We start from the raw sequence: 69083 nt of genomic DNA on the forward strand, positions 1-69083 counted from the left end.
CAAATTAGGGAGGAGGGAGAATGGTACTGGAAGGTAACTTTTCTGCTGAGCTCCGTTGTTTATACACATTCAAGTCATAGACAAAATGTGCAAGTGCAATAAAGGCGTCTAACTTCTACAGACCGTCACACCCACCCAGACTAGCTGGAAAATAGACGAGAACTAGAATCAGAGAGTTGCTCTTCAAATAATGCGCTTGGGTTTCTTGAAAAGCTACAGCGTAGACTCTAACCCTGGTCCCAACTGCTTTTTAAAGTCCTCCCCAGAAATGCTCTCCCTGCAGCCGCGGCGCCTTCCCGGCCATACCCCGCGCAGGGCTGCCCAGCCTCCGCCCTGGACGTCTGCCTCTGCACCCCGAGGCCAGTTCCGAGTGGGGAGGCAGAGCGGAGGGAGAGAGGAGGGCGAGCGAGCGAAACGGTCAAGTCCTCCTTAACTCGGGGCCCCCTCGCGGGCCTCACCCCTCCTCCCGGGGGCTGAGATTGGAGAGGAAGTGGGAAGGCTCCAATCTGTTCCTCACATCAGCGCCCTCATGCCCCCACCCTTCTCCTCCGCTCGGGGCTTCAGCACGCCTCATCCCCGCCCCTCGCCCCGGGAGAGGAGCGGCCGGCGCGGCAGGGCTCGCGGAGGAAGGCCGGGGGCGCCCGACGGCCTCCGCGCGGCCGCCGGGGCCCACAGCCGCCCGCCCGCGGGCGAGCCAGGCCCGAGGGCAGCCCCGGAGTCCGCGGCGGCCGGATGCGCGGGCGCGTCACTTCCGGGCGGTGCAGCGGCGGCCGCTTGGAAGATGGCTGCGCCCTGTGGCTCGGAGCTGCCCGCCAACTCGCCGCTAAAAATCCCGAAGATGGAGGTGCTCTCCCCGGCTTCTCCTGGTGGCCTCAGCGACGGAAATCCATCGCTGTCCGACCCTTCCACGCCTCGGGATGCCTCCCCGCTCGGGCCGGGCAGTGCGACGGGCTCGGGGGCAGCGGCGTCCGGGGGTCTCGGGCTGGGGCTGGGGGGCCGCAGCGCCGCCTCGTCCTCGGTCTCCTTCTCCCCTGGTGGCGGCGGTGGCGGGGCTGCGGCAGCCGCCGCCGCCGCCTGCCGGGGCATGTCGTGGACGCCGGCCGAGACGAACGCGCTCATCGCAGTGTGGGGCAACGAGCGGCTGGTGGAGGCGCGGTACCAGCAGCTGGAGGGAGCCGGCACGGTGTTCGGCAGCAAGGCCCCCGGGCCAGCCATGTACGAGCGCGTGTCCCGGGCCCTGGCCGAGCTGGGCTACGAGCGGACCCCGTCCCAGTGCCGGGAGCGCATCAAGGTAACCGGCCGCCCGGCCTGGGGCAGCGAACCAGAGGCAGAGAGAAGGCGGGGAAGCGGGCCTCGGGGGCGGGGGCCGGTCTGAGCGCAGGGCTCCCCTCCGGGGCCCGGTGGGCGACTCGCATCTCCTCCGCCTTTTTCTTCTCTCCCTGGGAAGGGGGCTTTTTTCCAGATGGCCGCCAGCCCGTAGGTTTCCTGAGTTTGAAGTTGGGCGTGCCTGCCGCCGCCCCTCTTTCTTGCCAATTGAGGATGTTCCTGCGCTCTGAAGTTGGTAGTTTCTCATTGTGCGCCGGGCGGCAGTCCCCGTGTCGCCAGCGCCTCTCGCCCCCACCGCCGGGGCCCCTCGCTTTGTTCCAGGCCAGGGGCTTCCAGGCAGAGGCTTACCGGCCGGGGCGGGGTGGAGCGAGGGGAGAATGGGGGAGCTGCTGAGCCCCCAGTTTAGGAATTTTCAAGTGAGTGGCAGTGGCAGAGCCATACAGAAAGCGCCTTCGGATGACTGGCCTTTGTGTCAGTCGTCTTGCTTCCGACTTGAGCTTGCTTCCAACTTGAAGGACGAGTAAGTCTTCAGATGCTTTGGAGAATTGGAAAGGCTTGATTGTAGCTGGATGGTGTGTTGCTTTCGTGGAGTTAGCGGCACAATTAAAGTTAGCCTGCCTGATAGTTGGTCTGGAATTTGGAGTGTCGATGCCTCGAGAGTTAGGGTGGCTTGAAGCCCTGCTGCATTTAAGACCAAGCTTCTTCAGGAAAGCCAGTTTTCCCCTTCTTTAGTTATTGTGCCGCATGTGGTGACAAGTAAAGCTCTCACTGTGCATCTGGCCTAAATTGTATATCTGAATGTCTAAATACAGAGGCTTAATTTGGGCTAGAAATTGTACCACCATGCTCTTCATACTGACTCTTGATCTAGGAGTTCAGATTTGTATTGTTGGAAGATACGGAGTTGTTTTTTTAGGTAAGCTGGTTCCCTCTTAAGTGTCTGCTAAAGAATTCTGGTAGGGTTCTTTCTCCCTGTTTTCACGGAACTACTTGTTCAGAGTTACAGTATCTATACTTCCTTTCTGACAGGGCTGACATTTTGGGGGGAACTCTTTGGTGGGTGAAAACCCAGTAAGAACTATCATAATCACACTAGAGAAAGAGATTGCTCCAAAATTTGGGAGATCTTGCCTCAAGTAGCGTTCATCTGAGGACATCGTTGCTTAGAAAATTTGGTCCAGAAACTAAGGGATTTCAAACCTATTAACTGTTGCTGAGGGAATCTGGCACCCGTTTCTCAATTACAAAATTGAATTGGTTTACTTGATAACATGTGCCTTTGGGTCTTCCCCCACCCCCCATCCTTAAATAACAAGGATGTTATTTAAATAGTGGTTCATAGGATTAAAGTAGTAACTAATAGTAGCTACTGTTCTCTGAATCTCATTCGTTGTTGTAGTCAAGGTTGTTAAGGTTAATTTTGGGGGAGAGTTTTGTATTGCCCTGTTTAGCATCTATCCATGAACTTTTCTTGTGTTTAGAAGTGCACTTTAGACATTTGTCACAGTTTTAGCTTGACTGATTTTTGTTCACAGAAATTTCCCAAACGAAAGGAAAAAGTGTTACCAAAACCTCACTGATTATAAAATTGTTTTCTCAAATAACCAGGAAATCTCTAGTTGAGTTGCATCTTTGTCCAGTTACGAGAAGCATAACCTAGAGCAAGGAAAGGAGATTGAGCTTCTCTGAAGAATTTTAAAAAGAGGGTCATTTTACCTATCTCCAAACAGATAAGACCAAACTGACCTCAAGCTCTTAGAATATTCTGAGAATATGCAGATGATGGTGATGGGCTCTCTGATCCACAGAAGCAGTTGACAAGGAGGGCAGAGGACTTGTTGTGGTTGCTGTTTTTTTGAAGTACTCCTTAAGTGAGTTCAACTAAGGAACCAGACTTCTTTATTAACAATGTTGGTCTTTCCTGCCAGAATTATAAGCTTCATAAGGACAAGCTGGTCTGGTCTCTCTTACTAACAACCGTACCTCCGGTGCCTAGCACATAGTAGGCAGTGGGTACCTTTTTATTAATTCACCAAATAAAATCTAGGAGGAGAATTTTGGAAAGTATAAAAATCTAGAGCAGTGTTACTCAAACTTTAACCCAAAGGCATAGACTTTGAAATCCAGTTTGAAAAAACTGCATTAAAAACTAAGTTTTGTCCCTCTAGGAGACAGTAAGAATGTAATCTTAAGCTTAGAAAACATATGTGGTCACTGATATCATAGCCTTACCCAGTTATAAAGTTGATGTCCAAACTATGTTTATGAAAATAAAAGCACCACCTTAGAAAATTCTCAGAGAATCCCAAACCCTTGAGAACAAATCAATCTTTAGATTTCAGTTTCAGAAAGGCAATTTAGAACAAGTAATTCAGGCATTTCTTTCACTTTATTGTGTTAATGAGAACTGCCAAAAGAAAATCAGCAATCCTTTTCGCTTTGGAATTTGTAGAGTAGAAACAAAGTAGTACAGTGAGCTATATGGATCTGGAGGAACCTCTTGTACAGACTGATTTCAGCTTAGTTAAGTGTGATCGCATGTCAGAGGCTCAGGGGAGGAGCGCTGTGTGGGTCAGTTACATTTCTGGTCTGATGTATTTGAAATAGCTATCAAAATTCAATTATGAAGAATCAGCAAATAATTTCTGCGAAGTTTGAAAGGAAGGAAGATATATGGTAACTTCAGTTTTTCCCTGAAACTTCCGCTTAGTCATAGTTTCAACATATTGATAGAGCCGCTTCACTTCATCAGATAAGGGCAACAGAAAGCTGAGTCCTGTCCCAGCTCTTCCTGACCACCCTCCTGAGTAACCCTAAAGCACGGCACTTCCCCTCTCTGGATTGTGCCTCAGTCCTCTTACCTATACAATGAAAGTATTAAAATTGGAAGCATTGAAATTGAATTAATAACTCTTGGATTTTGCTACCAAGGCACTATTTTTCAGTACCATCCAAGTGAATGCGTATATTTCTAGCACACAGGATTTTAACTAAAAGTCAGATATAAACTTTTTTTTTTTGCTACAAAGTTTCATTTTGAAGTCTGACATGTCCTGTTGTTGGTATTTGTTTCATCATTTGGATAAGATGGATGTGTTTGAGACTGCCTAGCTACGTACATTATTGTTTGGTTGTGAAGTTTTATTACTTTTTGTTTGTTTGCCAGAAGAAAATTAGTCTGGTATCGATTCCATCCCAATTTGGGAGTTGATAAACCAGTAGATAGTTTTCTGTCCAGTCGCTGCATGATTTTTCTCCTTTCCTGTAGGCCTTGTCTTCATGTCTCCATTCGCCAAATACTTGAGTGTTTACTGTCTGCCTGGTGTTAGGATGAATAAAAGAACTGTAATACACAGACTGAGAGCTTACAGTGCAGGTGAAGTCTGTGTACACACATCCAGGAGTTAAAAAGCTGTACAAGACAACACGGGGGTGGTATGTGGTGTGGTACGTGAGTAAGTGTCAGATGTCAGAAGCAGACAGTAAGTGTGGTGACTTCAAAGGGGGGAGCGATCTCATCACAGTCAATACTGCAGTAGCTGAAAGGTCGATCTAGACTTGGAATTCATGAAAGCATTCACTTCTAAGCCAGATGCTGTATTCACACTTCACTCAGTTAATCTGATGCGCTGCAAAACTCATTCTCAAGTCCCGTATTTTTGGGTGTTCTCCAAAAATTTGCCTCTTGAGAGTTGGCTTTATGTCTTTGAAACAGATGTGTGCGTACTTCTAGCTCTGTCTCAAGATGAAATGCAGGGTGACAGCGGTATGACCTGAAAATCTTGTCTTTGCTGGATCTGCGCTGGTTGCTCATCAGATAAATTTAAAGTTGTAGGGAGTCTCTGCCAACAAACAAGATGATTGATTTTTTTAGGGACATTGCTTAGATCCACTCATCAACATTCACCATAATCTTTGGAACAAATATCATATGTTAGCAGACAAATCACAGTATAGTATATTTGGTCTTTCATTTTCGCTATCAAGACTTGTCATTGTTTGTCTGTGAGAACCAATAGGGCAAAGATTACTTGGAGTCAGAAGATACCTTTGTTCCTGTATGAGCATTGTAAGAATCTACCTATCTCTGAGGACTTTGGTGTTAGTAGACAAGACTTTCTGCATTATCATTGAAAGATTTTCAAGAAATACAGTATGCTACTCAGAGTTCATAAGAAAGATTTAGTCATATTTGTTTCCTTCCATTTTTTTGCATATTCAGTTTCTGTTGTTCCCAAGCCATTGCCACCCAAAAGCTTGTGTGTTTCAGTTTGTTTGTCTTGTGACTGACAGAGGCTTGATGTGTATCCTAAATGAATAGAGCATCCTGGACGACCAGCTGTACATGTTTATTTAGGCTTTCAGTTTTGGAGGGATCTAATAAGCACGTGTTAATACTGTGCATGAATAGGCTTCTGAGTGTATTTCCTGGCATTTTGGGAAAGCTACTGAAGAGTGGGGTGGAATGATTCTGGATCCTTCATTAAGAGGATATGTAAAAGGAAAAAAAAAATAGAAAACCCATAGTACAAAACAGTGCTGTTCAATAAGACTTTCAGGGATGATGGAAATGTTCTGTGTCTACTGCAGTTCAGTGTGGTGGCTGCCAGCCACATGAGGCTGTTGAGCCCTGAGAATGTGGCTAGTGTACTTGAAGAGCTATGTTTTTAATTATATTTCATTCTAATTAATTAAATTTTAAATTATAAATAGCTACATGTTGTTAGTGGCTACCATATTGAACAATGTTGGTAAAAAGTTGTTGCTCAGAAAATAAAAGTCTGTTTCATGAAAGGAGTCTCTTGGCTGCACACTTAAACCTCCAAGGGGAGCTCAAAGGTCCTTCTTGCCCTCCCTGTCACTTTACCCCCAAGCAGGAGGAACCTTAACAGAAATCAAGACATATTGTCCATCATTCTAGGAGGAGGCACTTTTTGTGTAAGGAATAAACTGTTATAACCTCAGTTGGCTGGGGCAAGCCATGTCATATTCTTGGTTCTCTAGGACAGTGCTTTCCGGTAGAACTTTCTGTGGTGATACAAGTGTTCTGTATCCACATGGTGCAGCAGCCACTGGCCACAGGTGGCAATTGAACACTTGATAATGTGGCTAGTGTGACTGTGAAACTGAATTTTTAACCTTACTTAATTTTAATTAATTTAAATTTGAATAACCGTATGTTGCTAGGCAGTGGCTATTGGCCAGAACAGCTTTGGAATAATTGTGTTCAAACTTTTTTGCTTAGGTACTCCCAAAAGAGTTTTGAAATCCATGCACTCTCTTGAACATTTTTAAGCTGACATTAAAATTTTTTCATCATATGATTGAAAGTGTACAGGAAGTTATTAGGATATAGGACATATTAAATCTAAGATGAATTAACATGAGGATTGGCTATAAAATTTATTGAATAATGGACTCTGAATCTGAAAAATTCACCCCAAATTTTTATCTATAGGCTTTATCAAATGTACCTTAAAAATGTTGATGATCAGATAATATTCTGCACAGGTGGTGGGGGTGGGGTAAGTCTCAGTGGTAGACTGGTCCTGGGTTCAATCCCCAGTACCTCCATTAAAATAAACAAACAAACAAACCTAATTACCTCCCCCTGCACCCCCAAAAAGCAGACAATATTCTGCCTACATTTAAAAGAAACAGTATCACTAACCTATATTGCTTTGGCTATTCTAAATTCAGCAGCCAAGCTCCATGCCTAAAAATACATATAAGACTGGGAGTAACAGGAATCCCTCAGATTTTAAGGTGTCTGGATCAATCATTAAAGACGGTATAATGGCAATACAATTAAAGACCACTGCTTTAGTAGTCTAAATTTTAAGCATCTTTTCATTATCTATCTTGGCTGATGCAGTGGGACTGGGCCCTTGAATTCCACAGCTAGGAGGAAACAGGAAGGAGGTATGGAGCTTAACTCTTGCCTAAAGCCCAAGCATCTGGGGGAGGATTTGGAACCTGGCCCATTCCCTTCATCAGACTCATCTGACAGTTCATCCTAGGTTTCTTTAAATACTAAGGTCTGAAATAAGGACTTAATTTTTTTTATTATTCATCAACAAATGTTTGAGTGCCTCCTGTGGTGGCCCTAGAAATACAGTGGGTGCCGTTTACCTCAAGGTGTCTGCCTTCCAGTGAAGGCGTCAGGCTGCGAAAGCAGCAGTTGCAGTCTGTGCGCGAGGCTGTGCTTCGTGTGGACGGTAGGCTCACGGTGCTGCAGGCGCACTCAGGGAGGGCGCGCCAGCTTAGGCTTTCAGGGGGTGGATCCTGAAAGGGAGGTGGGACTGAGCTGGGGGGAAGGGAGTAAGTAGAGAGAGATGAGCAGTGAGGGCGAAAGCCCAGAGGCAGCATAACCTAGAGTGGTGCAAACTTCAAGTGCAGTAAAATATATTCCATCCAAGAATCCAAAGCTGGAAGCGTCCAAATAGTGTAGTTGTTCCAAAAAACTTAAGTGATCATCTGTTTAAAAAGTCATGCCTTTCGGTTGAAGAACATTTGCCATAGTGCATGAAGGTGTGCCTTAGACACCGTGGATGACTGGCTGGTGGTGTCGACAAGGACTGTGTGAAAGGGTGGAGCAGACGGTTCTGGGATAACAGTGTGGCGGACATGCCAATTCCAGATCACGTACATTTTTCGATAAATAACTTTCTTATAGTTTGAATTGCAGTTATGCAAACATCCATTATATATCTCGTTCCTTAATGTGCATACTGGGAAGAAAAACCAGAGCAATGCATCTCTGTGAACATTCAGCAAGGAGAAATATATTTTACCCTGTGGCCTAGTACTCACATAACATGCATACATACATATGTAGACACACACGCATGCATATATATATGTATGTTTATGACTGAAACAAATTTCACAAAATAATGATACTTATGTGGCATTTACTGTGTGTCTAAGTGCTTTACTGTTCTAAGTGCTTTACAAATATTAACTTATTTAATGCACGTAATGACACCATACTTAACTACGTGCAGTACACTCTGTGCAGTACACTCTGGTGTATTCTATTCTATCTGAACGCAGGTCTTCTGGCCCCCGAGCCTCTGGAGTAAGTACCGTCAGTGCACAGCTCGGGAAAGCACCCACTACAGCGCCTGCACCTGCCAGGCCCTCTTTCTCCAGCCCCCTCCCCACATCCTCCTCCTCCACCCAGTGCTCTTCAGCCTTGCCTCCCCCTGCACCCTAGCCCCTCTGGTACCTCGTTTCCCCCACCCCAGCCACACTCTCAGTTGTCTCCAGAAGTCCCCTCACCTAAAGCTGGCGCAAAGAAAACCTGGGAGGATGGGGGCGACCGCACCCACTGGTATTGGGCAGCAGGCTTGCTCCTTGGGGACTGGCAGCCCAGGGTCACGTTGGTCCCCACGCGGGGCACGCCCCGGAGGTGGCAGGATGGAGGAGCTGGAGGAACTGGCAGAGGGGAGACAGGTTAAAAACTCACAGCCAGGGCACCAACAGCTCCCCTCCCCCACTCCCACACACTGACCCTTCTGTCACTCCCTCTGCCCCTCCCCCGACCTTGACACTCAGTCCTTTGGGAGAGGGACCTCCCTGGCCTCCCCGGGGTGCTCCCCACTTACCCAGCACATTGAGTTCTAACGTTCTGCTGCTGTGAACTCTGCTCTCTTTGCCTTGACTGGCTTGCACATTCACAGAACAGAGGTAGGGCCCAGAGTCTTTCTCCTGCAGGCCCTGGAGCCGCAGGGACACGTTCCGGGAGGGCATGGAGTAGACCAGGGAGGCTCCAGTTTTGCTAGAGGTGACCCCACTGATGTGCGACAACACCTGCTATGGGGCATGACACCTCCCCGTTATTACATGCATATTCTGTGTCCGTGGGCAGCTCCTTCCCTGCCCTCCCCCAAACTGGGGGTCTTCAAATGCCCCTCACCTGCACCCCGCCCAGCTCTCCATTCACTCCCTGTCCCCCTAGCCACTCTCTCATTGCCCAGGTCCTCTTCACCAGAGCAGTTCCTGTGTACGCTGTGTCTTCATTTCCTACTTGAGGTGTTTAGAAAGGTGATCACAACCCATTAAAATTGATTATCCAGCATACTAATGGGCTATAACCTGCAGTTAGATAAAAGAGGAATGGAAGATAATGAGGTGAGATCAGGTTTATTTCAGTCATTGTGCTACTTTAGACTTAAGGTATCAAAACTCAAGAAATGTCATTAATTTGGAACAGGCTGTGTCCCAGATAATTCCGGTGGGGTGTTTTTTACGTACTTCTAGATAGCTGGAGCCTAGAGTTTGAGGGGAGAGGGTGAAAGGAGGTAGGAAGTGGTAAGAAATGAGACTGAAGACATAAACAAGAGGTCTGACGGTGTGCTAAGGAGTTTGGACTTCATCCTAAATTATCAAAGAATTTTCAGCTGGGGAGTGACATGGTTAGTCTGAGGTTCTGGAACTGACTGTAAGATGGAAAATGAATTGGAAAGGGTGAGACTGGAAACACAAAGATCTTTCAGAGGCTCCTTGCGGTGAGCTAGACAAGAGGTGAAATAAAACAGTGCCAGGGAAAATGAAGAGGCGGGGAACAGACTTCAGATATATCAAAATTAGTCAGGCTGTTACAGAGAATCTGAAAATTCTAATTTATAAGATTTATTAGGTCTTGGCACACAGCTCACTATGTACTTCTCTACCAACTTACACAGAGGATTCTTAGTTGTCCTTAGAGATCATTATGGTACTTACAGCTTAAGTGTTTATAGAGTTGGTTCTAGACACCACTGAGGTCCAACTGAAACACCATTTTAGGACAGTCCCATCTGTGTTACATTCAGGGTGTACTCTGTACAGACTCTCTTGGATTCTGATCTGCTCCCCAGGTTTCAGAAGTGATCCTGCCTTCTTTTTCTCTGACATTACTGGTGGGCAGGAACTAAAATTCAGATCTAAAATTTTGAATGTTAATTGTCGTGCCTGCGCTGTAAAGCAGGCTCACGTCACTAGGATGAGGCAGAATAGCTGTGTCCCCCCACCCTCCCCACTTTGGAAGGTTGTAACTGTGTAATGTTTTAAAAATGTTAAAAAAAAAAAAAAAGAAAAAGAAAAAGGGAGAAAAAACTTCTTAAGTTTCAAAAGCAAAGACCAGTACCATAAAGAACTTTAGATTTTAAACTACTGATTGCTAGGATTGCCCACTGATTATTAGATACTCTTTAATTTTGTTCCTTTTGTGGGGTTTGTGCAGTGTGTTCTTCTGCCTGCTGTTTACCATTGCAGAAACTTCATCCAGTGTTCAGAAGGGGTGCTCGGTGAGTCTGGGCCTCTTGTGCTGCATATGTTACAAATTATGTGGAGTTTGTAATCTATGCGAAGTCTTCCCCCTTATTGTTTTGAATAATTGAATAATGTCTGCATATTGGAATAAGACATGTATTTAAATCTGTATAATTCTTACCTATTTGTAGTTGAGTCCTTGAGAGCCGGTGGGAATACTTTTTTTCTTGGCACTAATCAAGTGAGCGTTATCTTGTCACTTAGTGGGTGGGATGTGGTATTATTCCTTAGTAAGAATAAAAACTGATTTATTCTCAGGCATTTTAGGAATAACAGCCATCATTTTATTTTTATATATATGTTCTTGGCTGTATTCATAAATTACATTTTTTAAGCTACCAAATAATACTTCATTCAATATAAAGTGATACAGTAGAATGGAAGTTATTCACCTAGATCTGTTTTATAGTTGCATTTTCTCAGCCTGTGTAAGATGACTCTGTTGTAATAGCTTGAATTTTTGAAACTCACAATGTTGTTTCTCTACTACCTTCAGATTATTTCATTTATCTGAATAAGTCAATTATGTTTGTACTTGATATTAATAAAACCAGAATAAAGTTCATACCTACCAAAACCTGCTTTTATCATTATTGATTAAAATTTACAGATACTTTTCTCTAAATGGATAGAGCTGGTTTATGATTTAGAAAGAAGAGTATGATAAGTCAGAAAGTACCTTGACCTTGTATTTGATCTCTCAGATGCTATTTACAATCGTGAGGGACTTTCTTTCATTCATTGATTCATTGATTCATTCATTCATTTAGCAAAAATCTATTGAGCTGCTTCTGCATGCCAGACATTGATTTAGGCGCTGGGAATACATCAGTGAATAAAACTGAAAAAAAAAAAAACAAAAAAAACCCCCAAAAAACAAAACCCTGCCTTCAAAGAGCTTATATTCTGGTAGAAAACAATATGATATTTAAAACGTGTTCATTCAAAACAATTAACACGATTAGAAAAAAAACTCTCAAATGTGATGTTCCTGGATATCAGCCTTCTTGATCTCAGAAGGTTTGAGCTCGCTGCCTTTCATGATACATAAGAAATAGAAATTCATTTGGCTTTGTTAAGAATGACTTACATGATTTTATATTAGGCCTCTTTGTTGCGGTATTTCCAGTTGTCACTAAGGTTTAGCCCTGGAAGCAGCAGAGTGCCACACTGTTGGAATTCACGCAGTCATTAGATAATGAGCATCCCTGTGCTGGGCCCCAGAGGTGCCGTCTTCAGCAGATTGAGCAGATTCTTCTCTCTTGTGCAAATTAGGAAACATGGTTAATAGTTGGACTTGAGAGATCAGAGTTGTGCCAATTTTAGAACAGTATAAAGTATTTTTTCTTTATATAAATTATATAAACTGCATTACAAAATAAAGAAGAAAAATCAATGGAAAAATTTTAACTTCACTATAGCATAACTATGTATCCTATGTTAATTTTCAAGAAGTGATGGTGAATCTTACATTAATTCCAATAAATTTTCATGCACCAAATAAATGTGAGGTCCTCATGCTTTTTGTTTTATCAAATTCCAAGAACATATATAGGTCATTCATATATCTTATTACTTGATTCATGCCTGCCTCCTGCTTCTTGCAAATAGGTTGCCCAGTGAGTGAGGCCAAATCCTCACTCAGGATAGGTAGGTAGGATTCCCTTTCTCTCCCTTGGCTTGTATGTCAGAGTGTTAGTCATCGTATTCTTGCCAAGACTATAGACCTTTGAAAATGGTTACATGATTGGCCTTTATTTATAAAAGAATAAATCTGAGTGAAAAGTTGAAGAAGCTATGAAGATATAGCCAGGTGTTTCTGAAACTTGAATAATGTATGGGCAAAAATGTTTCATATAACAATGTTACTTAATATGTAACAAACCTGAATCTAGATACAAATTTATTTTTCTTAAGAGTTTTAACATGTTATCAAACAAAAACAGCTTTAGAAAACACTAAAAGTACTAATAAAACTAAAAATAAAGAAAAATCAAGTGAGCATTCCTTTAATATTGGATGATACAGTTTAGCTGAAACTTAACTTGCTTTTCCAAACAAGATTCTGATACTAACTGCTACAGTGAGGTTCTTTTGAGTTTGTTATTCCTACCATGTGCTTAGTGATGCAACTTTGCTGTTGTTTTTTCTCTGTTTGAATGAACCTTTACTGACAAGGCCCCTTGGTCTTAAATGGTATGACTATCATTTTTGTAATAATAACAAATAGCTAACATTTACTTAACATAAGCTATTGAGCAGACACTGTTTTAAATGCTCTACTTGTATTTTTTCATTTAACACAACAAATCTAAAATGGAGATATATTATTAGCCTCACCTTACAGATGGAGAAACTGAGGCACAGAGAGATTAATTTGTCTAAGGTCCCAAAGCTGGACTAAGCAGTCTGACTCCATGCTCTTAACCAGTTGGTTATAGTACCCCCTTATAAATTATCAGCCCACTTTTTATTAAATTTTGACAGTTGAAATATTTTGGCAACAATGGGATCATAAAACAGTCATAAATACAAAACCAAAATCACGCAGCAACACCCAGATGAACCTCATTATGCTCATACATGTTTCTTGTCATACAAATGAAAACACAAATTTAAAGAATTCTTAAAATTCATAGTGTCCTAAGATTATAAACACAATGAGAGACATTGATTTGGAAGTCCCAAGGAAAAATTTAAAACAGGTGTTGAACCATAAATAGGACTCTTTCACAGAAGACTCATTCAGTCATTCAGACCTTTATATAAGTGATGGTATGTATTGGACTGCCAGCTCCTCTTAAAGGAAGTAAGTTTGACATTATAGAAGGAGAAACATTTACAAAGTAGAATGACTTTTTAAGAATAAAAGCAGGAAGGGTGTGGCTTACTGAAGGGAGCCATGTACTGTCCATTGCTTTATGCCTGCCATTATTCACCTCATGTGTAAATGACTTGGGTACTCTTCTCCTTAGAGATGGTGAGGATGAAATGGACTGTTTTGTAATATATAAGATAAATATATAAAAAGGAGATATGCATATGAAGAAAGCTAAACATAGAATCAGAAAATGAGAAATGAGAGAGTGCAGGGTGTATAGCAGTAACCCAGGTAAATATGGTTACTTCAGCTAAATACTGAAATGACCTATGAGCCTCCTGGCGACCATGGCAAAAAGGTAAATACAGTGACTTTCTGTAGTTTTCAATATCTGCAGAAGAGAAGCATACCAGGTCCTAGTTTTGAAACCTAAGATGACATTAAGGACAGTCTGACAGTGACCTTGGATAAGCTCTTGGGTTTCTCGAAGTTCTCGTCTATGTTAAATAGGGGTGCCTCACCTATCTTCCAGAGAGATGTAATACGTGGCCCAGACCCCTCCTGCAGGAGGGAGGCACTAGTCCGCCCCACCAGCTACCTTGCAGCACTGACTGATGATGACTTCTGGTTGGATTCCTCCCAGGAATTTCCTGTTGCCCAAGGTCAGGCTCTCTCTCCAGTGGCCGCCTGAACCCAGTGTTTGGTCAGTGCTGAAATACAGAGGTACAGCCTCCTTGCCTCAATTCAGGGCGACTCTGAAGGGTCATCCAGGTTTTCTGCTTCACGTGAGGGTTAGCCAAGGCCTCTGCTGCAGCTGGGAATCACTTCCACTTCTTTCTCTGCCCAGTCCTGCACCTCATTCTCTCGCAAGTGCTGTTCTAAAGCACCCTCTCCTGTAAACCTCCTGCACACAGCCTCCCCAGGGTTTATTTCCTGGGACCCTCTCTTTTAGCATTATTGTAAAAATTAGGAATAATAAATGTGAACTGCTTACCCCAAATCTCAGCACTGAGATTTGGTAGGCACTGAGAAAACGAGAGTTACGGTTTACTTCCATTACATGAGACATTGAGCCACATATGAAAGCTGTTTGATTTTTGTAGAAGATAATTGACATTTTTTCATATGGTGATTGCTTTTAGCAATCCTCGCAAAAATATAAAAATGCTACCAAATGAGCTATTAAAAGTGTTAATGATTACCTGAGTTTCTAACAACTTCCTCAGTAAGTTCAGGTTGCCCAAGAACAGGTACATAAACTTAAAACATGCTTATTTTCAAGTTTTTCATAGGTTATGTGTCAGGATATGAAGATGTATCCTTTTCATGCGTATATGACCTGTAGTTTGTACTAGGCAAATGCAAGAAAAAAAAAAACCCAATCTTGTGAGGTAATTTAATATTTACCTGGTTTTAACAATTGACTGAAACTTCACTTAATGCTTGTACCCCAATATCTTAATGGAGGATTTCTAATAAGCTTATTTTTTAGATGACTTTATCTAGATGTCCGAATTCTTTCACAACCACATAAGTAAAATTTACTAATGGAAAAAAAAATCTGTATTGTAGGTTATCTTTGCATCATAGATGGTAGTTTTTAGTAGGAAAATGACTGCAAAACTGAGAATCAGTGGTCACTATATGAGAGGGATCAATCAAGTGGCCTATTTCAGAGGGAAGTCTGCTCTGCATAAACATTGGTCGCAAGAGTGGAAGAAAGTGTCTTTGTGTTTGGGAAGCAGTCTCATGTAACAAAGCCATGTGAGGATTTTGGGGGTGTGGGTGCACATGTTCATGTGTCATGCTTAATTTTTAAACACTGTTAATTATGAAATTGCATAATGCAGTGTGTCTGCACAGGAGGCTTTTAAAGATGAATGATCCTGCTATCCTAGGTATAGTACAGATATTTCTCTTGAATGTCTTTTTTCAATTTCATCACATGCTAATAAAATTTAAGCTCTTTAATAGCATCCAAATACTTCTTTTTGTTGGTGCCCTAGGGTGTGAAGTACTGAGAAAAAGATTCAACAGAGATGCTAATGTAGCAGCATCAGAGGTGTTGTAGGAGGTCAGAGGAAAATAACCTCTAATCCGACTCAGTACTTCACCAAACTGATTTTTTTTTTCTCTTTTAGGTGGGGAGAAGGTTCTAGAAAGATAGTGTTATGTCTGATGCTTATGTCTGAATAGTTAAGTAGTTCAGTATAATCTAATTTTTTGAACTGTCTTGTTTTATTAGAGAAGCACTTGAGGATTCCATGTTTAGAAGGATTCTTGTATCCCAAAGAAGCCATTAAACATGACCATGCATGCTAAGTGTGGCTTATCTAGTATTGCTGCCCATGGGGGATTTTGTATGAGTGTCTGTATGATTTACGTTCAGTATAGAGTTAAAAGCTTTATGGTCATGGGCATGGTTCCTTGAGCAATGAAGGCTGTTTGGTTTTGACAGTTAGGATTGTCTTCCCTGAGGGCTTCTTTTTCTTCATAATCTGCCTGGGTAAGACCCTCACCTGCTAGCATGGAGGAAGCCAGAAAATCAGGGGTTGATATTCACTGAGTAAGAATTTCCTGAATAATTTGTTCTATGCAAGAATTTCTCCCTCGTGAAGACATACTGACCAGTTATAGACACAAAAGTGAATCGTTGATAGCCAGATTCGGGATGGTGCAGCCGGGTAGAGTTCAGTCCTGGACAGTTCCCCACAAAGACTGCAGAGAGGTAAGAGCTCTTGGTTTCTGGTAGTCATTCTTCTTTTTGGCCCTGTTAAAATCCGGGAAACAACTGAGTCTTTTTTCCTTTTCTATCTCTGACAGAGCTACTTTATATTCTTGAATATTTTACTTATTTAACGGGTAAGGCATAAGAAATAATAAAATGTGGACAGGGTTACAGAGCTCCTTTTGGCAGGTGATCCCTCTCCCCAACCCTGCCCCCCAAAGGAGAGTGTAACAAGAGTGGTAGATATTTAAAAATAGCCTTGCCCTCCGCTGTTAGTCCTCCTTTGCTACGAAGAAATTACTTTGCTTTTTTAATTATAACTGTGTCTATGTTTTATACCCTTTGCTGCTCCTGCTTTTTTCAGGTTTTAGGAGCCTTAGGTTTATTGATTTTTGTAAATATAACCCACCATTGTGGTTAAACAGTGAGTTTCCTGATTTTCTTTCCTAAGAAAATTTTGATCTTCTTGCTAGTGATTTACTACAAAATTACCTCAATTCATTTACTTAATAAATATATACTGAACAATCCTTATGTGATAGGCACTATTCTGGACTCCAAGAAACAGCAAACAAGGCAGACATACTCCCGACCTCATGGAGTTTGTAATCTAGTGGAATAGCTCTCAGGATACGTTAGCGTTTTGTGAGTGGCATTTGCTAATTCTATATGCCAAGTCCCTTTTGGAGGAAAACTTATATTTGACTTGGAGCCTTGGCTCCTCATTTTGTTAAATGAGGAAGTTGGGCTAGATGATCTCTGAAGTTTTTTTTTTTTTCCAGTTTAAACTTCCATAGTGTTTTGGAAGTTGGAAACTGGTATGTCATCAGAGCCTTGGACAGCTCCACCCACCCTCTGGCAATCAGTATATCACAGAAAGTTTTACAAAGGAGGTGTTTGGCAAGGATAGTGATGCGGATAGGTAATGACCAGCATCCAGGGCTGCAGGAAGGTCCGATGAGTTAAGGAGAGAGTTTGAGGACCATGTTCTTAGTAATTAAGGCATTGCTGACCATTATACGAACAGTTTCAGTGAAATAATAGACCAGACTTTGATCCCATTGGGTTAAGGACTGAGTTAGTGTAGACATTGCCTATTGCTTTGAGTCCCTTTAGTCTTCAGGCAGTGTTAAAATGGGGAGATGTTAAAACTTAGCCATTGTCTACCAAGGAAGGTAGTCAAGACTGACTTCACTATACTTGTTTCTAGGTGTGTGAATTTCCCTGTTCTAAGTTGTTACCCTAGGTAATTTATCTAGCATCTATATTAATAAGTTAATCAGATAGTGAATGACCAAGTACTATGTGATGCAATTGGAACAGATCATCAGCGTAAGTCATGAATCATTTGTTGCTGCTTAATTGCTACTTCAGGAAAAGATTTCTTCCCCTCCAGGTAGAAAAAAAGTGCTATATTTTTGTGAAGAGTAAATTGATATCCTTGTAAGCTTTTACTGATAGGAATTGCTGCTTTCAAGAAGCAGGGGAATTTCACTAATTTACCTCTTAAAGGAAATATTAATGCTGCTTTATCTAAATGAGCAGCATATTGAAGAAACTGGGGAAATTGTACTTGAACTGGTCCCAGTCTTCAGACTCTCTTGTAAAACCTAAGACACAGGCTAAGTCTACCTTATTTTAGGGTTTCTTACTAATACTTAACTATATTCTTTAGTAGAAGAAACAACCCCATGGCAGAGAGCAGAGTTTCTTAACCCGAGGTTCTTGTATGAGCTCTTCAGATAGTCCATGTTCCCTCAACACTGTACAGAACAGTTTTGTATGTGTGTGCTTCCGGGGAGGGGATCCAGGACCCCGAAAAGTTAAGAACCTCTGCTCTGGAGAGGGAGAGGAAAAGGAAAAGGGACTCGTAAGAATAAAAAGATTTCTCATTTGCCAAAACCTCTGTAGCACTAAGAACCGGGGAGTGTGAGAGCAGTGCTGTGCTTTTACTTTTGGTTTTGTTTTGTTGGGGTTTTTGGTTGGTGGTTTTGAAGGATTAGGTGATTGGCAAGTCACTTCGCCAGATTTTGATGTACAGAAAACCTAAGAAAGCAGATAGTAAAGTTCTACTGGAGGTTTGCTCCCAGTGTAATTTCCACTGCCTCTTGTGGAATATAACATGATTTTTTAAAGCCTTTGTTTGCAAATAAGTGTACTCTTTATTTAATCTTTTGGGTTAAATAATCTTAAATTGATCACATTTAGTTAGCAGTGGGTTAAGATAAACTATGTAATCCATTTTGAGTGTGGCCAGTTTAGCAGCTATATTTGAAAATCTGTTTCACTGCTTGTTTTTTCTTATAACATTGTTTCCTGCTATTATAACTAAGCTGTCCCCCCTGCAGTTTGACTGTTTTTCATCTGACATCTTACACTGATCAGGCCAGTGTTTTCTAAACATTTATATGGCGGTTACGCCTTATTTCTATTCCTCCTTGTTATATATCCTGTTCCACGCATGGTCAGTTCTGTTAGAACAGTGGTTTGTCATGGCGATGATTTTATGATTGTATGAAACGGGGCAAATTTTGAGAAAATAATTGAGCCAGTAGCCGAATTGGGTGTCGTATGCCCATAAGATTTATTTAGCTTGCTTCCTACTTGGCCATACCAGGGAAGAATTCTGTTCTTCCCACCTCCTGAAAGTCAAAGGAGGGATTGGAGGACACGGAAACAAAAGAAACCTTATTTTTACCCCCAGAGTAGCTGATATGATGTCAGGAAGGGCTTTGATGAAACCACTGGCCCTACTTATAGATCTTATTTTCCAAGCCTTTCATTATTTTATTTGCCCTTTTCTGAACTCTACAATTTCCCTCTCTTGTAGCTGGTTCGATGCCCAGAACTGAATGCTGTGCTCCAGCTGTGGCCTCACCGGTGCTGAATAGAGAGGAAGAGCCACCTTCATAGCTTACATGTGATTCCTCTGCTTATACAACCCAATACTGGATTTACTTACTTTGGCAAGATAGCTGCATTGTGCACTGTATTTAATGTTACGTGTCCTGTAACCCTGGGTCTCTCTCTGCATTGCTGCCGTTAAACCCCCAATCCTGCCAATCTAAAACTCCTTCCTTTGTTTACCTGCCCCCCCCACCCCCAGACTCCCCTTACATCCATCCACAATGAATGTCATCTTTATTCTCTCATTTCCTTTCACTGTAATCTTAAACTTTGGCAGAACTCTCCCTCTGTCTATAAATTGTCAGTTGTCAGCCATCTTATTTTTCTCCCTGCTTTGGTGATGGGACATCTTCCACGTCTTTTCCTTTTGTAGCCATTTAATGCCTGGCACAGTGGGTTTACCAGAAGTTCACTTGGCATTTCTTCCAAATCAAATACCTTTGACCTCCTCTGATTTGACCACCTCATCAGGTTGTTTCCTGTGCTTTAGTTCTTTCTTGACTCCCCCTGGCCTCTGTGGCTGTGGCTTCACTCAGGAGGTCGTGTTATCTCACAGCTCTCGCCCCAGGGCGGAGACAGGGATCCCGATTTACCGCGGACATTTCCAACAGCAAGGGAAGCGTTACTCTTCTTAATTGTCAATAGTGTAGTCTCATAATCTTTAGCAGATTCTTTCCCCACTGAGATCTTAATTTTTAAAAAACTGCTAGAGCTAAGTGACTGTACATTTCTAAAATGAGTGAGGTGAATGAAGGAGGAAAGAAATCAAAGTTTTTGTGTTGAACAGGAGACGGTTCTCCAAGTAAGCTGCACTGAGGTTCTTGTTGGGTTTGGTATAGCGTCTAATATGGGAGGCGAGACTCCATTTTTCCTAGATTCCAGATCATTATGTGAATCTCAGATTTACAGTAGGTATGTAGTCGGCTTATTTAGGACTGTTCACGTAGATACAACAATCACATAACGGTATGCTTTGGTTAATCATTTAGTGTGTGGGAAGTGTAACCTCTTCTGCTTTATTACAGATAATAAGAATTGAAAAGTCTCCATATGTCCAAGTCCCTCTAGTTTAACTAAATCCTAGTCTTTCTTACAGTAGCAGTCAAGCTGGTGTGTAAGTTCTTACTCTTTTTTCTATCTTAGTTGACTTGTGCTATTTAAACAGCCTCTCCTTGGATCTGTGTGGTCTTCACTGAACCCAGAAAGTACCTCTTATATATTTATGCCTTGAGAGAGTTAAAATCAATTTGGAAATCTTTTTAAACATTATTTTAATACTTCAGATTCCTATCACATGGATTTAGGAGTTACCAGAACATTTCTCATTCAGACCCCCTAATAGATATTTTACATATCAGCCTATTACACTATTAACGTGTAGATCAAAAGTACACTAAAATAAGAGGTGGCAAGGTCTGTTAGGCTTTTTTGATGAAATATAAAATATCTCATCCCACTGTTCTTCCATTTCTGAAACCCTTAGATATTGGTAGTTTCCTTAGTCATAATTACATCCGCTAAGTGACATTTTAAGCTCAATTTGGTAGTTTCAAAGAAAGTAAATCTTTTCTGTGGTTTTCCACCACGTACATGGTCAAAGGTTGGTGGCTTTGCTTATGCCCATGTCACAATCCTGATAATTCCTTCAAAGGAATGCTAGTTTTATTCCTTGACTTCTGAAATAACCCTCAGTGACAGCTCCAGTTGGGCTCTTTTGTGTCTTGAATGCCTTTCTCTAGGCAGTAAGTAGTGAGCGGCGGCATGGTTTCCATCTCCATTTATGGCCTTGGAAGGGTGAAAGGCACATGGCTGGGACTCTCCATTTACGGTCCTTGGAGGAGTTGAAAAGAGTGGTTGGGGTGTTCTTGGAGGCAGAAACTAGACATTGTGAGATAAAAATAAATTGGCAGGAGATGTTTGCAATTCAAATTCCAATCCCTGCAAGGAGGGCAGAGGGCATCAGGAAAGGGGAGTGTGTAGAAAGTCCAATTAGTTCTGCTGCAGGCATTTGTCTCCTTCCATTGAAAGAGTTGTTCAGGACACGTTTCCCAAGTTCATTTCTGATTTGTTCTAGAAAGTTGTGTGTTACATACTTGTGACTATCCTTTACCAAGAGAAAGAAGGAACTCTTAAAGAGTATATTATCAGAAACCTCAACTTTTTTTAAGGCATCATTTGAGGCACCAGAAGAGGTCTCCAGAAAGGGAGAATGAGGCAGGTGCTTATGCAGGGCACAGGCTGGCTGGTTTTAGGATGGAGTGGCTCTAAGCGCTGCTCTGCTTGTGTCCGAGGAAGATCGTCGTATGTGTCATGCTTTTATTATTCCTTTTGCCCGTCGGGATTTCTGGCCTCAAGGGACAGATCTGCAAAGTATTTGACGGCGTGTCTTCCAGTAGCTTGCAGCTGTGATACTGAGCTTTTGCAGAGGCTCTGGAAAGATTATTCAGAGGTGTGTTCGTTTGGTGAGACTAGATGATATATTGGCTTATGGAAAGTAATCTCAATTTCAGGAGAAATTTATAGTCTGGCTAATGTGTATAAATGAAGTCTGAGGTGAAGTGCTTTGGCACAGCTGGGTTAGAAAGTATTTGGGAGCCACCAGAGAAAAAGGGTCTTGTCTGTCATGAAAATTCTCAGAGTCAAACCCACTAAAGTAGAAAGGAGATTCGAAGGAACAGAAGGAGGCAGAGGTGGGTTAGAGACTGAATGTAACTAAGCTAAATTTGGAACTAAGGTGCAAGGACTGGGACCAAGTCCTTGATTTATCTCTTGAACAATCATGTCAGATAGCATGAGATGTACCATTAAACTAAGGAAACTGGACTAATAATCGGAAATGTGCATTAATTAGAACACCATGAAGCAAATTGAAGGCTTGTGCAAGATAATAACATTATCCAGGTTTTATCTGTGGACGTGCATAATAATATTTATTTGCTGTGTGCCATATGGCAGAAAAAGAAGTGAAATAACACCCTTCCACCTCACTTCCCCCCGCCCCAAAAAGAAATCATTGGCTTCTTGATTTGTTTGGCTGGCAGTCTGAGTTGGTAGAACAGACTAGTATTATTACTGGTTAATTTCTAGGCATAGGTGCTGTTTCTGGATAATTGATGTTGGAGACTGGGAATCTGTGGCATGATTGATATGAAATCTCTTTTAAATTTTAGCAACTTCCCCAAAGATAAAGTGGGTTAGTAAGGAATACGGACTATGTTAATAATACGTTTTACTAGCTCATTCATTTAGGCAATTGTTTTCACCCTGTATTCTTTCTTAATCAAGAGTAAGGAAGGTTATTCTTTGCTTTGGGAAATTCTTCTTTCTGTCCTCCCTCCCCTCACTTTTTCCAAATTCTGGGCACAATAGCAGCTCTTTCTTTTCTGTGGCAGGTGTGCATCCTATTGGCTGGCTGGTATTTCTTGTTTTTTTTTTTTTTCTTTTTCTTTTAAAATGGGGGTGGGGGTATAAAAATATGTGTATGGGATACATGCAATAATGTTGTAATGTTTCTTGTTTAATGGATAATTAATTGCAAAATAATTGTTTGAATTATAACATGTTTGATTAAATGCTAAATTAGTATTTTTTTCTAATATAATAATGAATTTGAAATCTAGCATTCCTGTAACAATGTGTCTGTGTTTGTCTGTCTGTGTCTGTCTAATAGTAATTAATATCTGTGGTCCGTACCTGGAAGAGGAAGTACAGCTTTAAAGGAATAACAAAAGACTTTGTGTCTTAGACCCTTCGCAGGTGTTACAGTCGGGTGAAAGAACATGGTGTTGGGAAAAGAAAGAGCAGTTACACATTTGAACAGTTGGAACAGGTGTTTGGTCAGGGAGGATGGGATGCTCAGCCCTGCCAGCCTGTACTTATTAACAGTAGTGGCTTGTACCAGGAGCTGGAGTCAGATGGCAGCACTATGGAGGAGTATTCACAGGAGGACTGGGGAAACCACAGTCAGGATCTCCATGGCTATCCAACAGATCAGGAATTGGGTAAGAAAGCCAGCATCAATGATGTGTGTGTGTGTGTGTGTGTGTACATATCTTTATATGGTTCTTAATGTCTGTAATACCTTGTTGTACAATTCCCACTGACAGCACAACGCATAAAGCCAGTTTATTTGGGGCAATTTGGGCATCCTTGGTTTAATCTTAAAGTGCCAGCTAGTGCTTGGTAATTTGGGCCCCACAAAGTTCCTAAAGACAAATTCCCAAATTCTTAATTCTGAGCTACACAGCGAAGCTCAGTGACAGATAGAATCCTATGCAATTTAAAATATCCTGCACCTCCTAGTTCTAAAACGACTGCCGAGAATATTGGCTCTTGGCTCAACCGCGATGGATATAACTGTCTTCCCTTTCCTTTATCCCCAGTTTTTTTTTTTTTTTTCTGTTTGTGATCTGGAAAAGGTCCCTTCCCAGGCGCCAGTCTGAGGAGTAAATGGAGGGAAGCCTGGGTTTGAAAGGAGCTGATATTTGAACTTTACCAGGGATCCTACTCCTTCAAACTTCATAAATTAGGATCCCATCCCAACAGTAGCTGGAATGATTTATTCACAGTCTTCACATTAAAAATGGAAAATAACACTCCTGGCCATCAAGTCTAAACTTATGTGGCCTAATTAAGAAGGTATATGTAGTTGTTTTTTGTTTCTTCTTGCAGTAAATGCTCCAATTTTCGTTTTCATAGTTTGAAAGTACTAAGCAGGATTTTGCTGCGGCCACTGTGCATTAGCAGCAAGTGGTGCAGTGAGGGCTCACGAGCAAACGTCCTTCCTCCACAGCGAGGTGCTCAGGCAGCCCCTGAGGAAACAGAACTGGGATCGGCACTGTAAATGTGCCTCCCTAGCTGAAGGTAGAAGTCTATAGGCACTGTTTTACAGACGTCCTGATGACAGAGAAATGCTAATTCAAAAGAAAAAGGGTTGAATGCTAATATTTCTTATGAATGCTATTTCTAAATAAAAAAAATCTCAAATATTGGAAGAGAGGGAACAAAGAAAGAAGCTATAGAACTGTAACACTAACACAATGTAAGAAAGAGACTTAGTGATTGGAAGAATAAAAAGAGCAGATGCTAAGTGATCACTCCCTCTTAATTTCAATGTGGAATGAGGTCTAAATTACTGTGGCAACCTATAACTCCGATTTTACTGGAGAGAGTTAAGTCACCCAAACCTTTGGAAAAAAATAACATACAGAGTATATTGATCCTGATACTGGGGGAATAACTGCTCTGCAAAACCTACCTAGAAAATCTAAGTAGAACAGAGTTATTTTCATTCTCGTTCCTTAAAAAATCATGTTTGCAGTGAAATTAAGCTTTAAGCTCCTAGCTGGAAATCCACTGGTGACCTTGAAGATTTTTATACTTGTAGAACTGGTTTCTGATCTTGCATATAAATGTACGCATCTCATTAAATAAGAGTTATACTTATAAATCTTGCATTGGATAGTGTTTGACACTCGAATTAAGTTCTCACATTGGAAAGTATGGAACAAAAAGTAAGCATATCTACCTAATACATCTTATCTACATAAATATATGCCACCACTGAGGAAAATATAATGTGTTCCCAAAACTCTGTTTTTCAGATGAAATACCTGTCACAAAGAGAACGTTAAAAATAAAACAGGAGTCTTCTGAAGAAGCGCAGTAAGTAGATGTTCCATCTTCTACAGAGTGCACTTCCCTGAGTCTAATGGGGAGACCCAGAGAGTGACTGCTGCTGTTAGACATGCCGCGAAAGTCACGGCCGCCACTGAGGAGGCAGGGCTAGTTGATCTTTCTCACCTTCTTAGCCTGAGTGTTCCAGTGGTTAACCTAAAGCGCTGAGGATTTTGTATACAACAAGAAGTAAATGCATTACATGAAAATAAGCTTGTTTATGGTATTTGCCTGTGTGTGGGTGTGGATGTTTGGATGTGTAAGTACAATACAAAGATGACTCGCAAGGCCCTGAGTTTGTCTGGGGTTAGGTGAAATGATAGGAGGGGCGGAGGGACACTTAAATCCCTTAGAGTATTCCATTTTGGGAATCAAAAAGCAAGCTCTTAGGAACTACAGGGGAGGCTCAGCTGATGTAACTGGGGGTGAACTCAGACCTCACAGAACTGGCGTCCCCAGTTTCAGACCCCCTGAACGTTCCCCATGGTTGGAACTTCAGAAATCAGGAACTGCAACAGGAACTGTTTGAATAACAGGGCCGGTTCTCACTGTGCTCCAGAGCTTCAAGAAGCCAGTCCGAGACTTGAGCCCACAGAGTGTCAGGCTGAGATCAGATCAGTGGGGCAGAAAGCTGACAGGCTCTGCAGAAATGTCTAGCCTGGCTGCCTCTGCTCCAGGTTTCAGCTCACAGGGTGAGAGGTTCCTAACAGGTGATTTATTTTCCAGTGCAACAGATTCCTCATACCTGCTCCTTACGGATGATTTAGGGCAATGACAATGCTGAATAAACACTTCATGTGGGCATTGGATTTTTTTTACTCTAGGTGTAGGTGGGATTAGCCTGAACTAGCTGATATGTCCTGTCCTTCACCAGTGAAGAAGGGTCACCACTGATTTATCAAGTATCTGCTGTATGTCAGGCATTGGGATACAGCAGTTAGCAAAGCAGATACAGACCTCTGCCCTCCATCCCAACTCCTTAGCTTAGTCCTCCTTGAGATCAGTAAAATATTTTAAAAGAGGACAAGGAAGGATGGTGGCTGTGAAACATAATTTTTGTTTAAAGCATTGACTGGTGCAGAAACACAGTCCTATGTCTTAGCCTCATAAGCACCACAATCTCAATATTAGAGAGGTGATCGAGTGCCTTTGTGTACTCTGAGAAGAGAAACAGTTCGCCAGAAATGCAATGATTTCATCTAGATGGCCACTCAGATCCTTGAGTAGCTTTCAAGGCAAACTAAAGTGTGGAGGATAAGTCCAGGGCAGTCTTTGGCTCAAGAAGCAGCTGATAACAAAAGAGTAGCTCTTTGTCGTCTCAAAGAGTAAGTCAAGGAGAGTAAGAGGACAGACGGAGAATGACTGTTTCCCCAGTTTGAATGAAAGATTCCCCAGTTTGTTCCGAAAGCTCTCCTAGAAGGTATGAGAATTTAACGGGAAAGCTTCAAGGATCTGACTCCTTCCAAGAAGCTGTTAGCAAACAACCATTACATCCTCTTTTCTTGCCTGTGTTTGATCGTATATGTGGTAGTTTTTTTGTAGCATAAACCGTGATTGATGTAGAGTGTAATTGTTACTAAGTTAATATTTAACAAACTCCAATCTTCCAATACCAAAATTTTGCCCTACCTGAGAAACAAAATTGTCAAAACTGAAATTATTTCTATATTTTTGCTTCCCTTTATAAAATAGTTTTTAGAACAATCTCAATTCATTATTTGGAATTTTTCTCTCTTAAAACCAAAGGTCAATATGGACTTTCCAGCTGAAGTCTCAGATCTTAATTCTGTGCTAAACTGACAGTTTTTTGTGGGGAGGGGGAGTAGTACTGTATTTCAGACAAATAGAAGAAAATGTCATTTTTTTCATAATTTTGTATCAGCTCATGAGTCTTAACTGGTTGTATATTTCCCTATGGCAAGCACATATAGGCCAAAATTACTGAACTTTCAGAATTTCCAGATTAGAAATTAATCTGTTCATTTTTTTAACTGATACTGGTTACCTTTCTGAATACGGCGTCCTTCACCTGCTTTTGGTACTTAGATCTGAAGGCCATCATATGCATTATAATAGCCACTTAAAAAAATTCATGACCCTTGTGTTTCTGAAATCTTAGGATCTTATATGTCAATAGTTACTAAGTGTAATACGGCCAGACTATAGAAATAATAGAAAGCAATTTATCATTAGTTCCTAGAAGCTTCCTGGGGTGAGCATTTCTCAGATTTTGATACTATGATTATCTAGACTTGCACTGTCTGATATGGTAGCCACTAGTCACCTGCGGCTATTTAAATGTAATTTTAAATAAATTGAAATTTTAATACCTCACTCACACTAGCCACATTTTAAGTGCCAATGGCTAACGTATTGGACAGCACAGATAAAGAACATTTCCACCACTGCAGAATGTTCTGTTGGACAGTGCTCATCTAGACACCTGAGGTATCTTTTATTTCTCTTTCTAGGAAAAGAGACATCATGCAGAATATTGTACAGATTTTGGAATCAGTACAGTTGAAATGGGAACTCTTTCAGAGCTGGACAGACTTTTCAAGACTTCATCTTTCTAATAAACTGGCCATTTTCGGAATTGGTTATAACACCCGTTGGAAAGAGGATATCCGTTACCATTATGCTGAGATCAGCTCCCAGGTGCCCCTTGGCAAGCGCCTCCGGGAGTACTTCAATTCTGAGAAGCCCGAGGGACGGATCATCATGACCCGAGTGCAGAAAATGAACTGGAAAAATGTTTACTACAAATTTTTAGAGATCACTATTAGTGAAGCAAGGTGCCTGGAGCTGCACATGGAAATTGACTGGATACCCATTGCCCACTCCAAACCAACTGGTGGGAACGTTGTTCAGTATTTATTGCCAGGAGGCATTCCCAAAAGCCCAGGCCTCTATGCCATTGGCTACGAAGAGTGTATTGAGAGGCCCTCCTCACCCCACATGGAGCGACGTCCCCTGGACCCAGGAAAGGAGGGCCGGGTTGACTTGGAAACCCTTTCAGCACAAGCCTCACTACAGGTGGAAATAGAGCCCACCCGAATTATCTATTGCTACCTCGGGATTGCTGAGGTCAGGACTCTGCAGCAATGCTTATTTTTACATTTCCAAGCAAATACCAAAACCTTCAGCAAAGATTGGGTTGGTATTAATGGGTTTTTGTCTCAGAACTGTATTGTGGATCCTGGAGTTTCCCCCAAATCCATCTATATCAAATTTGTAGAAGTAGAGAGGGATTTTCTTTCTGCTGGCTCTTTGGTTGAGTGCCTGGAAAAAGCCATTGGATACCCCTTAAAATTTAACAACTGAATGTCGTCCTTCATAAGGATTTGGGCTCTTACCTCTCTTCTCACTTCCCATTATCCAGACTGTCCCTCATCCAGATGCTGCCATCAGACTCTTCATGGAAACTCTTTCCACGATCGGGCCAGTACAACTAAGGAATCATAGCAGACTTTGGGCAGAAGAAACAGACCTCACCTGAAAATGCTCATTTTGAGCAAGCAAGCTACACAGCGGACTTGCATGGTGGGCAGTTGTTTCTTTTTTAAAAAACAAACAAACAAAGCAATTTTTAAATGGATTTTAGAGCCCTAATGTAAACAAATGTTAGGTACATTCCATATTGGACAAAACTTATACTTTGAGTTTCATATGAAATTGAAAAATTGTATTTTTTTCACGATGTTTCATTTTTACACATCTCTATGTCTCTATATAAGTATTATTTACAACCTTGAATAAATAAGCAATAGATAATGGCAAGTTAAATCCCGAGTCACAGTAAATAGACTGTTTTTCAATATTACCCTTAGCTACTATTGTATATAATTTAGAGTTTCATTTTTTTCACCAGCCAAGTGTTTTACTATTCCCAATCAGTGTTGCCTGCAAAGACCTTTGTTTCTGTGATGTACCAACTTTATGATTGTGTTGCCATTTAAACTTTTTTAAGGAAAAAAATATTAAAGTAATTCCTGGCCTCGTGGCGTACTAGTTGGGCTTTCTGTAGCAGCGTGGGCGCACTGGCTGTGCTCCGACTTCCCTGCTAGGAATGAACAGAACAAACAGAGCATGACAGCTCCACTTCCTCTCACCCTCTACACAGTCCCCGCTGACCAGTGTCATTATTTCTTGCCAGAGTGCCAAGGGCCATTGGACATTTCGTTTGGCATTACTTTTTCAAAAGCTACAAAATGATATTCCTTTGGGCTCTAAGTACATACATTTGTGAGAGACTTTCATCCCTCATCTTGACACTCAGTAATCAGGGGCAGCTCTCCCAGGGGTACAAGGGGGGAATTGATGCCACCATACTGCCTACAAAAAAGGAGAGGAGATCTAATAGAAACATCCAAACAGAATTTGTCAGTGATCCAGAGGACAGGGAATTTTAAGGTATCAGTCCATTGGGAAGGTAACTATCACGTTTAGATCGTTCCGAGATTTCTGTGGGTCAACAAGCACTACTCCACTGAGAGGTTAGTACTCTTGGCTAAGAACTAGCTTACTAGTAAGGTAGTCAAGGGTCACTTTGGTCTCATGGCAGGGACTTGTTAGACTGGTTATTTATTTATCTTTAATGATTCCCCCAACATCTCTCAGGTGCGCTACTTTAAATGGACTGCAAATCCAGCTAAGAGCTATAATTCTCCCTATTTTTCTATACTGTGGAAAGTAAAACTGCATATTGATTCAAACAATGTTATTTTTCTTTCCCACTACCCAAATGGTCTTAAATCAATGATTTTTTTTCTCATTCTGATACTCCTTGGTTGTTCGATGCTTATTTATTTTTCTAATGGCTAGAGAGCTTATAGTCAATGGAATGACTTTTAATAATGTCGTCTGAGCCTGGGTTTATGGAGTTGTCTGTTTCCTGATGTGAGCTACTAGGAGAGTATAAATATTCTGGAATGTGTGAGGGTAGCACCTCCTCTCCCTGGGCACAGTAAGTATGGGCCTTAGGAGATTCTTGTGTTTGCTCTTCTTTGGAACTTGGAATTGAAGTCCTAAAAGCTGAGGCCCCATTGACCATTTTGTGGCAATAACCTCACAGTATTAGTGCTAAGTGCTGCAGGAAAAAAGCATTATCACCAGCAGTAGTACATGGCATCCCCCAAACTTTGCCTCTGACCAGCCCTAAAACTCACATTGTGCTTCATTCACTTTTCCCTCTGTCCCACTTCTCACTGCTGTGAGTTACTTAGCAGGGGCAGCACATTTTGGGAGTGTTCAGTGAGCATGTGTGAGAGCTACCTAACATTACCGAGGATGGGCATCGTTAGACCACTCTGAGCAGGCAGCATGGGGAATATGGCAAAGACTGACCAGTGTGTGTTTTCGCCACGTGGCTTGGGATGGTGAGGGTAGGGGCAAGAGGACAAAGCTGAGCACTGGGAAATGGAGACTTGGAAAGAAAGTACCTTGCGGGTGCAGAATATTCACTCTCTTTGGCCAGAACAATCTAGAAAAGAGGACAGCAGGGTGTCCAGTAATGATAGGAGCATTCCTAAAAACAAAAAGTGGACTATTTAGACCTTAATGAAGCCTTATAACTGATTCAAGGGGGATGGAGACACTATATTCAAATTAGAAATTAGAAAATACTGTACAGTATGATTGGGAGAAACGCTCGTAACCTGCAAGTCTCTCTTAATATATGAAACTATGAACTTGGCTTTTGCACGCAGCATGTTTGTGAAAGCCATTCCCAGGTCACTCACAGATTATCTGTGCTAACATTCCCACTTCACACAAGGGCAGAGAGCAATGTTCACCCTAAAATGCATCTCGGCAAAAACTTTCAGAAAGTAATGGAGCTGCTCTGCTAACTCCTACCACTTGACCGCCTCAGGGTAAGCAGAAAAAAAGTGGCTGGAATAGGTGATAGTGTAGAAAGTTCTCTGACTGGGTAAGAGCAGTGAAAGTGTCCTGACCCAAGGGATTGCTCTTGTGTCACATGGAGAGAGTCACTGCTTACAAGTCTTTGGTTGTAGCTTTACTTCTGATGTTGTAGGTTACTTGGGAGGCAAATTCTGAAAAGTTAGCTCCTGAGAGTGAATGTTGAGGCTCTGCCGTGTGTAGCACTTGACAGGGATGAGCACAGCCTCTGTAATCGGATGCTTTGGTGTTACTGGGATGCAACCAAGAGCTTTGCATTGCCTTTCTTGGAAGGAGTTATATTGATACGAGATTATCTAGCCCTGATCTGGAAACAAAGGAGGGATATTTAAAGAGGTGGTTTGCAATAAAAACTAAAGCATAGTTTTTAAAAAGTTGACTGATGGAATAGAAAAACCAAATCAACAGCACCTTCTCCCCATACACACACAATTTACTCGACAATTCCAAGTTTATAGGTCCCTCTATAAGGGTATGAGACTGGCAGTTACCTAAAACTGTTGCCTTTGCTGTCACTGAGCTGCCAAGTGTTAGATTCCAGGGGTTGCATGAGCAGTCTAGTGTTTGCATAAGCATTTCTCAAAGCCACGGCATGGCAAGTATTTAAAGAGTAGCCAGGGAGGCCACACTAGGAAGAAGCAGCTGAGAGGGTCTGTGGGGCGCTGCGTAGAAACGGATCTTGGGCAGCCCGGGCTCAAGGATCACACACAGTGTTAGAGCAGAACCTTGTAAAGTAAATGGAATCCAGGAAGCCTGGCTGCTTTTCTTCCCAGACAACTGCCACTCAGAGAAGGCAGCGCCAGGGATTCATTGTTAGTTTTCTGTCCTCGGTGACCTTTGCCCGGTTGTTGAGCTGTGCCCGGACGTTTGAAGCATCTTTATTTTGGCTGCCGGACAGAGAAGCCAGAACAGGTGCGTGCCCTTCTGTAAGGGAGTTGCAGCCGCCAGAGGGCGCAGAGGCGCCTTGGACCGACTGGCGGGGGATTCGAGGGGGTGGAGGGGGAAGGGACGGTTAAATTAAATTTCACAGCGAACAAGATGTAGTCCCGGGAATTAAAGGATCAGAGCCGGCCTGAGGAGGGATGGGAGGCAGCAAAGACATGGGGATAAATAAGTGGAGGGACTTCGTTCTGTCTACCTTCCTGCAGCTGCCGTCTCCTCCTCCTCGGTCGGCAAAAGGCTTTTCCGAGTTGAGCGGGAAACCAGGCTCTTGCTTACTCAGTTTCCTGCTCAGCTCCTGGGGTTTTCTTGCGCCAATCATTTCCCTGCCCCTGGCTTGCTGCACAAGCCCCGGCTGACCCTTAGGCCTGGGTTTAGGGAGTCTCCGAGAACCTAATGAGAGACCCCCCTCTTCTCCTCCCACAGGCGAACACAGTCCCCGCGTCCACCGCCGGCGCGGCCCCGGGCATCGTCTACCGCCGCCTCGGGCTCACGCGGCACGTGCGGGACTGGGCGCAGGCGGGCGTGGCCGCCTCCCTAACCGGGCCGCTCCCCGGGCCGGCTCCCGCGGCCCAGACCGCCCCCGGCGCTGGGAAATCGGTAGTTTCGGCCCGCAGAACCGGGTCCGCGCGGCCGGCGCTCTGGCCCCTTCCTAATGCTTCGATTCCCACGCCGCGGAGCCCCAGTGGCCCCTGGAAAAATGCGGCTCCCCTCCTCTTCCTTTAGGCTGAGGATGCGGCACCCCTAAGCTCGGAGCCGGTTAGTCGCTCTGCAGTCTGGGCTGTTGAGGGTGAGGGGGCGTGTGGCCCCTGGACGTCGGATAATCCCCAAACCTCCGGCCCTTCCTGGCCCTCCTGCCTACCCCACGCCGGCGAAGGAGGAAGAGTATGGCGCAGTGTGATAGTTCAGGACCCTTCTCTTCTGCCCTTGCCCCCCGCGGGCTGTGAGGATGCCACAGCTCACCCGACCCCACCCTGCGCCCTGAGCCGGCGGAGGCCTGGCATCCGGCCGTCGGAGCGCTAGGAGCGCCCCCTCCCCCCGCGGCGGGTCACCCGCGCGCCCCGCCCGGGAGGACCGCGACCTCTCCGCCCCCTCGAACGCCCCGCCCCCCAGTCCCTGTCGGTCCCCACCCCACCACCGGCACACGAACGCACAGACTCTGGCCGGAGCGCCCTTGGTGTCAGTAGCCCGGCTCCCGCGTCCACTCCGGCTGTCGCGCAGCCTCAGCACCTGTTGGTCGGTGTGTCCCGGAGCCGGTGCCCCTGACTCCGTCAGGGCCAGGGAAGGCCATGGTTTCCCTGCCCGGGTCCCCGGCGACCAGCTTGCTTCGGTTTTTGTTCCTGGGGCTGACTACCCTCGGTGAGTGAAACCCTGGACCTGGAGGAGACATGAGACGGGAGAATGGGTGACCCTGGCCCGGAGGAAGGCGGTTTGGGCACTGATGAGGAACTGGGAGGGGCGGGACTCCCGCCTCTGACTCTCTCCCTTCCCCTGCTTCTACTTTCCCTCATGCAGGGTATCACTGTCTGGTGCTGACTTCTGTCCCCCTGTGCCAGGGAACAGTTACCACTTTGGGCGCCGTGTTTGTGTGTGCGATAGGGGAGAGGGATAGGGCATCGCTTGGGGTGAGTGACTGGAACCATTCCTCACCCCCACTCCCCACCTCCACCCAGCAGAGCCGGATGAGCTGAGCTGCTCGATAAGACGCTGGCTAAAGAGCTTAAGGACTTAACTGCAGCCCCCCTCCCGCCCCCTACCCACACCCCAACCCCACACACAAGCTGATGTACAAGAGCCCCTGGGGAATTCCCTGGTCCCTAGGCTTGACACACGCACTTCACGCTCCTCACATCAATTCCCCAGCCCAGAACCTCCCTCTTGCCCCCTCCTGCTTCCTGCCCTGGGAATCCAGGGAGGTGCCCCAAAAGCACGACCGTGAGGTCATTTGGGACACAGGAAATGGAGGAGGGGTTCGAATGCCGAACTGAGCAGAATTATGAACCCCCCCCCAGAGGTCCACCACCCCCATTGGTTCCCAGAGCCAAAAGGACAAAGGAAATAGAGAGGAGGGCTTCAAAGAGCCAGAGAATTAGGGCACCTCCATACAGCAAGTGCTTGAGGTGTGTTGGAGGCTTCCAGGAGCTGGGGGTGGCCCAGGGCAACATCTGGGGGAAAAAGGACCCTCAGGAACTCATTATAAGCTGTTTTACTTATAAGGAAACAGGCTTTCCTGCCATCCTTCTTCAAGGATCCCGAATAGGGGTGAAGGGTAGGTTTGTCGGGATCAGTTTAACTCATTTCTCTCAGGTTGGAGGTCACCAGGGAAAGTGAGGCTTGGAAAGATGTAGAGAGAAACTGAACCACAGTGATGGGGACTGAGATGGGAACCACCTAAATTTCACCCTTTAGCCCAGTCTGTGCTGCAAGGGTGTTGGGGCATGAAGTATTAGGGTCCCCAGACAAAGCAGGACTCAACACCAGACTGCCAGCCACAACAAAGCCTGGACAGCTTCCTCCCCCTCTAGGCTTGGTGGGCCTGCTCCAGGGTCCCTTAATGTCTCAGCACCACCTCCCAACTTCAGCCTCAACACCTCTTTCCTTTTTTGCATTTTCCCCCAACTTCCCCAGCTCCCTTCCTGCTGAGGATCTCAGAAGTAAGGGAGAAAAATTCAAGTTTGTGGCCAGGGCGTCATCTGCAGCTCTCCTGCACCCTATTCTCTTTCCATCCTAATTCTGAGCCTCAGTTTTCATACTCAGGGCTTCAACCTCAATATCGCTTCGGGGCTGCCCTGGGGACTGCCTTGCTCCGGCCGCCCACTTGAGGGTTAAATGGTCCACAGGATGGCGGTGCTTTGGGGTGGGCAGGGAGGCATTAGCTCTAACCTATGGGGCTCCGGCGAGGCCCTTCTGCTCCAAGCAGGGCTCCTCCTTGGTGGCTCAGTGCTGCTGCCCCTGGGGCGTGAGAAGCCCGCGGGGGGAGTTTCTCAGAGAAAGAGGGAGACTAAAAATAGTAGCCCTGGGGAGCGGGCCCATTTTCGTCCTCCTTCGCTCTGGCCTGCTCCTTCACTCTGGTCTGAAGTGGGTCTCTCTCCTGGGCTCCTCTGTCTCCTTCACTCAGACCCCGCCCCTCCTTTTCCTCTCCCTGTGGTACCTGGAAGTGAAAGGGGACAAGGGTTGAGGGGCTTCTGCTCCAGCGGACACCCAGGACCCAGGGCAGGAAGCCGGGCCCTCTCCAGCTCCCAGTCTCTGGCTGGCGGCGCAGCACGGAGCCTTTGCCCAGAGTGCGCTGTGGACCGTACTAGTGATTTTTATCCCCCCTCTACCTTTTGCAAAGTGAAATTATAAATGCAGGACCTGGGGGAGGTTGCTGGGGGTCCCAGGACGGAGGCAGCTGGCCCCTCTCGGGGGACCCAGGCAGGTTTCTGGGTGGGAACCGTGTCTGTCCGCTCTGAGTGAGCTGCAGAAGGGCTGGGCCAGAGGGGCACCACCCGCAGACCTCGCAGGGTCCCCGCTGGTGAACAGGTCCTGAGGGGCCATCCGGCTCCTTGAGGCGAGGCTGTTTTCGCCTACAGAGCCTCCGGTCCGGCTGCGGCCTCCTCATTGTCTTCAGGCTTATCAACAGGCACAAGTTTCCTGCTCAGCCTGCAGGGACCTGCCAGGAAATGGAAAAGGGGCTGCTAAGAAGGCCAAGGAATAAGGGTAGGGGTTCTGTAAAGAGGACCAGCCAGGAAGCGGTGGGGGTGACACACATCCTGGCCGGATCCGCTTTGGGGCCCTTAGAAGCCTTCAGCCCCTCTCTAGGAGGGTGGAACGCCCAGCCTGTGTGCGGCCTCTGTCCCTGACCACCACGCAGAGGTGGCACTGGTGACACTAGTGCGGAGTGTTGAGGCCGAGAAAGAGCAGGGCCAAGGACTAGGGCCGCCAGCATCCCCAGGCCTGGCAAGGTACAAGCCCAAGGTTATTCCCCCAAAGGGCTTTTGTCTCGGCTGCTCCATTGTCTCTCCGAAGGGTAGTGAATGTTCCTGGATGCCATGATTCGACAGTCACCTCCTTGAAACCAACCCTTGGCCACCTTCCGAAGGCCATATGCAGGCAGACACAGCTGCGAACTTGGTTGTTTTGTACTTGATTGCCGGGAGACCTTCGTTCTCCCAGCTCGGCCCTGATTCCCTGTGACCTCAGAGGTCCCGGCCCAGATCCCCTGGACCCCAAAAGGGCCCTTAGAAGCTTCCCTGGGGAAATGCATGTGTGGAGACTGAGCGGGAGGGTGGGGAGCACCCAGTCGCTGGGCCGGGCTGGGCGCTGGGCCGCTCCAGTCTCCCTGGTTCAGAGTAGTTCAGGAGCCGCAGGGCTGACCGGTAACTGATTAACCATCCCAACCCCCTATGCCCATCTGGCTGAGATCTCGGGAGATGGGAACGCTGTTGATCCTGGCCTGGGTCTCTCCCTGTTGGCTTTTGCCCCCGAGAAATTGCAGGAGCAAGTAGCCTATGTGTAGCATGGATCAAAACTTTTAATCTGCCCCTTCCTCTTTGTTGTCGTCCCCTTCTCGCTGAAAATCTTCCCCCTCCCCTTGGGGCTCGGAAATCTCCACTTCTGGATACAAAGAAATGCAGAGACACGTGTTCCCATCCCTGCTACAAGGCTGAGGTTGGGGAGGATAAGCCCTGGTGAAACTGACAGTGGGGTCCCAGGTCAGCCATCCTTGGGCTGTCCCGGAGACCTGCAGTGCCGGGACCCCGCGAGGCTCGTCCTCCCCTCCAGCCGCACGGTGGACAGAGTCTGCACTCACCTTCCTCACTCTCGTCCCCAGCACCCCCGTCGCGGGCCCAGCTGGAGCTGCATGTGCCCCCTGGACTGACCAAGCTGCAGGCGGTAGAGGGAGCGGAAGTGGTGCTCCCCGTGTGGTACACACTGCAAGGGGAGGTGTCTTCGACCAAGCCCAAGCCTTGGGAGGTGCTCACCCTGATGTGGTTCTTAGAGAAAGAGAAGGGTCTGATGGAGGTGAGGAAATCTTCTCGGCAGAGGCTAGCTACATCCATTGGGAGCCATAGAGGGGAGCTGGCAACCGTGGGAGGGGTGGCCAGGGAATGGAAGTTGCAAAGGAATTTCAGGGAAAAGCAAGGTCCTCCTCACCAGTTCAATTTTTGTTTTGATCTTGGAGTCTTCCCCAAAGAATTCTCTTTCCCCCAGGTTCCCCTGGAAGTCCAGTGCACACTGACAAGTGGACAGGCGCTTTACTTTGCTAGGTGAGGGGGAACATGAGGATTGAGGGTATAGGAAAGTTAGGGCAAGTATCACACAACTTTTAAAAGGTGAGCATCTTCTCATTTTCACATTATCTGTACTTGGGACATTGTCACAGGCCATTTCTCTTCCCAAATGATTATCTGTCCTGCTGCCCCTTTATAACCCCCTGGAGAGGCAAGGAGCAGTCTCCTCCTACAATCTCCCATTATCCTCCTTCCTGACATCAGACTCAGAGGCAAGTTTATCCAGAAACCTACAAAACCATCATTTTCAGCCCCTTACTTGCATGGGCTCCTTGCAGGGCCCTAGAAAGCATGTTTGGAAAGTCATTTGATAAGTAGTGGGTAAGTATGAAAGAAACTCAGACTACAGGGGTGGATCCAGGTTCCATAGGGCCTTAAACATTGGGGGAATCTTCAAAAAAAATTTAAAAATATATTTTTTCTCTTGGAGCTACCCGGCAGTCTAAGTTTCTTTCATACATTCCCCTGTTTGCACCATCTCTTGTCCATCATACCACTTTCTAAACTCCCAAGTGGGAGGTGAAGACACACCTCCCACTGCTCTGGTGAAGAGGACCTGGGCAATGAGAGAGTGGCTAGGGGGACAGGGAGTGAATGGAGAGCTGGGCGGGGTGCAGGTGAGGGGCATTTGAAGACCCCCAGTTTGGGGGAGGGCAGGGAAGGAGCTGCCCACGGACACAGAACATGCATGTAATAACGGGGAGGTGTCATGCCCCATAGCAGGTGTTGTCGCACATCAGTGGGGTCACCTCTAGCAAAACTGGAGCCTCCCTGGTCTACTCCATGCCCTCCCGGAACGTGTCCCTGCGGCTCCAGGGCCTGCAGGAGAAAGACTCTGGGCCCTACCTCTGTTCTGTGAATGTGCAAGCCAGTCAAGGCAAAGAGAGCAGAGTTCACAGCAGCAGAACGTTAGAACTCAATGTGCTGGGTAAGTGGGGAGCACCCCGGGGAGGCCAGGGAGGTCCCTCTCCCAAAGGACTGAGTGTCAAGGTCGGGGGAGGGGCAGAGGGAGTGACAGAAGGGTCAGTGTGTGGGAGTGGGGGAGGGGAGCTGTTGGTGCCCTGGCTGTGAGTTTTTAACCTGTCTCCCCTCTGCCAGTTCCTCCAGCTCCTCCATCCTGCCACCTCCGGGGCGTGCCCCGCGTGGGGACCAACGTGACCCTGGGCTGCCAGTCCCCAAGGAGCAAGCCTGCTGCCCAATACCAGTGGGTGCGGTCGCCCCCATCCTCCCAGGTTTTCTTTGCGCCAGCTTTAGGTGAGGGGACTTCTGGAGACAACTGAGAGTGTGGCTGGGGTGGGGGAAACGAGGTACCAGAGGGGCTAGGGTGCAGGGGGAGGCAAGGCTGAAGAGCACTGGGTGGAGGAGGAGGATGGGGGGAGGGGGCTGGAGAAAGAGGGCCTGGCAGGTGCAGGCGCTATACTGGGGCTTTCCTGCGCTGTGCACTGATGGTACTTACTCCAGAGGCTGGGGGACCAGAACACCTGCGTGCAGATTCCAGCTCAGCCACTCACTAGGTGTGTGATTTTGTGCCTCTATTTCTTCATCTGTAGAATGGGATTATCAATAGCCCTGAGTTGAACATACCAGCTGTAAAAGACATTTGGGGGCAATTGGAACTTTTTTTTTTTCAATTTTACTGAGATATAATTGATGAAACCTTTTTAATATGGAGTATTTGATGCTTTCACAGAGTTATTATTAATTCATCAGGTGTGGTAATGGTTTGTGGTTATGTGGGACAATATCCTTACTTTTTGTTTCATGCTGAAATGTTTATTATAATATGTCTCAGAAAAAAAGAGAAAGAAATAAGTAAAGCAAAATGTTAATAATTATTGAATTTAAGTTGGTGGGTATATGGATTTTCATTTTGTCCCTCTTTCTACTTTTCATTTGACCATTTTTATAATAAAAGTTTTTAACTTTTTTACCTAGTGCTTAAAGGAAAGATTTGTTGTGAAACTTTTGTAATTTAGCACACATAAAGAGCTCACTCAGTCTTTGGTGTGGTGAGCAGCCAGTACACTTTAACTGTTAAAATCATTAGATCATTTCATATAATCCTTTCAACACTGTCAGGTAGGTCATATTACCCCACTTTACAGATGAAGAAATTGGGACCCAGGGATAGCAAGTAATTTCCTTAAAGTCACATGCCTAAAACCCAGGTTTTCTAATTCCTCTCCCAATCTTCTTTCTCTCTCACTGCTCTGCCATTCAGAAATAAAAGTAAAAATTGTGTTTGGGTTTTTCTGGGCATCATTTCCTCTTTAGCCTCCTCTCAGATATCACTTGGAGACACTGAGTGGTGGAAATGGGGACAGGTACTGAGCTGGAAGTTCGGCAGCCAGGAGCAGAACCAGCATTCCAGCTGTCACGGCTGTCCCTCCATCAGGGAACGGACAGCGAGTCTCCCAGCCCGTCAAAGAGGACCTTCCAGAGGAGGGGCGGGATTTTTTTTATGGGAAAGAGGATCCCTGGACTGATGGCTAAATTGTGTTCACAGATGCCATCCATGGGTCTTTAAGCCTCAAAAACCTTTCCATTTCCATGTCCGGAGTGTATATTTGCAAGGCCCACAATGAGGTGGGCAGTGCCCAGTGCAATGTGACCCTGGAAGTGAGCACAGGTCAGTGAGGGGTAAGTGTGGTTAAGGAGACGATTGGTCAGTGGTAGGGGTGGGTGTGCAAGAGAAGAGTGTCTGCTGAGGCCTCTCATTATAACAGGACAAAGAGCTTGTCTTGATCAAATGTTCATACAAGCATTGGGTCAGTGACCACTTTCTGCTTGACAGTCACCTTCTTCTAACAAAGGGAGAAAATGCATGTGGTGGCCATGGGACAGTGCAGCACTGGGGTTGGAAAAGGCGGCTGAGCAGCTGGGAGTCCCCCTCTGACAGCAAGGTTTTTCCAGGCCATGGGGCTACTGTGGTTGCTGGAGCTGTGGTGGGCACCCTGGTTGGACTGGGGCTGCTGGCTGTGCTGGTCATCCTGTACCATCGCAGGACCAAGGCCCTAGAGGAGCAGGCCAACGATATCAAGTAAGTGTCCCCAGTCCCTGCCAGGATGGGGCTCTCCTCGCTCCCCTTACAGGGGCTGGGAATTCAGGCAGCTGTCATCTCATGAAAGAAGGACAGTGGCTGAAACATCATTTCTATGCGCAATTTAAGGGAACAGAGGAGTGTTGAAGGGGGGGTGGTGGTGAGTAAGACAAGGCTTGTGGAAACTCTTCCCTCCCCCTCTTCCAGCTTCTGACCTTGTATTACTTCTTTGATGACTAGGGAGGATGCCATCGCTCCCCGGACCCTGCCCTGGCCCAAGGGATCAGACACAATCTCCAAGAATGGGACCCTTTCCTCTGTCACCTCAGCGCGAGCCCTCCGGCTGCCTCGAGGCACCCCCAGGCCTGGTGCATTGACCCCCACACCCAGCCTCTCCAGTCAGGTCCCGCCCTCCCCAGGGCTGCCCAGGACAGATGGGGCCCACCCTCAACCAATATCCCATAGCCCTGCTGGGGTCTCTTCCTCTGCTCTGAGCCGCATGGGTGCTGTCCCCGTGATGGTGCCTGCCCAGAGTCAGGCTGGGTCTCTGGTGTGATGGCTCGGCCCCTCGCTGGCTAAGCCATCTGGTTTCTCTCCTTCCTGTAGGGGACATCCCCAGCACAGAGGCCTGAGTCTTGGCAGGGTGGCCACATTCCAGACCTCCAGTCCTCTGCCCACACCTTTCTTTACTCTGGGGAAACTGAATCTCAGTTAAGACCCAAACTTCCAGAACATAGGAGAACAGGAAGCGGACCTGGGATTCGGAAAAGCCTCCACCCTCTTCCTGGGCCTTCTCTCTCTGAGACTGGAGTGGAATGCTGCTGAGAATGCTACCACCCTCCTAGCCCCTCGGGGCCAGGAAGGGCCTGCCAGCCAAGCCCTCCAGGCCCCCCTGGACTGGACCCCACCCCATCTAACACCATTCTTCACTCCCACTCCAGCTCCCAGCGTTAATATAACCTGTCCTGCTGGCCTGGTTGGGTTTGGGGGCGAGGGATAAGTACGGTATTTTTTAAACTAACTTGAAATGCATGATTTTGCTTTTATTTAGCAAACTTCAATAAAGATACATTGTGTTTGTATGGGAAGTGAGAGCGTCGAATTGCCTTTTCAAACCTGGAATTCCCAGGAGAGGCTGAGTCTCAGGATGATGCAAAGAGGACACTACCCAGGCGGGGGACCGCAAAGGGCTTCTGCACATGGCCTCTGGCTCAGCTTACTGGCTCGGGATGGCTCTTCTAGAGTCTTTAAAAGGGTCATTTGCTGTCAGGCAATGGTGGAGAGACACAAAGAGCCTGAGGCTGGGGACATGCTTACCCACTCCGAGCAGCAAGGGGATGAAGTTGGTGACTTTCTGCTGGAGCTTGAGTGCTCAGAGCTTGGGTGTGCATGCACTTCATCTCCTGCTTCCTCCTCAAGGGCTGGGGAGAGGAGCCTGACTTGTGTTCCCTGCCCCAGACTTCGGAATCTTTACCCATCTTCCTGCCCATCCAGCAGTGATGCCCCCTGGACCGAGGGAGAGCAGGACACAGGATGTGGTGCCGGTGTCTGCCACAATCCTGCCACAATCCTGCCACAATCCTGCTTTCCTACCAAGAGTGCAGTCTCCTCCAGATCCCTGTTTTTCTGCCCATGAAATGGGGTGGTTCTGGGACAGGCCAGAGGTTGTAGTTTCCATGGAGATGCCTGTCTCAGCAAGTGGTGTTAAAAGTGCCAAAGAAGAGACGTCAGAGGAGAAAGGAAGGGCCTCGGAAGGAACAAGACTCTCCAAAGGGGTCAGGTGGGGTCTCGGCCTGCAGCTTAACCTCCACGTGAGGCCCCAAAGTGTGACGTCATTTGCCAGCGCTCAGGTTCTCAGAACAAGTCCCTCTGCCTCCAGGGTCACTCTTTTTTTCCTGCAGAGCTCCCGTTTTGATCCCTCCCCGCCCAGGGGTGCCCACCCCAAGCACAACGCTTTCCCCAGGGCCTGACAGCTTCAGAAATTGGGGGCAAGGGGACATAAGAAGGGAGTAGGGCTAGAATGATTCCTGCACTGGGTCTGGAGGAGGGAGGAGCACTTCCTTACCTGAGGGCCCAGCCTCTCTCCTTGTTTGCTCTGAGATAGCCAGTCTCTTTAGAGCCTGGCACCAGGAGGCTGCCCTGTGGGTGCTCCCTTCCTTCTGCCAGACCCAGACACCCAGACAGACCAACAGCGGGCAGGACACAGCCATGACCCAGCTCCCAGGGCCTTCCCTCTGTGGAGCCCTGTTGTGTTGGGTCTGCTTGAGTGGTGAGGAGGGGGCCAGCGGACTGTGGTGAGAGCTGGGGGGCAGAGACTGGACTCCAGGGGCCGCGGTTGGGGCGAGGTTGAGGAGGAGGCATTGAAGCTTAGGAGGGCGGAGAAGGGAGGCAGGAAGGCCCGCAGAAGAGTTGGGCCTCAGGAGAATTTAACCATCACCTGACTATTGTTTTCCTTTCCCGACAAACACACCCTGAGACTTGGCCCATTCTCGGTCCTTTTACCCACAAACCCGGCCAGGATGTCGGCTCCTCCCTCCCGGAAACCTCAGGTTTCAGGAAGGGAGGGATGGAGCAGAGGGAGTTGGACCCCGGGAGGGCGCCCCCCACCCCCACCCCCCACTGCCCGTCCAGGCCTCTGATCACCCCAGGCCTGGCCGGGTCATCTGAGCACTTCTCCCGCCTGTGCCTGCCGCGCCCCCAGCTCCCGGGCTGGCTGTGGAGGTGGAGGTGCCCGCCGAGCCCCTGGGCGTGCCGCTGGGCAAGACCGCAGAGCTGACCTGCAGCTACAGCACGTCGGTGGGAGACAACTTCGCCCTGGAGTGGAGCTTCGTACAGCCTGGGAGGCCCATCTCCGATTCCCAACCTGTAAGCTGAGGGCACCTGCGCAGAGTGGGGACCCTCCTGCCTCTTGGCAGCTCAGGCTGGGAGAGGCAGGAACAGAGGGCCCACCTAGGATGAGGGTGTGGGTCGGAGAGGGTGTGTTTGTGGATTAGTATGCTTGGGTGAAAAAATCGGTGGCCTTTTTCTAGATTTTCTTAGGACTGCAGCCTGGTGAGTCTGTATCACATATACAGCGCTGAATACCCAGCTTCCTCCCCCAAAGCCCCTAAGTGCATTAGTGCGGCTCTAGTTTCAGTTAATGAACCCACTGAGGCTAAGCCGGGATAAAATGCTGTTCCTTCCAGGAATATTTGCATTATTATTATTGAGAGCCACAATTAGCTGAGAGCAATGAATCTAGTTCGTTTAGTATCTGGGGAAGGATGATATCTGGGGACAGGTAGACCTTCATGGTTCTGGCTCAGAGTATCAGCTTCCCAGCTGCTGTAAGGGAGGGGCCCTCTTACACCCACTTTTGAGAAAGACTGTAGAGTTGGTGCCAGGTGGCAAAAGGCATGTATGTGTGTCTTCTGCTTCTCCCCAGATCCTGTACTTCACCAATGGTCAACTGTATCCAACTGGTTCTAAGGCAGAGAGGGCCAGCCTGCTTCACAACCCCCCCACAGGAGGTGTTGCCAGCCTGAAGCTGACTGATGTCCGCCCCTCAGACACTGGAACCTACCTCTGCCATGTTAACAACCCACCAGATTTCTACACCAATGGATTGGGGCTAATCAACCTTACTGTGCTGGGTAAGGCAGGGCAACTGGGGACCATGTATCCTGAGAGACTGCACTGGCCCTGCTAAATCCTCCCCTGTCCTGATTTCCAGCCCAAGCGCACAACTGCACTGGGGACCTCGAGGGAAAATACCCTCTTCCCAAAGTCTTGCAGTCATCCCCCTGCTCTACCCTCCACCAAAAGTGTCCCCTCCCTCAGTCTCTAGCAAATGTTCAAGAGAGAACCTTCCCACAGATAAGGATCTGAGTCATGCCCCCAACAGCTCTGTCTTGGGGGAACCTCCTATCTGTAGCTCAGATTCTGTCCCTCTCTAGGTCAGCAGCAGGGAGGGGGCGTGGCTGTTAAAGGAAAAAGGGCCCGTATCTCTAAGCACTAAGTTTGTTTTCAGAGAGTCCATCTCACCCCAAACTAGAGCCTGCTTGGAGCTGAGCAAACTGAAGAAACTATTAAAGAGGCTGGTGATGTTTAGATGGAAAAGAGAAGGCTTAGAAGGTGGGATGACAGCTGCATTCGAATATCTGAAGGGCTGTCCTGGGGAGAAGAGATTTTTCATTTCTCTTTGAGGGCCCAGAGGGCAGGAATTGGGACCAATGGGTGGATGTTACTTGGATTTTGGCTCAAAGTGAGGAAGAATTTTCTATCAGTATTTCCAATAGTGGAAATCATTTCCTGGAAACGCAGTGGCGTGTAGACACTCGTGGACCACTATGCGGCAGGAGCATGGAAGCAGGAAATCTAGCACTTCGTGGGCGTGGGGGTCGGAAATGGCTAAGGTACTTCCTGTGATTTTTGCAGTGCCCCCCAGTCGGCCCTGGTGCAGTCACAGCGGTCAAACCTCCGTGGGGGGCTCCGCTGCACTGAGATGCAGCTCTTCCGAGGGAGCCCCCAGGCCTGTGTACAACTGGGTCCACCTTGGATCGTCTTCTCCACCTTCTCCCGGCAGCATGGTGCAAGGTAAGGACCCAGCCACCGAGGAAGAAGGGACTCAGGACCTGGGCAAAGCTCGAAACTCCACACACCCACAGTACAAGTTCCAAGCCTGCGGTAGGAGACAAACTGCTACACTTTTCCCTGCTTCTTCCTTGGCTTCCTTTATTGCTCCCTTTGTCTTTCTGTACAGTCTGTGGCTGCGTGGTCCTGGGGGCATTTCTCAGCTAAACGTACTCCTGATATCTTGGAAGAGAGTGGAAGGCAAGGGGCATTCTGTGATTCCCACTTGTCTATTTTGGGGGATTTCTTTGAGATTTCTTTTTGGGGGGTAATTAGGTTTATTTACATATTTATATATTTATTTATTATTTTAGTGGAGGTACTGGGGATTGAACCCAAGACCTTGTGTATGCTAAGCAGGCACTCTACCACTGAGCTCTACCTTCCCCCTGCTAAAAAATCTTAAGATTTCTTAAGGGTCACAAATCATTTCCAGAATTCCTAGAGAGGAGACTGGGGCAGAGTAGCAGGGACTGGCTTGAATCATTTAGCCAATAGTTTTGGAGGAACCACATAACTGGCTAAGAGCCTTGGCTTCTCAACCTCTCCGCACTGGCTCCAGTGCCCTGGCTCTCATCCCAGCCCCAGCCCCAGCAAGCCCCTTTAGCCATCCAGAGAGCCCCCAGATCACCTCCTGATGTACGGTCTTCCTTCTAACAAGAAGGTAAGCAACTTAGAAAATCATTTGTGTCAGCTTACAGCCACCCCAGAGGTTACAGTTTCTAGCAATCAAACCTTTTCCCTGAAACCAAAAATCTGACATCAGCCAGTAGGCACATCACCCCAGTTCCATTGCGGTTTCTGAACCCCTCAAGTGTGTGCAGTCTCCCCCGGCCCCGAAAAGCCAGTTGTGTAGGGTGGGACGGGCACGGAAGTTGCAGTGGCTTCAGCGCTTCCTCTCTGGGTCACCTTGGACAATTACTTTCCCCCTCTGAGCCCGTCTCCCCACTACTAGAATGAGCCGCCTAGTCCCTTCCTGACAGGACTGTTGTAAGGATGAAATGAAACACGGTTTTGTCATGGTATAGCTCCCTGGGAGCTGAATAAGTGATGAACGCTTTCTCTTTACCCTCTAGATGAGGTGACTGGCCAGCTCATTCTCACCAATCTCTCCCTGGCATCTGCGGGCACCTACCGCTGTGTGGCCACCAACCAGATGGGCAGTGCATCCTGTGAGCTGACCCTCTCTGTGACTGGTAGGGGGTGCTGGGCAAAGGCTGGGCTGGCAGGCCTGGGTGAGGGGCCTGCATGACGCTATCTGAGGCACCAAGGAAGGCCTGCAGCTCTGAGGATCCTGTGTCTCCTTAGACCCTTCCAAAGGCCGAGTGGCTGGGGCTTTGATTGGGGTGCTCCTGGGTGTGCTGATCCTGTCAGTTGCTGTGTTCTGCCTGAGAAGGTTCCAGAAAGAGAGGCGGAAGAAGCGCAAGGAGATATATGGGGGTAGTGACCTACGGTGAGCAGGAGGGCTGGGGGCTGGGGCAGAGTGGGAGGAAATGACTTGGGTTAAGTGCTGGTGACTTCAGCCCTCCAACTCTGACACCTTTGGGGTGGGTCAGAGTGAGGGGCTCTGTTCAGCCCTGGGCTTTGGTGGTGGGGGTGGCAGGACAGCCCAGGTATTAGAGCATGTGAGTCAAGTGTACACAGTGGAGGGTTTGGTTCACGAACTGCCCTCATTCTCCTCATACTTAGGAGAATTTTTACATTTCACTTTTCAAGGCCTTTTGTACACATGGGCAGGAGGCGGAGGCCGGGTGTTGAGGCTGTCCTGAGCACTCAGCTGAGTTTGGTTCATCTGTGTGGGGCAGTAAGGAAAGGAGGCAAAAGCAACCTGTCATCAACTTTAGGGGTCAGCTGTGGAGTCAGAATAGGGACCAGAGCAATGTTTCTCCAAATGTGGTCCTCAGATTACCTGGACAGAAATCACCGGAGTGTGTTAAACCTTCAGATTCAGGCCACTTCCTATCCCTCCAGAAGCAGAATCTGTGTGTGTGTGGGTGTGTGTGCGCGCGCGCGAGCCAGAGGGTGATGGGGCCTGGAAGCTTCATTTCAACCGAAGTTCCACGATGATTCCCATGCACAGTAAAAATGAAAAGTCCCTGGGTCAGAGGAAAGGCGTGCTCTGAGGGATGCTTCCAGCGTTCACTAACAATTGCCTACATCCATCAGGGAGGATGCCGTTGCACCTGGGATTTCAGAGCAAACTTCTGTGAGGGCTGATTCTAGCAAGGGGCTCCTGGAGAGCGCCCCCTCTGCCAGCACTGTGACAACCACCAAGTCCAAGCTCCCTACAATTGTCTGATTTCTCTCTGGATTCCTGAGGGGGAATACAAAGAATTAAAGCCTTTGGGTGCCATATTGTCTCCCTCTTCTTTCTGCGGGTATAACAAATTCCTCTAGGCGGCCCAAGGAGTATTACCGGTAAAGGAAGGAGCGGGCTTGAAGTCCCAGAGGTGATGCTGCAAGAAGTTAAGTTTCATTGGTTCCTAGGGGTAGTTCTAGCCTAGGTCCCTCTTCTCCCTTCCCCCTCTCCACTTTTTGGTTTGTTCCAAGGAGACTTGTTCACATTTCGAGTGATGGCCTTGTGCATCCAAACTCCCTCCCCTCTGGCACCCTCTGAACACTTGGACATTCCTCTTTATTGTTCACATTCCAACCCAGCACGGTCACATGCACACACGGAGATAAAAAACCTTCCGGCCACAGCCCCAGGAGCCCGGTGGGGGCGGGGCCAGCAGGAGCAGGGGCGGGACCGCGGAAGACTCCTCCTACCGAGCCTCCCCGGCGCTCGGCGTTTGCTTAAATAAGCAGAGAGCTGGAGAGGCGGCTCTCCGGGTGCGCTGGGGACAGAGGAGGGCAGATTACAGGCAGGCGTGGGGTTGGGGTGTGAAATAGGGACTTCCCTTCCGATCACAGCAAGGGGTATCCGACACCATAAAACCCCTCCTCCCCTCTCTCCTCGCCCCAGATCCGAAATTCTGGGGCTAGAGTGGGGAGAGAACAGCACAGAGACGCAGGACGCCCCCTTTAGCTGCGCACAGAATGGAGACTTTTTTTTTTTAAGTGTGTCCTTGGGCAATGCTTAGGGCGCCCTCCGCAGTGCGCGAAGGGAAGCGCACCGAGGCTGCGGAGGCACAGCTGCATGCTGGGTGCGGGGAGAGGTGGGCGAGAAGCTAAAGAAGGAAGATTCGGGAGCACGGGGTTGGGGTTATGGTGGGGAGGGAGGGCGAATGGGGACCACACTAGACTGGAGAACTAACTAAAAGAGGACGGACTTAGCGACTCCTCCACGGAGCCTGCTTGGGAGAGGGGGTCTCTGGGGACGCAGAGAAGGCTCCTGAAGCTGGCAGGTTGGTGGGAAGGAGAGGGTCACAAACACGGCAGGGAAGTCTCGTCACTGCGAAGGGGACGCGGCATCCATCTCTCTTCGGGAACTGAGGAGAGAGAAGATCTGCTCTCCCCTCGTACTTTCTCTCCCCCATCCTTCCTGAACCAGGACACTAGGGCGGGGAGCAGCAGAGCCCCGGTCACCCGGAACCGCCCACCCGGAGTCACTGAGCTGACATGAGCCCATGGCCAGTACACGTGTGAGCCGCAGGGTGCTTATGGCCCTGGCTGGGCTTGTGCCGCCAAGTGGGGGTGACTGAGAGTCTGTGTTGGTCCAGGTGTGTCCCCGTCACAGCCTCAGGTGTCTCTAAGTGTTAAAAGACCCGCAGGCGCAGGTGCACTTTCCCTGGCTGAAAGGGGCTGAGGGCGGGCGGAGGTAAGTGTTGGTGATTTGGTCCTTTCCTCCCACTCAGGGGTCCCACCCCGCTGCTTCGGTGTCGTAGTCATTACCTTCGGAAATGCTCAGTTCTTCGGTCCAGGGCGAGGCAGAAGGGAGGGCGGAGAAATTAACAGGTGAGCTCTGGAACCCGATGCACCCCTCTGCCTCCTCCCACCCACCCACCGCGCGTCTCAGATTTCGAGACCCCCATCCTTGGCTCCCTCCACATCCCACTCCACACCCTCTCCACCCCAGCCGCCTTTAGTCTTCCTTGCTCCTTCGGAGGCGGAGGGGGGCCGCTCTCAGGGGTCCGGGGTCGGGAGCCTGCGGCCCGCCTCACCTGGCCTAGTCTCCGCTGGGGCCGCCGCCCGCGCCTCCCCGGGCGCCCCCAGCTCCGCCCGGTCCCCCGGGGCCCGGACCCTTCCGGCCGCGCTCTCCGCTCTTTATCTTCTTCCGCGCCATGTGGCCCCGGAAACTCGCCTGGATTTTGGCAGCGGCCGCGTTGGCACCGGGATCGTCCAGCGGGATGTCTAGAATGTCGTCGTCAGGCTTGGAGCAGGCGCTTTCCTGGGGGCGGGGCAGGGGGGAACTTGTGGGGTGAGTGGGCCAAGACCCCGCAAGGGTGGGGTGGGAGGAGAGCGTGGGGGTACTGAGACGAGGGAGCCGCCCACTGGTGTGCGTGTCCCTCCTGGACAGCGGCAGGCAAAAAGGAAAGTTCAGGGTCAGATGGACACAATTGTGTTCCCAACTCAGGAAAGAGAAGGGAGCGGTAGGTGGAATTCAGGACAGCCAGGTGGCCCTGAGTGAGCCAAGGCCCATCACCTGCAGCCTCCCCCCAGTTAGGAGAGTGGCCCAGCTGACTGGAGGGTGGGTTTGGAGGAGCAAAGTAAACCACAGCAGGGACCCCGCGAGGTGGCTGCCTTTCACCCTGTCCTTAGAGGGCGCCTCCAGCTCAGAAGGGTCCCTTCTGTGCCCAGGATTCCCTGGGAGAAGGTTTAGAAGAATGAGCAGGACAGTCCCTTCACTGAGTAAAATCCCACCAGAGCTCCAAGCTGGAGTTAGGGTGAAGATGGGGCTACCCCTCAGTGAGGTGGCCTCCCTCCACCCAGGGCTAGAGGCGGGAGGCTGTTTTCCCATTGTCTCTCCATTCTGTACCACTCCTCAAGAGGTACTCAAATGCGAGGAGATGGCCTGGAAGAAGCTACAGAGAAAAGGCTTCATTCCAAAAAAGGACAGAAGAAAGAAGCAGGAGCAAGAAGCCCTGGCAGTGATGTGCTCATGAGGGAGAAGAGAATTGTGACAATAGCTGCCATTCAAGCACTGCCCTTGTTCTGGGCGCAGCAACACAGTGTTTTACAGATGTTATTTTATTTAGTCCTGGCAACAAAGCTATGACGTACCTTTTATTGTTGTCCCAGTTTACTAATAAAACTGATGATTAGAGGGTTAAAAACCTACCTGAGGTCACACAGATAGTTATCAGTGGACCAAAGATTCAAACTCTTGTATGTCAGAGTCCAGAGTATATTTTTAACCCTTATTCTGCAGAATAAGCAAAGGCAGCCACAAAAGTGAACCAATCTCTACCACTTGGTAACTGAGTGGACTTGGGCAAGTTTTCTAATCTTTTCTTATCTCAGTTCCTTCATCTGAAATTGGATAATAATTTCTACCTCTGGGTTATGGGGAAGCACAGTGATATGCAGAAAGGTCTGGCATAATCTAGTTGCTCAATTAATGGTAGCTATTATGCTTCCTTTCAGTAACAGTAAGTTGATGCGGAACAGTGGTTTTTGTTGGCTAAAGTGTTCATATAAAACAATTTCACAGAGATCAACCTAATAATAATGAGACCCAGCCCCATGCCCCAGGTTTCTGTTTCTCCGGCAGCCTGCCCTAGCTGAGAACAAAAGGAGTGAGGGAAACTGACGCTGCTGATTTCAGAGACAAGATTGTGGAAAGGAAAGGGCCTCAGCCCCCAGCCCCTTTGCTGCTTAATATCACTCACAGCGATGATGTGCGGTGGGAAGTGGATGGTTCCTGTAGAATTAGGAGGGTATTTCTCCTTTGAACTGACCCTCTGGCTCCTAGGAAACTGCCTTTTTTTTTTTTTTTTTTTTTGCCTGAGGCCTTCTCCAGCATGGGCATGAAATGACCAAGGTCTTATGTAGTAATAGTAATTCTGTTCTATTCCTTTCCCCTCCCTCCATCACCTGTCCAGTTCACAGAAGTGGGATGGGTGTGAGTGGAGGTTCAGTGATCACTGCCCCAGCCAGGTCCTGCTCTAGGAGGCACAGGTTATGTCTCAGATAGCCTGAGCCCTGGTTTCCTCTCATCATGCTTCCCAAAGCTGTCTTCATTTCTTGGGCTTCAAAGTTCTTCAGTTTGTACTCAAGATGTCCACAGTGGATCTAAATCCAGTTAGAAGCAGTTATCAAGGGCCAATGTGGTTGCGGAGGGGCCCGATATACTCTTTTTGTCTTTCCAGGGTCTGGCGCTCTCTCCCTGATGTCTTATTCCCCACCTATAAATGGAGACAACTCTTTTGGGATCCTTGATTCTCAGAACTCAAGCCTTTCTTGGGATATTCTCAGGAAACAGTGAAGCATCTACTCAAAAGAGGACAATGATCAAAAAAAAAAAAATTCCTGATCCTGTCTCCTGGGCCTGCAGCTGTGGAGGTTGAGCGGAGGAAGGGGTATCTTCCTCCAACCATGCTAAGACCCACCTGCTGTCACCAGCCACCCCAGCTGCCTCCAGAGTGGAACGACAGGCAGAGCCACCCCCGACACCTTGCTCCTCCCTGAATCAGCTCCCTCTCCCTCCAGCTGAATTCTCAGGGCAGAGCTGCTAGGTGGCTTGTCCATAGGCAGAAATGGAGAGACAGTAAAAGGAATCCAGGAAGGGTCATAGTGCCCAGACTGGTGCCTTCCAAAGCCAAGATCTGATGGTGGGTGCCTGGGGGTGGGGTGGACAGAGCAGTGGGCAAAACACCAGCCATGCCTTCTGGTCCCAAATGGGCACATCACTCCACCCCTGCAGGTCTCAATATCTTCAGCCACAGCTAGAACTTAGCCTCGGTGAATGAAGTCTCCTTTAGCTTCCAAATCCTAAAAGCTTTAAGAATGATCCCTGCCTACTGCTTGTTAAATGCTGGGCCCTGTACTAAGCGCTTTGCACACATTGCTTCATTTAATCCCCATTTTAGCGTTTGAGAAACATCCTCAGAGACATTTTGTAACTTACCCAAGGTCACAGAGCTGACAAATAGTGGTGGGATTCAGAAACCTGTGCTATTAACCACTGCCTCGGAGCAGGTAATTATTTCTGAGTTCAGCTGGACCAAGTCAATGAGACTAAGCAAAAGAAAGGAGTAGGATCCAAAAAAATATTTCTTTGCCTTTTTGTATTAAGTGAATTCAGGAAAGTCAGATATATGTGACTATGGAAATTGGCAACTGGTTCATCTGAATCAACAGCTCTTGCTCTTAAAAAAAAAAACAGATCTGTTTTCTTCTTCTTATTTCTGTTTGAGCCTCCTTACCAAGGAGAAAGAAGGAAATAAGGCAGGACTAGATGCTGCCCAAACACCAGGTCAGACGGTCAGCAAGGAGAGCCCCAGAATGGAAGGTGAGGAGGGACCTGTCCCCAGCCCTGCAGATGCACTCTGTTCTCTGTGCACATCCCAGCTTGCTCCCAGCACTGAGACCAGCCCTCCGCAGAATGGGGATAGATAGGAAAATGTTCAGTCCCAGCCCTGCCCAACCCTCTGCTCCTGTTACTTCTTCTTGCTCCACCCGCACAGGCTGACAGTGATGCTGTTTCTCGCTCAGCCCTTTAGTCCTGCAGACCTAGGACAGGACCTGAGAAGGGAAGGCTCCTGTGTACAGAACGTGCTGGAGGAGGTCACCCAGGGCCCTGGGCCACTGGGATAATTGTGTATTTGCCTCTTCTGTACTGTTTGGGTGGGTAGCTTCTCCCTTTTTTAGGGGCCCCTGATTCTAACCATGCCTCCCAGTCCCTCAGTATGGCCTCCTGGGCACTCAAGAGCATGGTCCAGGGCAGACCAGAGCCTACGGGCGGGGACCGGACATCCTACCTTAGTTAGTACTGCAGGTACCAGGGGAGACAAGTTACATTCATTCCCTGGCTTCTCGGATTCTTTTCTCTCTCTTGTCTTCCCACTGACCATGCTTCCTGCCTTCCCTTCCCCATCATTCTTACCATTAGCAATATTGCCTCTCCCCACACTCATATCCAGAACCCACCATCCATTTATTTTCTCCACTTTATAAAACACTGCTGGACGGGGAGGAGCCCCAGAACCTCCATCAAGAGCCCATTCCTCCTTTCACAACCAAAAACTGCTTCCTGGAGAATAACAAATGGAGGGAAAAAAATTGGAAGAAAATTAATTATCAGGGCTTTTTCCTGGGGGTGGGATTGTAGATGACTGACATGTTTCTTTTTTATAGTTTTCTTTCGTTTTAAAATTTTTCTGTTATGAGCATATTACCTTTATAATGAGGAAATATGGTAAATATAGGAGAGGTTAAAGTACAGCTATTGGAATCAGACAAGGCTAATATCCCATCTCCACATGTAGAAGCTGTGCCTCCTTGGGCAAAACATATAATCTTTCTAAACCTCAGTTTGCACATCTGTAAAATGGGGAAAATATCTACCTTGCAGGGTTGTTGTGATGACTAAATATAAGGTGTTAGGTACACAGTAAGCATTCACAAATTGACAACTATAATTTGTATTAATAAGAGTTAACATCATAATAACGACCACAAGGACTTGTCCCTAAGTCCTTGGTACCCAGATATAGGGAAGTCTCATTTCTTCTAAAGTGGCCTATGCTTTCCTTCCAAATCTCACTTTGTTTTCCTTTTGCAAGCCACAGGGTGGGGGGTGGGAGCAGACAAATCATAACCTGTTGTGTCATTAGCTGGGTTGACCCAACGTCTGAGAAAACAAGGACTTTGGAGTAGGACGTTCTCCATATGTAGGGTCTAAAAATAAACAAATAAAAATAACAAATACATTTCACATATGTATGATGACTGCACTCCTCTGGTGCGCCAGGAGCCTGGTCCTGTGCTAGGGGCTTTCATACCCGAGTACCTTAACAGCGAGCAACCTGCTTTGGCGTTAGGTCGTGTGGGCGCTGGCACACTGCAGACACACACTTCCCTCGCCAGCAGGGCTCTCTCGCGGTCAATTCACCCAGCTTCCTCCAAGGATAGAAGGCGCTGGAGGTCGGATCAATCTCCCCCCAGAACCAAATGGACTAGGCTCTTTGCTGCCCATTAGCACGACTAGCTAACCAGTATGAACTGACTATCCCATCCTGCGCTGTACAGGGCGCGAGGGTCACGAGGGTCATCCCGCCCGCCCACCGCCGGCGGCAGCAATGGGATGGGGAATGGGGTGGGGGCCGAAAGCCAGGAGAAAGGAGTCGGGATAGCTTCGCAAGACGGTTTCCAGCGTCTCTCTGGGGGAAGTTCCTCTTCTTGTCTAACCTGCAGCTTCCCGGTTGCAAAGCCCTGCGGCGCTCCTAGTCCAACACAGACTGCCTGGCTGATGGGTGCCCAGACGCCCCCGCGAGTTGGGGAGCATTTTCCCTAGGGCTTCCAAGTCAGGCGGGTGCCTTCCACCACCCACCACCCACGTCTCAGCAGGCACTCTTCTTGCTCCGAGGTCTTCTGCACCCACTTCCAGCCCTCAATCTCCCTCCAGAGGGTTCTCAGGAGCCCCTTCCCCCAAATCAAGCTAAGTGTCCGTCCCCCAGGCCTTCTAACTTACGGTGCAGCAGTCCATGCTGGTGTTGAAGGTCCTTGCTGGGGCAGGGGCTGGCGCAGGGCGGGAGTGGGGTCTGTGTGGTGCCAGGTGGGGACTCTGGGGCGGTGGGGAGCCCGCGGACCCGCGCTGAACCAGCCGCTCTGCTCTCGGGTCCTCTCTCCCGCGCTCCGCTCTGCTCGCGAAAGTAACCTGAGCCCTGCGGTCGAGAAGCCAATCAGGAGAAGCCTTCGGCAAGATGGGCGGGGGAAATGGAGGGAGGACCACGCCCCCTCTAGGCTCCCTCCGCCTCGCTCCCCCTCCTGCCCCAACCCCTCCGCCTACACACTTCCATCCTTTCCTCCTACACACCCCATCCTCCCAAACTCACCCCCCTTGCTTGCTGAGGCGGCAGACTGCCAGGCAGATGTATGCCGGCGCAGGCAGAAGGAGGACCCCGACATCCCGGGCACAAACACACTCCCATCTGGGCACAACACTCCTCCCACCTACACAGAGAAAACCGCGCGCCCTTCACCCACCTCCCCATACTTCCGCAGCCCAGCTAGAGTCCCAAAGATGGCTCCCTCTACCTTCCCTCCCCCTCAGTCCTCGAAGAAATGCCCCCTAAGATGTGCGGGTAAAAAGGCCCGCCACCACTCTGCTATGGAATGCACAACCCGGTGGGGGCACAGAAGCTCATGCAAGGCCCCACATGCCCATATACGATACTCCCCAGGCTCACTAAAACGTGCGCTTCTTCCACATGCAGACACTACAGACACAGCCTGCAAAAATAACTACACAGACCTCGTACACACACCGTGCAGATATATGCAGACTCCCTGTTCTGTGGACACACATGCAAACACTCTACCCAAGATGTCTGCATAGACCTTTCAGTTTATCTACCTATCCATCTATCTATATGCTCTGCACTAAAGAGGCAAAATCATATATGCACAACACCCATTTTGTATGTATTTATATAGAGATACTGACGGGAGAAGCGCCCTTCCCTACCATTCCCCGTACCAAATTCTCCCTAATCTCTTGATCCTCCGCTTCTGAATAAGATGAGAACTGGCCACTCTCACCTTTGCCCCTGGGAAGAAGAAAAAACCTAAACCCCAGTATAGGGAAATACTAGACGTCATCAGTTCTTTGGGTGCATGATGGAGGAAGGATGCGGGCTTTGTGAGAGGTTTGGAACGGGGAGATAAGGGAGGAGCATCGTGGAGGAGCAGCCTGCCACTTTTGAGGTCTCCAATGTCCCACAACCTGTCAGGGTACTAGAGTTGGCGGTGTGGCGTGCTGTGTGAATAGGGTGAGCCATCTCTGGGAAAACTAGAAAGTCTTTCTCAGCTGAGGTCCCAGAGGAGGGAAAGAAGAAAAGATGGTTGCTGCTCAGGTCTGCTGACTGCAGAAGAGGGAGGAGGGGGAAAATGCCCCATGGCTCTGGTTGGGATGGGAGATCCTGAAACAGCACTGCTGTGAGCCCGCAGCCACTGGCCAGTCCCCACGGCTGTCACACACTTCCTTCCTACCTGAACATTTAGGCCATGGGCTTCACTTGCCAAAAGGAAAATGAGTGGGAGGGAAATTCCAGTGGTCACTTAGGTTGGGGACACGGTTAGCCAGCTGGAGCCCCCAAGCTGAGCTGGATGCTGGCTGGGATTCCAGGGCTTGGGGTGCAGGGGTGTCTCTCCCAGCATGTTTGGGGCCCACCCACCCTTGTAACTGAAAATCTGTTCCTCAATCTGTCTCTGGCACATCCTCCATCCCCCCACCTCCACCAAATGGCAGGATGTCCTGGGAACTCAGGCCCTTGCCTAAATGATGGGCGCATCTAGGGCCTTGGTTTGTGCTGCTTCCCGTTGGATTTCAACTCCAGAATCCAAAGGAGAGAGGGAAGGAGGACACTGGGGGCAGACTGGATATCAGGCCTGGACTCTGTGCTTGTCTTTTCCCAAATTAGAGCTGAGGAATTCGGGATTTAGTGAGTTTGCAGTAAAGTCTCCCAAGTTGCTAGGCAACATCCCTCTGCAGGCTGCGCTGCCTCTGGGCCCTTCTTCCTGCTGGTCAGAGCTGAACACGGGGTATCTTTATAATGCGCCCCCCCTCCAAACCCTCATACCAGCAGCACAGCCCTTTTCTCTTCCTAAAAAACACCTTTGTGTGGGATGAGGGTGTCTCTGAACACCAGCGGGCCCAAGGGAGAACAGATACTCAACTGTCGCTTCCATCCGCAAAACAAGCATTTCAGCAACAGCCAACTTGTGGCGCCCACGCAGAACTGGCCGCAGAGCTTGTCCTGGGGGATGGGCAGACGGAGGTGAGGAAAAGGTAGACAGACAGGAAGACAGCCACCCACAGACTCACATATCCAGAGGCAGGAGCAGCAACATGGATGGCCCCATTTAAATGACACCCACACACAGACACACACACTGCCCGCACATCCAGAGAGACACGTACGTGGGCACATTGCCACCCACTGGCATCCGAAGCCGTGCACAGAAGTGGACCCCCTTTGCCACCACACAGCGAGGGCAAGCACGCCCCCTGGTAAGGGTTCCTCTTCTGGACTAGGAGGCCAGAGTCTGTCAGCAGGACCTGCTGGGCGCAACACTGAGCCTCTGATTCCCCAACAGAGGAGCGAGGAAAGGGGATGGGATGGTAGTCGTGTGGAATTCCAGGTCTGAGGAGCAGGCTGCCCCACTCTGTGAGACCAGGTGACGCTCCCCACAGAAGCTGCCCGGCCTAGGGCCTGGTGCCAAGGCCAGCCTTCGGAGTATTACCTGTGACCCCGCTGGGCTTGGGCCCCGCAGTTATCCTCTGTGACTCTTCACATTTCAAAAGCTCTCCTCTGTCTTCGCCAGCTCCCAGCCCCTGCAGCTACTGAAGGAGGAGGACTGCAGGCCTGGAAAGGAGGGGGACTCCAGAAGGGACAGGTTAGAGAGGGCACTGCGGCGGGATGGGCCCGTGGAGGGAGGTGCAGGGCACAGAGAGGACAGCAAGGCCGGCAGGGGAGGAGATGGTTCGGCAGAAGAGAGGATAAAGATGGATGAGTGAGAAGCTTCTGGGGTCCAATACAGATCCTTCTTGGGACAGATGGAGGGGGATTTAGAGAGAGCTCGTCCTCGTAAGCAGAGAGAAAAGCCAAGGCACATGGCGAGCTATTTGCCAATACTTGTGGCTTCCCTTGGAGTGGGCACTTTCCGAACATAACATCCCAGCTCGAGCCCACAGAGGGACTCCGTGATGAGTCAGAGGTGGGAAGCAGGAGGCTGTGCCTTTGGTGGAGCTGATCTGGGGACTTCTTAGGTCAGGATTTTACCCATTTGAGTGGAGGGGGTGGGGGGCAGCAAATTCAGTTTTCTCTGCAAATATTTCAGCTTTTGCTGTTGGTAGTATTTTTAGCAACTTGGTTGGCAGAGGAGGAGCCCGGGTACATTTTTAAAGGGGCCTTTGCCAGACTGGAGGCCTCCTCCCACCCTCACCCCACACGTCATAAAGGAGAGAGGGGGAAAGCACGGAGCTTGGGGGGTGCAACTGAATTTAAAGTCAGTTTTGCTGGGTGTTAGGCGGCCAGTAAGTCATCTTCACCGATAGTTGTTACTCATTTTCATCGCATCACTGTCATTAGCAGCTTGATCAGAAAGAGTAACTATTTCTTGAACTTCCGCCGTGTGCAGGGCGCTGCTCGGACACGATCCAGAAGGTTTAATAGGACACACTTGGTGAGCCGGGGGACGGGACCAAGACTTCCGAGTGAGTTCTAGGGGCTGTGTGTCGTGTTAGCCACGTTGTACATGTGATTTCATTTAATTCTTAAACACCCTGTGAGTTGGACATTATGTTTCCTGTTTAAAAGACGAGGAAGCAAAGGCTTTTAGGGGCTGAAGAAGTTACCCAAGGTTACACTGTTATGAAATGGAGGAACTCCGATTCAAACTCAGAACAGAATAATATCATTATCCTGAATCTGAATAGTGGTTCTACAAAGTGCTTCCAAGTCTCTGATGGAATTTGGAGCTCCTGAGAACTGTGTGAGGTGGTGTGAGTATTTTTCACCCCTTTTTTCTCTGAGGAGGAAACGAGGCCTAGAGAGGTTAAGTGACTTGTGACTTGTGACTTGTTCGGTATCAGACCCGTAGTGAACTGTGAAACTAGGACCAAAACACAGGAGATGTAGCTTTGAATTCTGTGTGTTTTCACCTCTGCCACTCCCAGCACTCGCACTGGGCTGGAAGGAGCGGGGTACAGTGGTTAGCAAATCAGTCTCTTCTCCCTTGGATCTTAGTTTCTTGCAAATAAAAGTATATGTGCATCAAAACAAAGAGACACACAGGCGCAGGAAACAAACTTACAGTTACCAGGGTTGAAAGAGGGGCGAGAGGTGTAGATTGGGAATTTGGGACTGGCAGATACAAACTACTACATACAGAATAGATAAACAACGAGGTTCTACCGTAGAGCACGAGGAACTGTATTCAATACCTTGTAATGGCCTGTCATGAAAAAGAATATGAAAAAGAATATATATATGTAACTGAATCACTATGCTGAACACCAGAAACTAACACAACACTGTAAATCAACTATACTGCAATAGAAAATTTTAAAAATTAAAAAAATTAAAAACACCAGAAAAGTGTATATGTATGTGTGTATATATGTATCTATGTGCACACATGTCTTATGTATATATGGACTTAGATGTATGTATATATCTACCTATACATGTACTAGATACATTTATATCTCCTAAAGCAGTAAGTGATAGATGCCAAATGAATGATGCAGACGGCTAAGTGTAATAAGAATTGAGATGTGGGAGAAATAATTGAGAATTTGGATGATCCAGGAAGGGTTCCTGGATGAGGACGGTGTGGAGGGGGCTGGGAATGGGCAGAAGGACATTTCAGCCAGTGGCGCATGTTGTGAGCCAGGCCCTGCATTTAGTGTCCCTGCTGGCTTACGCTATCCCAGTCCAGAACGGCCCTGAGGACAACAGTCCCCGTCTCCTTCCTCTCACACGGGTCTTTGTGTCTAAGGCTCAGTGCCCTGATGTGACACACTGGAGCACTCCCGGACCTCCAGGTCACACCAGATGTGTATTCGTGCCTGCTCGGCGGCCCTGCTGTTCCTAGGAGCTCTGACACACACCTGCCCCGTGCACCTGCTGATGGGCCAGGTGTCTGCTTCCTCCACCTCCACACCCTTTTACTCTGGGTCTCAGTGGGCTCAGTCCTGGATGTGGTTTGCTCCTGTTCCTACATTACCCAGAACGTTTACTGGTTCTGTACGTCCACTTCCCTTTCCTCAGTTTGCTTCCCCACCTTTCCTGATGAGTGAAAGCTAGTGATGGCCTCGCAGCCCACCTGTAAACCCTGGACCAACGCAATCATCTTATTATATAACAGGGAAACAACCATTCTGATAATATTTTAAACTCTGACACAAACCTAATAAATCACCTTGATTTTGGTCCAGACAAATGCCTGTTTTAATTGGTTTTTATAGAAAGACTGACATGAGGTATGATGTTTACTTTATTCCTTAGTCTGTTGAAAGACACTTTCTCCTTTTGTGGTTCAGTAGGACAGTCAGATAAAAGAAATTCCTGGCTCTACTAGTGACGTGTGTCAAGTGAGGTTCAGGTCATTCTCCCTGCTCGTCTTCCTTGGGGAAGAAGGGGGAAACTCTTATCCACGAGATGGAGACTCTCTTGAAATCATCCAGAATGAGCATGTCTTGGAGTGTGTGTGTGTGTGTGTGTGTGTGTGTGTGTGTGTGTGGCTGGTATCCTAGCCTCGTGCTTCTCCAGCAGACTCCCTCTGATCTGAGACCTCTGAGCAGCAGTTTTTATCTGAATGCACTAGCCATGGCTGTCACTCATTTGACATCTAACGACTATTGCCTGGTGTTAATACTTTTTTCAGCCTTTTGTGTTTTTCTTTAGAAAAATTTAAAGACATGCAAAAGCAAATAGAACAGTGTATAACGAATTCCGCTCCACCCGTCACCCACATTCAGTGATTCTCAGCTCATCCCCAAACTTGTCTATACGCTTTATGATTCCCCCTTTGTCATTTTATTCAAGACGTATAGGGACTCTTAAATACTTATTTTTAAAGAGTATGTTCATTAGACTGGACGCTCCATAAAGAAAGAGGTTCCTGCTGTTTTCTTTTTTTTTTTAACATTTTTTATTGATTTATATTCATTTTACAATATTGTGTCAAATTCCAGTGTTCAGCACAATTTTTCAGTCATACATGGACATATACACACTCATTGTCACATTTTTTCCTCTGTGAGCTACCATAGCGTTTTGTGTATATTTCCCTGTGCTATACAGTGTAATCTTGTTTTATCTATTCTACAATTTTGAAATCCCAGTCTATCCCTTCCCACCCTCTGCCCCCCTGGCAACCACAAGTCTGTATTCTCTGTCTATGGTTCCTGCTGTTTTCTTGGCTACTCTAGTTCTGTCACAATGTCTGGGACATAGTGGACACTCAATAAATACGTTTTGAATGATTGAATAAATGAGGGAACAAATGAATAACACTGTCCTGAGGAAGCACGGGGTAAAGAAAAGTGCGCATTTCTGTGGTCGAGCATGAGCTAACCTGCAGGGGCCCTGATTCTGTTAGAGGCCCAGGTGTGTCCTCAGTGAGGACTTAGTAGGTGGGCCTTAAGCAGGGAGGCAGCTCCCCATGCCTCTGAGATTCAGTCCCAGGGTGTCCATTCTGGAGAGCTGAGACACAGGGGCCCGTGCTCCAAGGAAGACTTTGCTGAGGTGCCCCCTACCCCCCTTCATGGGAAGGGCATGGGAGACAGAACATGACAGGGCCTGTGAGCCTGGGAAGGGAACTTGCCTACAACCAGTTTCTCCAGTTTAATGTTCCTATTTCTGTTTTATGGCTTCCTCCCTTTAGTTTGATCAAGGATTTCAACTTTGTCTCAGTTGTGCAAAAGAACTGCGAAGGAAGAGTTATATACTCGGTGTTAGACCCAAGAGACCAAGGTCAAAAGGCCAACTGGGTGGCAGCTTCCATTAATGAGGGACTTCAGGAAGAAGGGGCTCTCAGGGGATCAGAGTCAGACTTTGTGGTCTTGCTGCCCTGTTTTATTTGGGGGAATTCTCTTTCCATTGATAACCTTGGAGGGTTTTATTTTCATTTTTTAAAAAATGGGCAGTTTCTTTCACTGGGTGTTCTGATGTGGTTGATCCCAATCCCCTTGAATAAGCCTAGTATAAGTTTATATGTTAATGACTTCTGCCTGCGAGGCCAAACCAATGGCCCTTTGGGTGAATGAAGACCAGCCTGCCACTGTCATTTACAAGGAATTAAGGGCCTATCACCTACCACTTCCGTTAAACCAAAACAGATCAGCCGTCGGGCTGGAGATGGTGTTACAACTATCACCTTCTACCGAACTTTTATATGAGCTTCTGGGGAGACAGTTAGTGTTGGTATGGAAAGGTCTCTCACCCAGGCTTCAAAAGGAAGGAGACATTGACAGAATTGTCCAAGCAAACTGTCATCCAATAGAGCCAAGATATAGGTGAGCAGCTATTAGAATTCAGCCACTGCAGGGCCTAGGTGGCAGCCACCTGTAAGAGAAAGTTTTCTCAGGGGTGTCACCCAACGTGAAAGACATGTCACACACCCCTCAGGTTGGATCATGACACAGGAATTTGGTCATTGGGTCAAATGTCTTTCCCTGTGAAAAAACAAGAGTAGTTTTACCCAGATTAACCCTGGCTCTAACCGTGGGAAGGGATATTGTTTTAGTTTGACTTTTTTTTTTCTTCCTTTTGGGTCAAATTGAAGCACTAAAAAGTAAAGGATTATTAACTACAAGCTTTTGTTATCCAGGCATTTGGGTGGAGTGTTTGCGTTCAATGAGGTAAGAACTGATAGTTATTTGGGTCGATATACTTTTGTTATTTTTGCTTTGCCTGCCGTGGGATCGTGTGTTGGAGTGGGGTGAGGGTGGGGAGTGCTGGAACATAAGCTGTTTTTGGATTGGGTTGTTAGTGGAAATGTTCCTGCTGCTTAGAGAGAAGGCATGTTAGGTAAAACCACTTTGTCCCTTGGGCCCTGAAGCTTTAAGATATTTAAATGGTCTTTCTACAGATGTTCAGGGTTCACATAAACCTGGGAGACAGCGTCAAAGATCTGTATAGTGTTCACAATCTTATGTAGCAGGTGTTCCTCGGCAGTGAAAGAGTATAAAGCTTGGTTCTTAAAGAAGAGAGAGCACTTTCTGTTCTACTGGGAACACGATGGCAGAGCTAAGCTACGTTATGATTTGCTTAATATATGTCAGATCGTAGCAACAGGAAAGTTCCACATTTGGGATACTATGTGATGACGTGTGGATCTTAATGAAACCATCATGGCAGACACTACTGGTTACCTGGCCAATGTCCATTCAGTTCCCCCTACTTACTTCCTAACAGAACTGCAATTTTGCTGGGATCGTCATGGATCCTGATCTGACAACGTGTAAAAATCAGTCAAAGCCTGATTTTACTTTCTCAGCTTTTATGGCAGCTAGGGCTGCTCACAGGGCCCAGCTATGGCCAGTGAGATATAAGCAGATTTCTGCAGAGAAATCTGCTAGGAAAGCTCTTACTCTCCAGCCAGGAGGAGGCAGAGGCAGCTGGCACCACCAACCCCTCTTCTTTCCTCCTGGAATACAGAGCTGAAGTCTAGAGCTGCATCAGCTCCCTTTTGACCTTGAAGCATCAAGTCCAATGCTAAAACCACGAGGAAATAACCTCCTATATATTTAAGCCATTACCATTCGGGCTTTCCATAAGATTTACACAAACTAATCCTTAATATGCTGTAATAATCCAAGGGATGTCCGAGGGCATCAGATCAGTGTACCGCGCATCCTGACAGGACGGGGACAGCCGGTGCCAGCTGTTTCCAGCGATTCTTTGATGACAGACCCTGAAAGGTCTAAGTTGGAACAGCTACTGTTTCAGACGTGTGTTTATGTGATTGCGTGATTGCATGCAGCTTGGCTTCCTGATTAGTTGCCCTACATTGGCTCTGCACAGTTGAAGGAACCATTGTAGGATTCTGGGTGACCATTTATAGTTCCTGTAGTCACGCTCAAAGCCTTTGTCCCCTGGTCTCTTTCAGCATTTCTATCACATCAGCCTCTCCTGGTTGTCCCATGTCTGGTGTGTGGGCTTGCTATACTTAGAATTACTGATGAGTAAGGAAAATTCCTTTAAGACAGAGAAGAGAACCCAGAGACTGATGAGGACTGAATGGTTTGGGGCATTTTGTCTCTAGTCGGATGGCTGATCTATATTGGTTTTTAAAAAGTGGCAGGTGGTAGCCCTTTAATTCCTTATCGGTGGCAGTGACAGGCTGGTCTTTATCCATCTTTATCCATCCTGCAGGCTTGGTTGGTTGGGGGAAGTCATTAACATATAAACTTATTCAGTTTGGGATCAACCATATCAGACCATCCCATGAAGAAACTTCCCACTTCTTTTACTAAAAATAAAACCCTCCAAGGTTAGCACTGGAAGGAGACAGATCAGGCAGAGCGGACTCATCCAGAATCCCTCGTTTGTACAGCATTTACAGCTCTTTCAGGATGTGGCTCCTCTCCCCACCATTCCCATGGACAGTACTGTGGTCCACACGCAGTTGCCAGTCCAGTCGTGTTGGTAATCTGAAGGGTTAATCAGATATCCTTAGGACGAAGAGTCTCCACCAGTTCTTTGGGTCAAGTATGCTTGTCTCCTTTAAAATGGCCATTACTTTTAAGCCCTACATGGGAATGGCTTGTACCTGCAAGCAGAAATCTCTGGGACTCTGGGAGGACACTGGTTATTGGACATTATTGTTGTTGTAAACCAGTATATATACACACATGTATACAAGGACTTCTGAATTTACCTTAAACTAAAGTAAAAATTTTGTTAAGTCTGAAAGGTCTCAAACCGTTTTCCTGAGAGCACTTTCTGTGCCAAATATTTGTTACGAGCCATCTGCCTTATACTGGGGGCATCATATGTTGTATAGATCAAGACTCTTGGTTGTAAGGGGTAGAAACCTGACTTACAGCAAGGGCGGAGGAGAAGCTTCAGAAACTACCAGATCCAGGAATACAGAATCTTATCAAGACTCTCTTCTTCCTCTTTTGTCTCCTATGTCTGCTTCTTTCTCCATAATGCTGCCATCCTCACAGTACTGGAACTCTGTCTGCAGGCACCGTTGAACTTAAACCATTATAGCCTTGGGAACAGAGGGGAAATTTGTTCTTCAATCCCAACTTCATTAATAATAATTTTTAAATTCCAGGAGTGGTCTCAACAAACCTGAGTTAGGCTGCATGCTCATCCCTGCCCCAATCCTTGTGGGTTGAAGGATGAAGTATTGTAACTGACCCGGCCCATGGCATAATCGTGTGACCAGCTGGATTATACGATTGGCAGTGCCCTGCAGAACCACTTGGTTAGAGTCGGCAAGAGCAGTTCCACAGAAGAAAGGAGGTTGTTCCAGACCAGGCTGACTGAGTAACGTACATCCATCTCAATACGTTACATCATCTAATGCTCACAATGAAGCAAACACTAATATCCATGTTTTACTGGCAAGAAGAGTGTGGGGAAAGAGAGGTCAAGTAGCTTGAACAACATCACACGGCTGGGAGGCAGCAGTTTGGTCCTGTGGAGGCAGGATAACTATGACAATGAGAAAACACTGGGTAAGTTCTTCTATGCAAATTGCCGCTCAGGTGCTTCCTGGCGAAGGCCCGGAATCTTTCAGGTTCCAAGGAGGAATACATCCAAGGGATGTATTCAGAGCGGGGTTAGAAGAGTGACAAGGCGCTGAGCTAAAAAACATGACGTGTGGAAAGGTTAAAGGAGCCGGAATGACTCAGGTTGGAGAAGAGAAGGCCGAGAGGAAACTGAATCATTTTCATCGAGACAAAGAAGGGCTCTCTTGCTGGGGGTGGGGGTGGTGACCAGCTGTCCTCTCTGCCTCTGCTTGCAGAGCAAGGGGAGATGGGCTTAGACCGAAGGCAGGGCTAAGATTAGAGAGAAGGAAGATCTTGGCAGTGAGGGATGTTGTATAACCTACTTTTTAAGACACTTGGGGACTGAGGAGACTCCCACACTCCTGGTCTGGGCCCAGTGGACTGTATCTGAGGATGGTCTGGCAGGGCTGGCTGGGAACAGAGGAGGGGGTCTTGTGGGCCTTCTGTACATGGCCTGATCTTTCTTGGTGTCCTCAATTTCCCGTTGGAAGTTAAGTTGGGGAATTTTGGAGCTGGCAAGGCACCCTCCCCCCCACCCCCCACCACGCACTGCACCAGTGTTCTGGGCTGGGTAATAATGCCTGTCATTTCCTCTCCCGGGGGAGTGGGGCTGCAACCGCCCTGACAGCCCCGAGGGATTGAAGGCAACTAAAAATAGTGCATTAAATATAATCTGTTGAGGGGCACATTTGCATTGCTTCCCCCAATCCCCCTCCCGCCTGTCTCATCACCCTTCTGGGCAGGCCAGGCCTGGATCTAGCTCTGGGCCCTGAGTATCAGGCTCTGGGCTCCCGCTGCTCTCATTTTGTTGCAGAAGGGTTCTCCAGATAAGAGATCTGAGGGAGCAAATCCAAAAAGTACAGGTGAGGGTCCTCAGGGGCACCGCCTGCCTCCCCTCCTCACTTCCCCTTGGCCCTCTGGGTCCTTCAGGGCCCCAAGGTACAGAGAGAGAAGCTGGAAGTGAGGGAGGCTGTGCTGAAAAGGAGAGCCATCTCGGGCTTTGTTCTCCCATCAGCCACTTCCGTCTGCTACAGTCTCTCTGAGGTTAAATATTAATTAAGAGCAGAATGACAGTGAGAGCTGAGCAGTGTCACTTTCTGTCCCAACACAAATGCTAATTTCTTTCCTGGTATGAAGTGACTCTGGAGTGGGATTGGCAGCCCAGGAGAATGGCTGGGGAGGGGGAAGACGAGGCCTGTCAGGTTACAGAGGACGACGTGGTCACCGCATAATCCCAGGCTCTCCCTGCTGTAACGTGGTGATCAAAGAAGCCAGGCGCGTGCTGGCCCTCCCCACACTGCTAAGGCAGGGTTCTTAACCTGGGGTCCAGGCCTTGGTGGCAGGGCTCCTGAAACTCTGGGAGTTGTTTGCAAAATTGTGCGTGTTCCTAGAGATAGCTTTTTGGGGGAGAATTGTGAGTTTCCATCAGAACCCCTATGATGTCCCACAGGGACGTCCTCAGCATGAGGTGCCCGTCTTTGAGGTCACCTCATGGTTTGAGATGGCGGCTAGAGCCTTGGCCGAACATCTGTCTTCTGGGCAGGAAGCAGGAGAAAGGTGGGGTGGGGAGGAGGGGGCCAAAAGGCTCCATTCCAGTTTTCTGTCCCCCGGTTAACGAGCTGTCCCAGAAATCCACTTCCATCGTACTGTCCACACCCACCTGCAGACAGGCTGCGAAATACAGTCTCTCAGCTGACCGTGTTGCAGCTCCAGATAAAGTCTGCGTTTCCGTTAATAAGAAAAAAGGAGAGAGTGATAGATAAGTAAGAATTTCTGCTGCTAAAGGTCAAGAATGTTGGATCTGGGGGAGGAGATATTACATCTCTCCAGGGTTTCCATGCCTGCTGCTCAGACAAAGCTGGCTGAGGAAAAAGGCCAGGCATCCAAATGCTACTTTGTTCCGGAGACCCGTCAGCCACGCCTGGGCTCTCACTAGGTCTGCAGAGGCTGGGCCCCCCCCTCCCCCGGGAGGTGTGCAGGTCTAGCCTCTGGCAAGGGCGGTTATCTGAAAGGACGCTAAGTAAACAGGTGCTTGTTCCACTGAGGAATGAAGGGGCTTTGCGGTGTGTGTCGAGGAACGGCTCCTTGGTCTATCATAATTCTCTCACTGGCAGCACTTGGCTCCCCGCAGCCTGGAACAGGTGACTGAGGAGAGGGAAGACATTTTCAGTTTCTAAGAAAGATGCAAATAGGGCGGTCGTGGGTGTCAGAGAGGTGAACTGGGCCAGAGGGAGATTCCACTTGTTAAGGACCTGGGTGGCATGCTCAGTTCACTCCATTTCTCTCAAGTCTTTGTGCCTTTACACAAGCTGTTGCATCTGATGAGAGAGTGGTCATCCCACAGTGGGCTTGCCGTCCCTCTTCAGCTCCTGATTTCTCTGGCTCATACTCCATCCCACCCCCACCCCTGCTTCCAGAAACTTTCTGCAGTTTTGAACATATCTTTATTACAACATTCATCACATTGTTTAAAAACGTTTACTTGTCTTCCTCTGCCAGGTGAAGAGCTCCTTAATGATAGAGAATGTTTCATGGTCATCTGTGGCATGTAATTCTTGGTCGGTTCCATGCATGTTTGATGGGGATGAACCAATTTTAAAAGGTGTGAATGAGTATCTATGGTGAGCAAAATATTCTCGAGGTAATAAGGGGATTTAAAAAAAATAAAAATTGCATAGACACTGGCTTCGAGGAGTTCATAGTCTGTGGGGAAGACAGAAGAATAGATTACAGATCTAAGGGAGCAGTAGTAGTGATAAGATGCGAGTATTTTTAGAACAGGGAGGGAGAGATGACTAGAAGGGAGGGGGATCTGAGAAGGCAATACTGATCTGTGTGCGGCCTTAAGGAAAAGTCATGCCATGTTTAGGGCAGAAAAGGGGCAAGGAAAAGGAGAAAACATAATCCTTAATCTCCATAATTGGAGAGCAGGTGGTTTGGCAGGGTTGGAGAATCTAGAAGTATTTCTATAGGTTTGTTTGTTTTAATATGAATAAACTATGCTGTGTGTTAGGTTGAGTCCAAGGCCTGAATTTTTTCTGGAAGAAGACTGTGTTGTTTTGTTCTTGTATAGCTTGAAACTGCTTGTGAAGGTGTCTGGGTGGGGAGATGGTGCTGTTCAGGAAACAGGAGGCAAGAGGTCAGGGTGGGGCTGGGGGCTGGGATGGGCGCCCCCTTGGTCTGAGTGTCTGGGAGGCCTTTGGGAAGGAGGTCTCATGCTAGGTCCTTCCCTCACTTTTCCTTTTTCTGTCTTTCTTAAAATATCCTGTGTTTCTGCAGCAGTGCGGCTGCTAATCTAAAATAAAAACAGCAGGAAATGCAAATGGTCAGGTTCTCCTAGCAACAGGAGCCGACCCACGCAGGGCGTGTGGAGCAGAGCAAAACTGTCCTGAGGCTGAGATGCGGGCGGCTGGGGCGAGGAACAAGTCTCCTCTTCCAGTCTCACCCCTCTTACTTCAGAGAGGGACTGGCAGTGGGCAGCGGCCTGCTGTGCAAAGGAACCCTCCCTCAACTAGACTGAGGCAAAGGAGCCTGTGCTGGGGACGGGGGAGGTGAGGGGGTACAGCAGCGGCCGTGCTTTATTTAAGACATTTCCTGATGACAGTGGCTGGAGTGGCCTCTCAGAACCTGACACTAGGGGTCTAATTAGGTGCCTGATTGGGAACGGCCTGGGTGTGGGCTGGTTTCCACGTGTCATTTTGAATCAGCCCATGGAGCTGTACCATTCCTAAGGTTATGAAATAAAAGGACGTAGAAGATGGCCCAGAGGCCTAGGTAAGGGTTGGTTAGGAAACTGCTGAGACTTAGAAACCCCTGGTTTAATCCCCTTCTGTTACAGATGTGGAAACTGAGGTCCAGAGAGGTAAGTGCCTTTCCCAGGACACAGATCTAATTAGTGGCAGAGGTGGAATTAGAAAACACGTGTCCAGGATGAGACTCATTCTATTTTAAGTCAAAGCTGCTGCTGGCCTTCCTCTGCACACAGCTAGACAATCAGAAGGGTAATAACCTTACTGGGCCCCTAGGGAAGAAGCCCAGGCCTCTGAGGCACATCAAGTAAGTCTAAAGACATTTGAGAGACAAATGTGGGCTTGGGACCACAACCTCTGTGGGGTGCCACAGGAGGGTGAGCCCCTGAAGATGAGGGCGCCATTGCCTGAGGGTTG

At 47.6% G+C, this 69083-nt stretch overlaps 4 protein-coding genes across 14 annotated transcripts; 3 read left to right on the plus strand and 1 right to left on the minus strand.

Annotated features, from left to right (window-relative positions):
- Window positions 1–481: 481 nt before the first annotated feature.
- Window positions 482–28774, plus strand: MSANTD2 (Myb/SANT DNA binding domain containing 2). Of its 5 annotated transcripts, XR_012066752.1 has the most exons (5): window positions 482–1291; window positions 19024–19113; window positions 22846–23101; window positions 24704–24764; window positions 27248–28774. XR_012066752.1 is itself a non-coding variant. In XM_072954155.1 (4 exons), exons 1-4 carry the CDS (start codon window positions 530–532, stop codon window positions 28098–28100), a joined length of 1932 nt encoding a protein of 643 aa, XP_072810256.1. In that variant the 5' UTR covers window positions 482–529; the 3' UTR covers window positions 28101–28774. The 5 variants fall into 5 exon arrangements, 4 of the variants coding, with proteins under 4 accessions (XP_072810256.1, XP_006209904.2, XP_072810258.1 ...); XM_072954155.1 differs by lacking the exon at window positions 19024–19113; XM_006209842.3 differs by lacking the exon at window positions 19024–19113 and having other exon boundaries at window positions 23002–23101.
- Window positions 28775–32777: 4003 nt separating this feature from the next.
- ESAM (endothelial cell adhesion molecule) lies at window positions 32778–41029 on the plus strand. Of its 3 annotated transcripts, XM_072953890.1 has the most exons (8): window positions 32778–32993; window positions 36448–36638; window positions 37628–37835; window positions 38006–38161; window positions 39414–39536; window positions 39821–39947; window positions 40188–40315; window positions 40554–41029. In XM_072953890.1, the coding sequence occupies exons 1-8, from the start codon at window positions 32924–32926 to the stop codon at window positions 40577–40579; spliced, it is 1029 nt and encodes a 342-aa protein (XP_072809991.1). In that variant the 5' UTR covers window positions 32778–32923; the 3' UTR covers window positions 40580–41029. The 3 variants fall into 3 exon arrangements, with proteins under 3 accessions (XP_072809991.1, XP_072809989.1, XP_072809990.1); XM_072953888.1 differs by having other exon boundaries at window positions 40188–41029; XM_072953889.1 differs by having other exon boundaries at window positions 37631–37835; window positions 40188–41029.
- A 644-nt stretch (window positions 41030–41673) lies between these two features.
- On the plus strand, window positions 41674–46907 carry VSIG2 (V-set and immunoglobulin domain containing 2). 5 transcript variants are annotated; one of them, XM_072953876.1, is made up of 7 exons: window positions 41674–42216; window positions 42649–42812; window positions 43372–43579; window positions 44364–44612; window positions 45635–45730; window positions 45867–46011; window positions 46725–46907. In XM_072953876.1, the coding sequence occupies exons 1-7, from the start codon at window positions 42156–42158 to the stop codon at window positions 46855–46857; spliced, it is 1056 nt and encodes a 351-aa protein (XP_072809977.1). In that variant the 5' UTR covers window positions 41674–42155; the 3' UTR covers window positions 46858–46907. The 5 variants fall into 5 exon arrangements, with proteins under 5 accessions (XP_072809977.1, XP_072809979.1, XP_072809976.1 ...); XM_072953875.1 differs by having other exon boundaries at window positions 41676–42216; window positions 45635–45754; XM_072953877.1 differs by having other exon boundaries at window positions 41679–42216; window positions 44364–44522.
- Window positions 46908–47179: 272 nt separating this feature from the next.
- NRGN (neurogranin) lies at window positions 47180–54322 on the minus strand. The gene is made up of 4 exons (XM_006209838.4): window positions 54133–54322; window positions 48662–48888; window positions 48393–48410; window positions 47180–47989 (listed from the first exon to the last, which is right to left on the minus strand). Exons 1-2 carry the CDS (start codon window positions 54145–54147, stop codon window positions 48667–48669), a joined length of 237 nt encoding a protein of 78 aa, XP_006209900.1. The 5' UTR covers window positions 54148–54322; the 3' UTR covers window positions 47180–47989; window positions 48393–48410; window positions 48662–48666.
- Window positions 54323–69083: the final 14761 nt, after the last annotated feature.

Source organism: Vicugna pacos, chromosome 33 (genome assembly GCF_048564905.1).
Source record: "Vicugna pacos chromosome 33, VicPac4, whole genome shotgun sequence".
In the NCBI taxonomy this organism is placed as follows: Eukaryota; Metazoa; Chordata; class Mammalia; order Artiodactyla; family Camelidae; genus Vicugna; species Vicugna pacos.

Excerpts from the sequence above, each read along its gene's own strand:
- VSIG2 (XM_072953875.1), top strand. The coding sequence starts at position 42,156 with ATGACCCAGCTCCCAGGGCCTTCCCTCTGTGGAGCCCTGTTGTGTTGG. Across the intron at positions 42,217-42,648 it reads GTGTTGGGTCTGCTTGAGTG|CTCCCGGGCTGGCTGTGGAG; the intron begins GTGAGGAGGGGG and ends CCGCGCCCCCAG. Across the intron at positions 45,755-45,866 it reads GCTGACCCTCTCTGTGACTG|ACCCTTCCAAAGGCCGAGTG; the intron begins GTAGGGGGTGCT and ends GTGTCTCCTTAG.
- MSANTD2 (XM_072954155.1), top strand. The coding sequence starts at position 530 with ATGCCCCCACCCTTCTCCTCCGCTCGGGGCTTCAGCACGCCTCATCCC. Across the intron at positions 23,102-24,703 it reads TCCAACAGATCAGGAATTGG|ATGAAATACCTGTCACAAAG; the intron begins GTAAGAAAGCCA and ends TCTGTTTTTCAG. Across the intron at positions 24,765-27,247 it reads GAGTCTTCTGAAGAAGCGCA|GAAAAGAGACATCATGCAGA; the intron begins GTAAGTAGATGT and ends TTCTCTTTCTAG.
- ESAM (XM_072953888.1), top strand. The coding sequence starts at position 32,924 with ATGGTTTCCCTGCCCGGGTCCCCGGCGACCAGCTTGCTTCGGTTTTTG. Across the intron at positions 36,639-37,627 it reads AAGAGAAGGGTCTGATGGAG|CAGGTGTTGTCGCACATCAG; the intron begins GTGAGGAAATCT and ends CATGCCCCATAG. Across the intron at positions 39,948-40,187 it reads GAGCAGGCCAACGATATCAA|GGAGGATGCCATCGCTCCCC; the intron begins GTAAGTGTCCCC and ends TTTGATGACTAG.